This window comes from Serinus canaria, chromosome 1 (assembly GCF_022539315.1).
Source record: "Serinus canaria isolate serCan28SL12 chromosome 1, serCan2020, whole genome shotgun sequence".
NCBI lineage: Eukaryota > Metazoa > Chordata > Aves > Passeriformes > Fringillidae > Serinus > Serinus canaria.
Window position 1 is genome coordinate 29,081,530 of NC_066313.1, and position 72,089 is coordinate 29,153,618.

The 72,089-nt window shown below is 43.1% G+C and overlaps 1 protein-coding gene across 1 annotated transcript; it reads right to left on the reverse strand.

Moving 5' to 3' along the window:
- Positions 1 to 11,071: 11,071 nt before the first annotated feature.
- Positions 11,072 to 49,868, reverse strand: GUCY2F (guanylate cyclase 2F, retinal). Its single transcript, XM_030234549.2, has 18 exons — positions 49,130 to 49,868; positions 47,908 to 48,209; positions 46,072 to 46,426; positions 42,784 to 42,868; positions 38,766 to 38,862; positions 38,122 to 38,256; positions 36,774 to 36,854; positions 35,610 to 35,786; positions 34,596 to 34,752; positions 33,071 to 33,220; positions 31,066 to 31,214; positions 29,521 to 29,684; positions 29,037 to 29,229; positions 28,781 to 28,955; positions 23,523 to 23,621; positions 22,137 to 22,231; positions 21,013 to 21,098; positions 11,072 to 11,875 (listed from the first exon to the last, which is right to left on the reverse strand). Exons 1-18 carry the CDS (start codon positions 49,866 to 49,868, stop codon positions 11,749 to 11,751), a joined length of 3,366 nt encoding a protein of 1,121 aa, XP_030090409.2. The 3' UTR covers positions 11,072 to 11,748.
- Positions 49,869 to 72,089: the final 22,221 nt, after the last annotated feature.

Sequence of the window (72,089 nt, forward strand, 5' to 3'; positions counted from 1 at the left end):
TTGGTATTTTCCCAGACTAGATTTGTGTCAGCCCCCTTTGCTACCAACCCTAATCTTCCTCAGGTCCAGGCGGCAGGGTAAAAATGGATGTCCAGTTCCCATGGGATGCTCCCCACTTACCAAACCAGATGTGGCCAGCTGTGAAGGAGTTAGCTGCAACCATGTTGTGATGCAGTGATTGGAAGGATGGACAAAGTCCTGGCTCATCTGATTCCTCTGGGGTGCCAGGGCCCTCAAACACTGCTTGAAGCCTGTACAGACAGTGACAGAAAATTGAGCAAGAAAGCAAAACACACATAATGGTGCAGAAAGACATTCATGGAACCCTTGGGAGATGTTGTACATCACTTGGAGCAGCAGATTTGGTGGTGACTCCCAGCATAAGCAGGTATGATGGGACAGGATATAGATGGGACTATATAGATGGGACTGCAGAGTCTTCTGAGAGAAGACAACACCAATAACTTGGGAGAAAACAATGTCTGATGAGGGGGGCTGCTGGCAGTGAGGCAGTAAGAGAAAAAGAGAGGGAAACCTTGAGGGAAAAACTCCCAGACAAGTAAACTGATATGACAGGAGCTGCAGAGAGTGTCATAACTGGGGAGGGGGCGGGGGCGGGGTGGGGAGGTGGATTGAAATGGTGCAAATGGAATTCTTGTTTGTATTATGGGGGCCAAAAAAATCTCCAGGCTGCTCTGGCTTTATTTTCCAAACCCTGTGGTCTTCAGACATGCACCACCCTTCAGTGAGATTTTGAGCTATGGCTTGCAAGCAAAGTCAATAGGTGAATGTCTCTGGAAGACAGGAATAATGGCAGAGACTTTCTGCCTTGCACCTGCCCTGCTCCAATGGTTGAAGGGAGCCTGCATCCTACCCTGATTTTTTAAGTGTCCCTGGGTGTTTCCTGCCCTCTGCTAACTTCTACACATCTTCTGGCCTGTGCTTGAAACATCCCAAAACTTAATCAACAGGTTCAGGAGACTGTGCTGCGTGTGACAAATCTGATCTATCTTGAAATGCAAACCAAAGGAGATTGATGTGGTTTGTCTTGGAAATATTTCCTACATCTCTGCTCTACCACTGCAACAGCAGAAGGATCAATGAATCAAGTGGTGTGGAACAAGCTGAAGAACAGTTTGCTCTGTCTTCTGTGCTAATGGGGCTAAAGATCATGTTTCTCTCTAACTCTCCTGCTTAATTTAAAGTGTGTAATAGCATCCATTCTTCCTCCTTCCTCTTGTTTTCTTTTGGTTGGTGGAATGAAGAAAGTTGGTCTCTCTCCTGAGCATTTTCACTCTCTACTATTGAATTAGACCTTACAAAAATGACTCTTATTTATCAAACACTATTTAAATAATGAGTTTTCCCTTTTTGTTGTCCCTTCTTTCCACCTCTTTACCGTGTTTTCTTTGGATAGGTGGTGTTTTACTGCAATGAAGCTATAGTGAATGGATTGCTGGCATTATATCTATAAAGCCTTGGAGCTTATCATGATACAGGTAATTTTCAGCTCTTGCAGAGAAGTATTTCACAACGGTTAGTGGAGAGTATGATCTACCCCGTGCTTTGCCCCTTCTAGACTGTTTTGTTAGGCAAATGCCAGAAAAAAGAAGGTTGGAATCACAGAGAGAGAAGAAATGAGAAATGCTCTATTTTTGTCGTGTTCCTTACACCCTTTGATCCTTCCCACAGCCCTCTGATCCATCACTACGTCATCACTTACTGAAATCATGGGGTTTTTTTATAGCCCACAGTGGGATTCTGGGTTATTTCCAAAATGTCTTTGCTTACTGCTCAGTGTTTTGGCTTTTCTTGAATAATCTACCTCCCACCCCCAATCATGTATTTTGGACTACTGAAACCCTTACTTAGTTCCTTCAGGGTTCCTGCTGAGCTACAACCATATATCATGAGAGTTCCTGCGTGAAGTGTTTTAGGTGGAACCCACTGCTGGAGGAGAAAGATACCTGGACCATTTAACCCCCCCCTTGAACCAAATGATGAAGCAAGGAGACACGGGGGGGATATTGAAGTCATTTCAGTGGAGACAGAAAGCAGACATAAGGCAACAATCTGAAGGAAAAAAATCCTGCTCATCTATTTGTTTGATCTTTCAAAACACTGCTAGCATAATTTGCTTCTGAGCATCTCCTTCCAGATTTCAGAACAGGGGTGCACCTCAGATAAAACTTTTGATCCAGTGCATGGGCTACATTTCCAGAAAGTTTAGTGCATTGAATGGTGAAGTATGGTCAACACAGAAGCACAATTATGCTCAAACATGTATCACCTTCCCCCTGCCAAGCCCAGGTAGAAGCAGTGATTGAAGAGCTAAACAAACTCCTGGTCACCTTCTTCTCATAAAGATTTGTAACTCCAGACTGATGTCACAGGTGAAAAAGATGAGCTATATTCAGTCAAACACAGACAGCTGCAAGGTTGGGACCTATCAAATGAACCACTGATCTTGATATCCTCCACAGCTCAGGGAGGGAAATGAAAGCCTGTTTTGCTCATGATTCATCTAATTGTCCAGAAGATGAGTCACCTCCACAAGCTCTGACTTTCTCTTGTGAAGATGAAGGGACTGGTGCGTGACTACTGCAGACATGGATTCAGAATTAAGGGAAATGAATCCCTCTTGTCATCAGGAAACAGAAAATTGGTTTATTCTGATGGTTGTGAGTATACATCCTGCTGGTGTAAGTCACAGCTTCCCAGCCCAGGCTGGACATAGCAATCCCTTGAAACACTTTCCACGTTTCCTCGAGTGAAGCCGCTTGGGGATGGTATTATAGGATGTGCTACAAACATTATGAGTGATTCTGCCATTCTGTTGTGGTTTTGAGGGTCTGATATCCACCATCCTATTGAGCAAAGGCCTGGGCAAGATTCCTGTTCTAAGGGGCCTCTGCACCACCAGAAATTTTCATCTCCTTGTACACAATTGTAAAGATCTTTGTTATGAAACTGGGATGATGCTTCTGGATAAGATTATCCATCTCTTTTCCTCCCCAGCTCAAAGGCAATGGGTTTTGGACAATGATCCTTATGGATCTCATGACCCATAATATCAAATGTCTGCCTGTGCCATATCACAAGGTTCTCCTGGTTAAAGGTACATGCTTTTAAGGCTAAGCTTTCTGGCACCAAGATTTATATATTTTTATATAAAATAAAATATATAAATATTTTATTTTATATAAAATAGCATGAGTGAAAAGAGAAGCTCTTCTTTGCTCATTCGACCTTTCCAAAGCACCTAGGACTCAGGACTCTGTGTGAGAGTGGACACACTGGTTCATATCAACATTGCCAGATTTAGATCTCAGGGAAAGAGACAAAACAAAAACTAGCCATCACACTGTGAAATACAAGGTAGTTGAAAGGATATTCAGGACAAAAATATTTACCAGGGCCTGTTGTGGTAGAAAAAGGGGTAATGGTTTTAAACTAAAAGTGGTTTGTTTAGATGGTAGGAAGAGGCTTTTTACAGTGAGGGTGGTGAAACACTGTCACAGGTTGCCCAGAGAGGTGGTGGATGCCCCACCCCTGGAAACATTCAAGGCCAGGCTGGACAGGGCTCTGAGCCACCAGATGCAGTTAAATGTGTCCCCACTCATTGCAGGATGAGTGGAGTGGAAGAGCTTGAACAGTTCCTTTCACCCAAACTATTCTATGATTCTATGTTTCCATGATAAGAAAGTCACTGGAGATGGTAAAGGAAAACGCTGGTGATATCTTTCTGCCCACTGAGCAGTTTTTTCATTGGCATGTGCAGGGAAGCACAGGACAATTAATTTTCATATTCTGTGCCTGCCCTCTGGTGGTGAATGGATGCTGCTTAGTAGAAAGCAAACAAATACATTTATATGTACACATATGTATATATACACGTAGGCACAAATGCATTGACATACACAGCATGAAATGCCTACATCTGAATTGAACCTTGACTTTGAATGTTGCAGATGTGAGCAGTATTTAACTGTACTCATTGACTGTGGTTGGTCTTTTTAGGGCTGAAGATTTTCTTGTGATTGTGTTAAGATTAAGTTTAGTTAAAATATTTCAGAATGACAAGAATAGGAGTTACAGTGAAATATTTGCTCCGGCTTGAGAGACCAGCAAGGTCTTTTCCTCTCTATAAATAAACTCCACAGAAATTGGGTGAGCTGTAAAAAAATCAAGAGCAAAAGCTTTTTACGGGACCACTTCTTATAGCAAATAAGGGACAGCAAAAAAGATAACTGCTGCAGCATAGATGTTTCTTTCCCTACACAATGACAATCTGGCATAGCAGGAGGCCACAGAGAGACTGGTGAAAACTTGGAAGACAAATACTCACAGAATCACGAAATATTTGGAGTTGGAAAGGATCCACAAAGTCCTTGAGTATGACTCAGGGATTAAATCCACAGCCTTGGCGTTTTTAGCACCATGCACTAACCAGCTGAACTAATCTCACTACTCCTTCACCCTTGGTTTTAGCAAGGATATAACATCATATTTCCACTCATTTTCCCTTTTAGCTGCAAAGAGCAGAAGGATTTGCCATGCAGCCTTTCACAACTCCTGGAAAACTGCAGCACCTGGGCACGAGGTAGTGAGGATAAATGCATTCAGCACTGCAGCTTTCAGGACTCACACTGTGTTCAGTCAGGCTGAACACAGTGTTCCAGCTTTGTCTCTTTGGATGGCCAATTGCAGTGGCAAGGGCAGCAAAGGTGATGTTCACATTGATGGGCTTTGTCTGTGTCCAGAGGGAAGTGAAACGCAAGAACTTCCCATCAACACCTTAATTCAGCACTCGATGCTTGCAAATGAAACCACAGATTTCCCCTCAGGGGAAGGGAGAACAGCCTTCAGTCCTTGGAGCCATTGAGACCTTCAAGCCCTTCTACAGATTATTATCCTGATTACACATATGGCATGGAATTTGTTTTGAAGCCATGTGCAGGGAAGGGTACACTGTGTTTCTGAGTCCCTGTAGCAATAGGCAACATGGGTATGATGTCCACAGCCACAGGCTCCCCAGGGATGTGGCCACAGCCCCTCCAGATCCCTTTCTGCAGGGCAGCTTTCCAGCCACTCTTCCCCTGTCCTTTAGCACTGCCTGGAGTTGCTGCAATGAAAATTCAGGACCTGGCACTTGGCCTAGTTGAACCTCAAACAATTGGCCTCAGCTCATTGATCCAGCCTGTCCAGATCCCTCCTGCCCTCCAGCAGATCCACACTCCCACCCAACTTGGCATCATCTGTGAATTTACTGAGGGTGCCCTTCATCCCCTTGTCCTGAACATTGATGCAGAGATTAAACAGGACTGGCTGCAATACCGAGCCTTGGGAAACACCCCCTGTGACCAGCTGGATTTAACTCCAGTCACCACCACACTCTGGGCTCAGTCACCCAGCCAGCTTTCCACACAGAGAAGAGAGTACCTGTCCAAGCCATGAGCAGAGAGTTTCTCCAGGGGAATGCTCTGGGAAACAGTGCCAAATGCTTAACTGAAATCTAGATGGATAATGCAAAGCTGGTTCTTCTCAATGCTTAGGCCTCCCATTATTCCAGATATGGGGAATGATTTGGTGGGGATCTTGTAGGATATGAAAACTATTGTCCCACCAGAGCCAGAGGACTCCCTGTCTGGGGAGATTCTTCACTCCACCTGCCTTTCCACCTGCCTTCTGCTGGCTGGTTCCTCTCCAGTCCACATCCCAGTGTTGGACAGTCTGTACCCATCCCCGTATGAAACACAAGGACAAAAGTACAGGGATAGAGAGGAGAAGGTTTTTAGGCAGATTCCTCCATAGCTTGAGAAACGGAGCTCCCTGGGTCACCCTGCAGACTGGACCCATCATGAGTATCAGGTTATATTTGCCTTTTGTTCTGACTGTGTTGCAGTCCTGGCAGGTGCAGTCAGGCAGAGAAACCTTGATGACATGAATAAATGAATAAACTTTGAATAAACTTTGAATCCATGAATAAACTTTGGCACCTTATTTAGATAACAACCTTCAGTTGTTCCCTCCAGTGCTTTCTATTTGCTGATGGTGTTTGGGGAGCTGAGAGTTACAGATTTGGCTGGGCAGGCAGTCACCTCCTCAGGGAGCCCACACAAGTGGGTTAAACAAAGGCTTTATTTCCACACAGGGTTCTCAGGACACAGTGCCAAGATATCACAGACAGCTCAAAACAAGGAGTGGAAAGGAATGCTATGCTCCTGTCATGCTTTTTTATTACAAACAGCCCTCAGTCACAAAATGCATTAAAGCATGAAGTTAATTGCAGCACATCTGCCATCAGATATTATTGTGTGATGTTTGGACAGTGCATTTCTTCTGGTGAGAAAAGACCTGGAGGCCAGACATTTAACCTTGCAGAATCTTTTTGCTGCCTACTCTTCCTGCCCTCATGTTTCTGACCAGAAAGGTCAGTTGGTTTCCTGCAGGATTTCAATATTTTGAAATGCTATTTCAGTTCCAGCTTTTGAATGAAACGAAGAAAATAAAGGAGGAAATTGTATGTAGAGATTGGAGCTGAGACATCTGCCTCCAGGGTTGCTTTGGAATCAGTGACTACAATAGCCCACCAGATGGGCAGCTGAGGTGTCTGGCAAGCAAACTCTGAAAACCAGGCCATTTTTCTCTTGAAAACTGCAGAATGTTTTCAATTTGATAAATTTAAACAACAATAGAAAATAAAAAAGACTCCAGGACTTAAGAAATGCCTTCTGTTCAAGACCAACTAAGACTAGCTGGGATTACATGCATGGTTATGCAGTTTTCATCTGGGCATTGGGCCTATGTGGATATAGCATATTCCACCGTTGGTCCTTGGCTTCAGGTCAGTTTTTCCTGAGCTTCTTTGTATATGTTAATGAACATGTTTCACACACCTAGATTTGTGAAAATGAGTGTATTTACTTTCATCATCTGTTGCTTTTTTAAGTGTGTCTGAAGTCTGTGCCATCAAGTCTAGCTTCTGGACAGCCCAAGTTGAGAACAGAAAATGGCAAAAGGAGGGATAATTCCTTTGAATTAAGGAATTGTGATGTGTCAGTGAAAGCAGCCAATGAAAGAGAATCCAACATTTTCTTGACTAAACATGTCCTGTGCAGGAAAGGATGACACTTTGCACCAAGTAATGACCAAGTGAAGGGGAAATGTCATGGGTCAGGACAGGTGAGGAGTCAGGAACCAAAGCAGAAAATTGCATTATCAGGATGGATCGTGTGACAACTTTTGTGGGTGGTCCTCATAGTCCCTCCACTGGGTCCTGTGCTGTTCAGTAGAATTTGGGGATGCTCAGGGAAGAAAAAAGAACCACGGGATGCTGACATCTGCAAATATTGTGAAGTCAGGCTTTGGAAGGATTGTGAGAAGTTCAAGTAAATGAGAAAAAAGTTGGTGAATGAAATTTAGTACCAACAGCTGTAAAGTAACGAGTGTCAAAGGAAAAGCATTATGTGCTTCTTGCACTGCACAAAACACGGGTTCTGTTTCAATTGCTTTGGAGAACTCTCTCCTCTGCTCATTTTAGAAAGGCTGGAGGAGTACCCTGGTGTGGGATAAATACAGAAAATCTCCCTTTGCTTACCTGTCTCAGTAGCTGCTGGCTTAGGAGCACTTTGTGTTGCTGCTCACCCTGCAGCTGCAGGAGGCTGGAGGAGAGGATTGCAACCACCCAGGGTCTGGAAATAATCCTTAGTGCAACATCTCTCTTCATTTTGGGAGGTCTGTTTCAATTCCATGTGCTAACCCAACCTCCCTGTACAGAAAACTCTCTGCATCCTACAGCTGACCTAGCAATCCTGTAGCTCTTCATCAGGCTGGGTTTTAGCCCTAAGAGCTTTCTGTAGCACCACCATTTCACACTGCTTCAGTTTGTGAGTGATGAGCTGTTGTTTCTCTGCTGTCTCCCATGTGTTCTTTTATTCTGATCACTCTCTACAGCTGCTTCAAAGGAGGTTGTATCTGGCTGGGGGTCAGCCTTTTCTCCCAGATAAAAAGCAATAGGACAAGAGGAAATGGTTGCACTAGGAGAGGTTCAGATCGGGTATTAGGAAATAATTGCTTCATTGAAAGGATTGTGAAGCATTGGAACAGGGAAGTGGTGGAGTCCCCATCCCTGCAGGTGTTTAAAAAACATGTGGAGGTGGCTCTAGGGGATGTGGTTCACTGGTGGACTTGGCAGTGCTGGGTTGATGGGTGGGTTTGATGACCTTAGAGGTCTTTTCCAACCGAAATGATTCTATGACTCAAGCCATTATTTTTAACGCAGATGAGGCTGGTGACAAGTGTCACACTGGGCCTGGCTGAAGGGGAATGAAAGGACGTGTGGCTAGAGCAGCAGGTAACCCTGAGCCCACCTGCACCAGGGATGCATCCCTCTGATGACCAGGGTGTGCGAGTGGGTAGGTGAAGGTGGGTAAGAGTCTGCCTGTGCACAGGACCTTGCCAGACCATGTCCATTGCATGGGTTTAAAGGAGCCAGCTGATGTGATGTCTCTCATGCATCTGTTTGACAGATTCATTGCTGGTGTGAGGATGGAATCATAGAATTATCCCGGGATTACTTACCCTCAGCTCTACTCCTGCATTCACATGGCTGTATTTCCAAACCCCAGAGGAGCATCTTCACATTTTTTAATGAGAAATATGCTGTGGGGAGTGGTATTGACCCCTCCTCACATTAACATGCCCTGTCATGGGAAATTTTCCCAGACTTGGGCCATTGTAACTGTTTGGGCACTCATCCATGCTATGGCTGCTCCATATCTTCCTTGGATTTTGTGCATCTCACACCTTCTCTGCCTGACTGTCCTGCCACTGGCTTGTGTACCTTGAGACCTGCTTTTAGTTACTGTATAATCCAGGGAATATGTGAAAGGGGGTCTCCATAGGTGCCTTATCTTCACAGGGAGATGAAAAGTAAGCTAAGTCAGCTGAAGGTAAATATGCAAACTAGGATGAGATTTCCAGGTGGAGGGATAGGTCTTCAAGGATCTTTATTGTCATATGCTATAAATTGACTGCTAAAAATATTGTATGAAATACAAACTATATTCAGATACTGTTTGTTGTATTTAAATACATCTGCAGCTCTCAGTGGTTTTGCATGATTACATTAAAATTCACTCTATAACATTAGTGGTAGAACTTCTAGCAATCATATAGTAAGTTCCTGTTGATAATGGTTACTGAAATGTGTGCTTCCCTCTCCAAGAATCCACCAAGTGCCTTGTCCACAATCACATGAGAAGTCTGATGTGGACTAACAAAAATTTCCATTTGCTGCTTCCAACCCACATCTTCCTCATTACAACATTCTAACACTAGTTTTGGGAGAAAAGTAATTAAAAAAAAAAAAAAAGAAGAAGAAAGATACAGTATGGGAAGAAATCTCATAAATGAACCTAAATCCATCTAAACAGAACAATACTAGGAAAATATAAATATGGGGTTTATATTTCTAACAGCAGAGGTAATCACACCCAGGGATGAGTCCTTGGCCTCTTCCTGTTGAAATTAAGGGGAGAAGTTACCACTGACTTCAAAGAGAATAATGAATTATCCTGGGATTACTAAAGTTGTCAGTTACCAGAACTTTGCTTCTCTGCTACCCTTTCCCACAGATTTGCTATCTTATTTTAAAAGGAATTCAAAGAATGTTGTTTATTTTAGAAGACTACAGGCTGAAGAAAGAATTCAAAACTGTGTACAGAAGTGTGGGTTGAAATATTTTTTCAATAATTTTCATGGAAAATTCAGATTGATATGACCCACTCTGCTATGTACCAGGACAGCAATGATAGATGGTTTTTTTCATATGGGAAAATAATGGAAAAGACATGAATTATGTGGAAGTTGTTTGATTTTAAACCCATGTTTGCACAGACCAATCCAGCTAACATTCCCCTCTGGAAATGCACTTTGAGTGTATAATTACATGCCCCATGCCTCTTCCATAGGACGTTTTTCTGAAGGAATTTTCAAACAGAAGGTGAGCACAGGGCAGAAAGTGAAGGCTTTCCTAATCCCTGTTTGACAGCTTGAGTGTTGTTTGAGCCTTTTGACAGATGTCCTTCAAGCGCCAACTTCTCCCACATGGAATATTAACTCACCACTAAAAAAGCAAAAGCTTCTTTTACAAAACCAGGTGCCACTGAGTAAAACTCATTATTAAAGAGCATTAATGAATTTCCCTTCTGTTTTTGCTTTTTAGATGTTTATACTTCAAACAGATCTTACTTTGACAGTGCATGTTTTACACTTGATACAGTGAATTAGCTGTGAAAATACTCTGTGAAGTCAGACTCCGTGTGTTTCATAATGATATTTTCAATATCCAATGAAAGTTTGCCAAGTGCTTGTTGATTCTTATTTATTATCTGAATGGTAAAAATCTGTTTTGATTGGTCTGATGAGAAGAGCTCAAATTGAGCTTGAGAAAGGTCTCAGTGTTCTCAGTTAACACCTTCTGGTGGCAACATTGATTACATTACCATACCCGCTCCTCTCTTTAGCCTTGCAGAACACAGAACAATTCCCAGAAGGTTGTTAGGAGCCAGATGTTGAACAGCAGTAAAAAACTTGGAAGAAGAAGGGCCCAACACCAAAATTATTTGACTTTGAGGAAGTGTGCTCTGGGGGAAGTGCCTACAGGCCAAATGGTGACCCTTTACAGAAAACCTTTTACCCACGGGTGGTTTACTTTATAGACAAGTGCCTTAGAGACCACTTGGAGATTGGAAGGGAAAAGAGTGATAGGTTTTAGGCTTTGCACGGCTTTAATAATGTTTTCTTCATTCCCTCAGTCCCACTTTTGCAGGAAAAATAGTTCATATTTTATTAGTACTACTTAGCTAAAGGAACTGCATCTCAGTTTTGCAATATCTTGGCATCCCATTTTCATCCAGCTTTGGGATGAAAAGCATAACATGTTTTAGATATCCTGTATATATGTGTGTATAAAGCAAAAAATAAAGAGTTCTTGAAATTTAGATTGGGATTTGTGAATATGACATATTTTGACATTTTGAGCAGAATCTCATTTTGGCACTTGAAACAAATATTGATTCATACCAAACTGTTTCAATTCAAAACTGTTATTTCATTTTGAAAATAGCATTAAATTGGCATTTGCAGCTGAAATGTCAATTTGAAAGAAAATATTTCAGCTTAAGTAACATACAGGAACAGAACATTTTGATTCAAAATTTCTGTGGGGGAGTAAAAATATTCTTTGTAGTTGTCCAAAACATTTTTTTCTCAATTGCGCTCATTTTCATGAAACCAGACCTTCCCACAATAACAACAAGAAAACAACTACTTAAAGTAAAACAGTTGAACCATTTTAGCACTTGGCATTATTGTTTGATTCCAGGCCCAAGGGCAGCTGGATTTGTTAGAGCTGCCATGCAGACCTAGCTAAAATATCCTTTGAGTTTGTCCTTGTGACAGTTGCTCATGAAGAGTGGGAGCTGCCATCATTATCACCCTTACTTTCCTCCCCAGAGCACCCCTCCCAAAAACACACATACACAGCTCTGAGATGGTGCCCAGTTTCACAAGAAATGATGGTCAAGATTTATCTGCCTGCTCAGGTTCACCCTCTGCAAGATCTAAGAGCTTCATTAATTATACTGCTTTGTACTGGCTGGGAACTAAATGGAGACTCTGAGCTCTGTTGGACTGGCTTCAAGGTGTCCCTCCTGATCTTACTAGTTTTTTGTTGTGTTCTTCTCAGATTTCATCCTCTCCAAAACTTATTTCTCCTTCATGCTTCCCAGCTCTTTGCTTTCTTAGTGTCCTCTTTGTGTCCCTCAGGACAGATTTCAATTTCCTGGTCAGTACATCTGGCCAGTTGTGGCTGTGAAACAGAAGAGAAAAGAGGAGTTAGCAACCCTGCTCACCAAGGCATGACTTTTTTATTTAGCATCATTTGTGTCAGCCAAAGCAGAAATGTTAAATGGTGGAGTTGAAGTGGATCTTTTGCTGCAATACTTCAAGAGTTCATCAAGCCCAGCTTCTGGGCCACCATCTGTTGGTGGGTTGCAAATTCATTATAACATAATGGGATTCTCAGAGACAAAATAAACATCAAGGACTTGTAAGAAGCCAGAAGCTCAGCAAATGGCAGGGCTTCAGGAAGGTCTCAAATCTACAGCTATCCTGTCATGGATAAAGCATCACATGGAATAAGATTTGCTGTGTATAATAGAAGAAAATATCATTCCAACTCTTTTAAACCAAAAAGAGCTAAATGCTAATCCCTACTGACAACACCATTGCTATTATATAGAGGTTAGAAAGAAATAGGTAAGAAATAGTTGAATATATACATAAATATATGGTTTAAAATGTACACAGCATCATTGTGTGCAATGAACGTGCAATTACTTTAAAATAGAAATGTATGTTAAAAACCAACTACATGAAGCAGGTATCCTGTAGAAATAATACAAAGGGTAATGTTTTTAAACTAAAACAGGATAGATTTGGGCTAGATACAAGGAAGACATTTTTTTATTATGAGAATGCTCATTGCAAGGGGTATTGGACTAAATGACCTTGAAAGGTCCCTTTCAACCCAAGCTACCCTATTGTTATATGATCTTATCTGCTGGTCAGCTGCACCTTGCTAGCCAATGGTTTGATCAGCAAGCTGCAATTATTTGGGTATTTCCTGAACAAGAAAGAATGTCAAGGGATCTTCTGTCACTTAGCTGAGTTCATAGGATAAGAGGTAAGAATGCAAGGAGAGTCAAATCCTCGAGGAACAAAAAACAAAACAAAACAAACAAACAAAAAAAAATCAACAAGAAAAAGGAGAGAAAACCACTTGAAAATTTGAGCCTTGGTACTTTTGGGTAATCCCAGGCTGGTGCTTTTGTCTGTGCAGGATACACTACCTGTATGTTTACACATCTAGAAGTCAGCAGAGAGCAGTACAGATTGTACTAAGATTCACATACAGTGGGTCCCTCCACAAATACAGCCACTGCCAATCACACAGGTGAAATCTCACCCCTGAGAACTCCACAATGAATTCTGACTGACTTGCATGGGGTCTAAGTCTCATCTACACACTGAGACCTATCCATGGATCCTAAGGAGTCAGTGACCTCTCCGTGACACAGTTCTCTGTTGTGTTTTGAAGTTTAAGAGAGAAATCCCTTTCTCCGTTTAAGAAGTATTGTAAGGTCCTATGGATGGGATTCATCTGCCTGAGGATATTGTCCAGCAGCATTTGATGCCATGGTTTATCCTACATAGTCTTCAGCTGTTGTTTAATCTCCCAGCCTTACACCAGTGTCTGGGACAGCCATGGTGCTCTGGGCTGAACCCCACTTGCATGAGTGGGTTAGAAGGTACATGTTAAGGTCACAGACCCTACCACAGGACAAAAGATAAGGGTCACTAATGATATAGCCCAGAGGTTTATCTTCAGGTAGCTGGAGGTGCACTCCAGTGTTACCCATGTTTTGCTGAGTGTTTTTATCAAGATCCAGCCAGAACAATCACATCTCTTTGAATCAAGAGTACGCCAAGGACAGCAGAGTCCACACCCTTTCAAGGTTAAAGGATTGACTCCTGAGCAGCAGAAGCAGAGTCTTGACCTTCCTCTAGACTCCAGACCAGATGAATACTCCAAAATACATAATTACTTCAAGATGGGGATCCCTATTGTACTGCAGCAAGAGCCCTGTGGGACTTTTAGCATTTTAGAATCCCAGACTAAAAGGACCATAAATTGGGTGCATGGATCATAGATCACTACATCTGAGATCCTTGTATAATGTTCCTTGATTTCCATTGAGGAGAAACAAGGTTATTGATAGCATAGTCCCTTCCTTTCATCAGAAGCCTCTAAGGTAGATTAGCTGGAAACATCACTACACCACCAAGCAGGCATGTGGGAATAAGTGGATGTTGAGGACTTAATTGCCTCCATTGAAAGCTTTCTGCACACCAGAAGGATGGAACTAGGGCCATTGAAAAGATCCACGTATGAATATCCTATTGATTTTTCTGCTATCTCCAATGGATCAAGCCAAATTGCCTAATGAGGATCTTCTGTCCTCCATAATACATATTGCTGATCAGCCTGCTTCAGTGTGAAAGTCTGTGTCTGTGGGTTATAGATGTACTAAATACTTATATACCAGTACATGTGCAGGTTTTGTCAAGCAGGGCTAACCCAAGTGTGAGATCCTCTTTGTCTCTGGCCTTGGAGGATTAGCTGGTACTCTTAGGTGTAAATCAGCAGGGTGGTCTTCTGTGCCTCAGAGCTTGTATTTAGCAGTGGGGGTTCATATATGGTACTGCTTGTGCAGGTCTCTCCAGGTTGTGTCCCATATTCAAATAATTCTGTTTATTTTATTTTTTAATGAGGATTTTTTGCCCTTAAATCCTTGAGAGGGAGAACTTTGGACAAAAATTTAAATATCGGTTAAGAGAGATAAAGCAGCCTGGTAACACCCTGAATCTTTAAAAGACGTGTTTGGGAAAAGGGAACACAGCCAACAGTTATCTGCTGGGTTTTATCCTTGTAAGAAAACTGGATGGAATTTTAGTCTTCATAGCAATCAGCCTGATATGGTGTGTCTCAGGGGTTTGTAACCTGCCTATATCTAGGTACTCCGAGCTTTCATCCACCCCTCCTTTGTTAGGGGAGTGGACATGAAATGCACACTAATCCAGAGGAGTTAGGCAGGAGCATTACTGCTGCTTTTAGAGATATTATCAAAAATCCCAGCTCATATATCATTTTCAGGGGACATCACACTTGTGCAAATGTGGCTGTGAATGCTTCTATGCCAGCCTTGCTCTGATAACACCCACTTGATCAGGTCAGGCTGTCATATTCCAGGTGACTTCCAAATTCCACCCAAACCATAAATCCATTATCTCTTGGACCCACCCATCAGTATCATAATGATTAATATCAAAGCTACATCCTGTTACTGTCATGAAGTATGGAATTGCACTAGGCAGAATATATATATTACAAAAGCAACAGTAGGCAATGTGGATTTTTCCAGGCTTGAACTCCAGTTTTATGTCTGTGTTTACCATGTACTGGGCTCTTCCTGGCACCATGAATATCAACATAGAATGGATTGATAATACACTGCAGATAAACCTAGTAATGCTCAATGTTGTTCAGGAATTAATAGGATACTAACTTATAAATTCACTAGGAAATCACCCAACAATTAATAGGATACTAGGTTATAAATTCACTAGGAAATCACCCAACAATTAATATGATACTAGGTTATAAATTCACTAGGAAATCACCCAACAAGGCTACAGCTTTGCTGCTGTTCCCAGCACCACTTGAATGAGACATGTTAGAATAATAACACACATTTAAAAAAAAATAAATAGGAAAAAAATAGAAGGAAAGGGGAAAGAAAAGACACTAAAACCAGTAAAATGCAGACAAATGACACACAAGCAGACACTAATCAGCAGAGCTACACGGGGACTGTCCTACAGCTACTACCTCAGATCTAGGCTCTTTTGCCAAGGAGTTTTTCAGTTTTCCTCCTTTTGAACTCTGCAATTTCTTCTGGGAGTAACCCATGAGCTCTATACCTGCAGTGAACAGGTAGGCCATTAGAGAAAGAACCAGTTCAGTTTCATTCAAAATAAAGAACAGACTGTAATGGAGACTAAAGGAAAGGTAAGTGTCTTCTGGTGAGAGAAAGGAAAACAAATATGGGTCCTGGTTCTGGCTTTATTAATTCTTCCCTTGTACCACTCAACATACTGCAAAGGATGAGGTCAGCTAATTGAATTTTAGGTGTCCAGAGGGCTCTTGGCACTCTTAGACACTTCTGCCAGGACAAGATGAATGACTTTGTTGATTGAAGAGTACGAACCACATCTTTATCAAGGCTGTTTCCAGAATCAATTTAATAAGATGAATCCTGGGAGAATGATTCCATTATTCCACTGATCCTTGCCCACATTCATTAAAGGGAGGAACAGAACAAAACAGCAGTGAAGACCTTGCATTTCGTTAGTTTAGTTCCTGCTTCAGTGCCTTCTGGTCTTCCAGGGATGTTTCTTTCAGAAGCTCTCAGCTCACTAAGCTGTGGGCACATTTCCTGGTAGAAATCCTATTTAACAGTCCCTAGAGAAAGCCAGTTGTCTGAATGCTGAACACAATTTTAACAGCCTTTCCTGAGGGAGATTAGAGTGAAGTTTCAGGTCTTTGGCCAGTCCTGCTCTACAAATAGAAACGCCTAGACAAATTATCCTCCCATGTCTTATCGAAATTCTTATCTCTGGCAACATGTTTCTTCTTTTTAGAAACACTGAGCCCTGTCTATATACTTCCTCAAGAGTGATGGTGCCTTTGGGGCTGGGTCCCAAGGCCAGGGAAGCCAGGAGGATATAATCCTGATGGGTTCAATGAGGAATGACTTCTGGGAATCTACAACTCAGGTGAGATTTAGCTCCCTGGTATTTTTTTATCTGTAATAGACATGTCTCCATCTAAGCCAAATATCTTGGCTTCTATTCCGAGCCAGTGGAGGAAAGCTGGTGCTGCTGGACCACAGCAGGAGTTTATCCCAAAGCAGAAGAAGATCAACACCAAGAAATGTGTGTTCCTCTGCACTCTTAAAAGACATGCAAGGTGACCAGATCAGATAGAGGTAAATAACTTTTAATAAGATTAAATCCTGCTTGTTGTAGGGAGAAAAGAAATCTTTTTGTTCAGATCCTCTATGGAAGGGATAACAAAATTCAACCACACATGGGTCAGCATCAGGGGTTTGGCTTTTGAGTCCACCCAGCAGGACTTCACCCAAAAGGGGGTGGAGGACATTGCTGCCTGTGTCTGCACAACAGTGCAGCAGCTTGTGACCCACAGGTGAAGGCCTGGCCAGGGTATTTGGTGATCAAGCATGGTATTAGACTGCCTGAGGTCCACCTCCAGACACTGCTCACACAAGTATCAAATAACTGTTTGGCAGTGACTTGACTTCCCACCACTGCACAACAGTGAAAAGAAAGATCCAGTGTAAACAGAACCTGCTCATCTCCTGAACTCACAAATGTCTGAGCAACTGAAGAGGTCTGGTTCTGCATTATCCATCCCAGCCTCTGGCAAAACCCCTCTTTTTGGAGACAGCTGTTACTTTTCCAAGCCTCTCTCTTTCCATCACCTTGTTTGCAAAACCAGCAGGAGAAAATCTGTGAGGTTCTGACTTCCCTTCCTTTCTGAACACTGCATTTAGGGTTTCTTGGTATTCGCACAAATTCTGTAATATTCTAGTCAATTCTCCCAGAAACTTCAGCATGCTCAGGAAGAGCTTGTTTAAATATAAAAGCTGGTGCAATCACATCACAAGTCAAACAGCCTTGTTGAAAGGGAGATGAGTCACCAACTTTCACTCCCTTTCTCATCCTCCATCAGATTTCAGAGAAAAAGTCTTCTTTCTCATTGTCATTATGCCACAGCCATGATCAGAATACTCCTTTGTCTTCATTTTGCTGTTGTGTTAGGTGGTCAGAAATAGTTTGAAAAGAAGGGATTGAGTGTGAAGCAAAACACATCTGTCCTGACATTGCATGATCAAGCCTATGAGACAGAGGATGCTTTGATCTCCTTGAATAGCTCTTGTTAAATGTTATATAAAATTTATTTAGGAAATATTTTATGCTGTTGTATAATTCCAGCTGTGGGAGGATGACAAAAGTTTTTCACTGCTGTTTGGTCCAAAAGCTCTTTTAGTTTTGATTTAAAAGCACATTTGATAGACTTCAGATAGGAGCCCAAGGGAAAATGCTTTCAGTTTTCTCCTCAGAAAGACACATGAGCAGCAACAGCAACACAAGAGACTCTCTACATTCCATCCTACCAGGGTGCTCCAACACAGACAAAGCAATGACAACCTTGTACTGGGTAGAGGAAAAATCCCTTTTGTCCTAATGAGTGTCTTTTTCCTGGCTCATAAAGAGGTGCTTCTCACTTGGGGTTGGGATTCTTTGAGCATCCTTCACTGCTTCTTACCCATTTATCTTGAAACAAGAATCTCAGTGCTTCCTCCAGGGCTGATCCTCATGCATGTGAGGATGAGAGGGCCCCAACACTCTCACCTATTCCTGGCTGCATCTCCAGTGCTCAGTGATGTCACACATCAGGTTGCACCTATCACTGTGAGTGGTAGTGGGCTAGAATACCTATCAACCCTTCTGGATTAAGACTTCATGAATTCATACTGAGTAAGGGATTTGGGTTTATGCCAAAAATCAAAACCTCTCATATGCTCTTTGCCTAGGCACTGGCTTAATGGTTAAAAGCCTTTGAGAGGATATCTTTGCTGAATTGCATTAATTTTTTCCCTCAGTTAACTTTCCATAAATAATTTAAAGGGAAAGTTTCTGAATAAAACTACCTACTGGGATAGAGGACTTCTGACATTTTCAAATTCTGTATTCAGTACCAGAGAAAAGAATTTCTGAATCAGGATGGTAAAAGTAGGAAATTCAGTAGACCAAGAATGTCACCCATCTCCTTGGAATGGCATATGAAAATCAGCCTGGCTCTAGGTTTTGTTCTGGATTGGGTTTGGGATTTTTTTTGTTTGTTTAGTTGGTTTGGTTTGATTGGTTGATTGTTTTTTTTTTCCTTTCTGAATTTCATTAGCCATTGAATTTTTCCTAGTCTTAGATATTTTTCCAGTGCTCTACAAAATGCATCTGAGATTTAGTCCACATCAGGCTTGTGTCTGGTAGTTCTGTATAACCTCTTATCCTTTCTGCTTTTTTGGACATGATGAGTACTCCACTGGAGTTGAAAAGATGCTACCTGTCTCAAAGCATCACAGGATGCCAACTTCAAATATTCTATGTTTATATACTCACAACTTTGTGCTTTTTCCTTGTCTGATAATTCAGCACCCCAGAGAGTCACCTAGTGTACCCCCAAAAAGATTTCACAGCCTTCCTTTAGACCTATCTGACTGAAATCTCAAAAGAATGTCTATCCTACAGATAGTCTGCTGCTTGACTGCTTGGCATGCTTGGTTTTGATGCCTCTTAATTTTGTAACACCTTCTCTATGTCCAGTCTGCCATTATTTCCTGTGTCAGTACCAGGTGTATGTGTAGAAATCTGCTTTGAAGCAAGGGAAGGTCTAGAGAGGCTATAGAACTGTCCTGCACTCTTCTGTGTCATGCAAGGTTAACCCAAAATTACCATGAAAATCAGGTAAAACAGATTTGACAAGACAAAGAAAAAAGGACTTGGCCTTTGAATACGAACTTCCAAAACTTCCATCCATAGGATCTGACCCTTAAATCCATGGCCCACAGGTTTGCAATTCCATAGCATGGACAAAAGACCAAGCATGATGTGGTAACCTTCACTTAGTAGGAAACACCTCTCAGTCTGGCCACCACCACTGCCCAGCTGTAGATATTTAGGCTATCCAGGTCACAATATAAAGCAAGAAATGAAAACAAGTGCTCATAGACCTCATGGTAAAGAAATACCCAGGAGAGGATAAGTTGCCTCAGGACAGACTGAAAAAAATTAGTAGAAGAGGAATTTATTTCCTTCTTCGGCTCAAAAGCCTACAAGTAAAGCTACAATAATCCCTATGGAATTATAGGAGGCAGTGACTTGAAACCACCCTATTGGCCAACTAGAGAGAAACAACTTCCAGCCTCTTGATTTTGTGCCAAAACATGAATCATCAAGATAAGGCTGGAAAGCAGGACATAATGTCTGATACCTGTCTGGTAACAGCACAGCCTATGCGTGAGGCAGTTCTCCAAATATTTACTCTGCTTCAACATCCAGCTCCTTCTTTCTGTAACTTGACTCTTGGCCTATGGGGTGTAAGTTTCATTTTGCCCCCTCACTAGGACAAATATGGTTTTGTGTAACTTTATTTTTTTCCTCTGATTACTGTCAAAATCACTCAACTGCTGTGTGACCTGTGGGGATGGAGATACAGCAAAAGAAGGAGGAATATTTGGGCCTTGGGACAAGAGTAGATCACCTCTGTCTCTGCAGTGTTAAGGGTGGACCCTTCAGAGATTACACATGGAAGCACAAGATCCTCTGATCCTGAGCATGTGGGGAAATGGGGAAATCTTTTATTTACTGAGAGGAAATGGGGCCATATGTAGAAAAATATTGATAAGAAGTCAGAGCTACATTAAACAGACCTGGTTTGCTGTCAGACACCGATCTCTGAAGTAGTTATTTAGGGCCTCAACAAGCCAGGCATCTTGCAAAGGCCAATTGAATCACACCCTTAGCAAGTATTTCTCTTTATTGTCTATAAAGGGAGTCAAGGCTGACTGCTTTTAATGTGGGTGACCACGCTGTTCTTGTCAAACCAATCTGACTCCTGGTTTTTATGTCCTGACCACAACATCCTTTCCAGGCATACAGAAGGTGACAGCTGAACAGGGAGTACTCTGTGAAGCCAGGCATTGCAAAGCTAGAAAATGACTTAATGAAGGCAGCATCATTAAATATTCAATTATATAACAGTGCCATAAATTTGTAACACAAAGCTTTCTTATTCTTCTGTTAGAATGAAAGGGAAGAAATGTGTTTATATGCTGAATGAGGCTGATGTTTTCCGCAGGAATTTGGTGGAAGGAGAGAAAAATCTTGAGTGTCTCCCATACACTGATGACACCAGAGACCTGAAAGTGTCCCTACTCGTGTGTCTCCTATAAGCACTCAGAGCAGGAAGGAGATTAAAGGAGGAACTCCTTGGTGTTCAGTCTCCTAGTGATTATAGGGGAGAAGCAGGAAGTTTCCACAGTTCCACTTGGGAACTGTGAATAAGGAGAGGTGCTGAAGGAATGGCATCCCTTCTGAGTCCCAGTACTATGCCTGAACACGCAAGTCACCAAAGGAACAAGATATAGATTTTGCAAACAGATAACTGGGACAGATATTCAGCCTGTGAACTCTAAAAGAGATGTTTTAATGAATGTTTTGGACAGTGACAGTCACACTTACCCTGGCTTTATTTCAGGAGGTTTAGGTAAGGGCTTCTGGAAGCCTTTTTTCCCAACCAGCCAATATGTTTCTTCTACTCCTTTACCCTAAAATAAAACCAAAAATCCGAATAAAAAGCAGCTTTCTGACTGCTCTCTGCTTGATATGTAATTTTTTTCTCTAGATTTCTCTGGCTTCATGCATATCCAGAGACAGACCATGCCTGGAAATTTTGGGCTTTCCTTCAGAATAGCTCATGGATTATTTGAGTTTCACTTTCCTGAAAGAGGATATTCATTATCCTTGTTCCAACTATCTTTTACAAATTACCCTCATTGATCCAGGTCATTGGAACTACACAGCTGAACAGAAATTGGAAACTACAGGATCACTAATCATCCTTTTTGGCAGCACTAGCATTATTAATTGAGAGATTTTACAGCTCATTCTGAACAGAGTATCAGAATAATAACTTCCTCTCCCACCACGGATGGTTTAGCTTGTAAGGTGTGATGCATCTGGTGAACCTTTTTGAGAGTCAATCACCTTTAACTGAAGAAGGGGAGGAAAACCAACAATCATCTTCATATAAATTAGACCCTGAAAGTACTTCAGGCTTATAATTTCCTGAAAGGCCAATTTGTCCCCACTAACTATGTAAAGGTTTCTTTCCACTGACTAAAAACTGAACTATTTACCCCAGGTACCCCACTTGCAGACATATGAACTTGAATGATTCTACTTGTCATGCAAGATTGTTGGGGGACCTAAGGCATTATTCAGACATTTTATTATAGGTATTTAAGGCAAGAAAAGCTCCTACTTCTGTCTATTGACTATGTAAGGGTAGGATTATGTTTGAAGTATTTAGTACTGCCTTGTTTGGACAATGAAAAGTAGCAGCTTCTGTCAAGGGTGGGCTACATAGTCTACATATAAATACTTATATCCAGCACATAAAGCTGACTGCTTGATCCCACAGTCCTTCAATAACTACATAATGTATTGGAACAAATGAAAGGGACAGTTTTGGAAGGATTCAACTGAAGGTTGGTGTATGAAGGCCAAGAAAGATTATAATATGAAAATTCCTCAAGCAAGATGACTCCCCTGTGAAGTGCTTCACACAGCCCTGGCCTTCTTACCCTCAGTTCTGTTTTTCCCCTGGGTATGATTTCATAGCCTTCATTCAGATTCCGAAGTATATCCACTGTACTTTGGCTGACATGAATTCTGTAAGCTGGGAACAGAAAGCAAAACAGCTGGATCATTGTACTGCACACATGCTGTGAATTCCCCACTGCTCCATCCTGACAAGGAAAAGGGCTCCAAAGCTGGAGTGCTCCAATTCAGGTGTGTGGCTGGTGTAGCTGTGTGGTGCTCCTCTAGGTAGAGTTTAATGCTGACTGATGGATTCTTCCAGGCAGGGCTGTAAAGAGCACAGGGGGAGAAGAGATCTATACTGGGGGCTTCCTGGAGAAGGATACCAAACACACTCAGTGTAGAAGTCCATCTCCATAAATAAGGTAAGTGGTTTTCCAGGAACATTTTAGCTAGATTTCTGTTTTATCTATTGCCACAGTATACCTAGGGAATGAGAAAGAAATGAAAAATAGCCAACTGTCCTGCTCCAGACACCCAATATAATTTGAAAGCTGGGATGAAGAGAAGAGAGATGGAGTTTGCAAGGGAACATAAAGAAAATGTAGCTCTGCATGTAGATATGTCTGCATTTTTAGTAATTTATTCTACCCAGAGCTGCCATTTAGTCTATGAACAAAAAGGGCAAAGGTGGAGAACTTTATTGAATTCCCATCTTCCCCAGATGGTTTTACAGCCAGTGCTGGAACTCACTGGATTTTTTTATTGTTCTGATTGTGTGAACAAGACAGGAAATATTTCTAAAACATTTCCTCCAGAGTAGTTTTTTTGGGGTTGAGCTTTTATTCCAATTTTGTCAATCACATTGTCTTCCCCTTTGAAGGATGGGGTATGAGCTGATTAATTTTTTTTCCCATCATAATAAGAAAGAAAACCATCAGTTTGAGTATGTAGAGGAAGATCACACAGCTATGAGCTACATTTGCTGAGAGACTAACGTTCAATCTGCCTATTTATCTGTATGCCTTTCTATTCATGTGTAACAATGTTCTTGTACCTGCAGTGCTCCTGCTGTCTCCAGTCCCACCGGGACTTTCTGTGACCACGGGTATGATGGAAGAGTGCCCACCTGCGCTTCAGCCCTTGCTTTGTACTGGTCATGAAAGGTAAGGGAATTATTTTACTGTGCAAGAACAGCTCTGAATTAAGGGTTCTTAGCACTGACTGAAAGCAAGATCCAAACCATGTTGGAGGAAAGTAGGGCAAGATTCACGTTGATTTTGGTTGACGGGATTCGAGTCAGAGAACTGCAGCTGGAAGGCAGGGTCCTAAAGGCCAACCTACAGGGCAAAACTGGTGCCTTCCCCTTCAGGCTGCTTTGAATTCTGTCATTTGACTCCCCTCTTTTTTTGACTGTCCCAAATACTCACGCAGGCCCGTGGACTCCATCCTTGAGGCCGTGTTCACCGTGTCCCCGAAGAGGCAGTACCGCGGCATGGTCAGCCCCACCACGCCTGCCACACAAGGCCCTGGAAGACATTCCAGCTGGGTTACCTGGATGGTCCTGCATGAACCCGGGGCTTCACTGACAAACAAATCTCATCTTCTCCTCTGACACTCAAAAAACCTATTGGGAATGCAGGAGAAGGTTTTCTAAAGATCTCACTGGCCTTGGTGCTTGCTAAAATCAGTCGAAAGTTAAGCATTGCTCTGGACTTCGTGCTGGTGTTCCATGTCTGAGAAAGGTCGTGTGTGGTAAGCCCTCAGATCACCAGCATCTGGGAGAAATTTGTTCAGAGTTCATGGAAACTGAAGGACAATCATAATCTCATTTTAAAAGGAGGTCTTTTTCCATGTGAGAAAACTAAAGTTCAGATCCTGTGACATGCCCCATAACCCCCTGAAACAGGATTAAAAATCATCCTTGGGAGTCCAGAGGTGCTGGCAGCACTCTGGACCACCCTGTGTCCCCTCCTTGGAAAAGAAGACACTGTTAGCTGGCCTGGCTAGCCAAGACCTCTTTTTTCCCTCTTTCTCATTCTTTATACAAGATCTATCCACTTCCTAAGTAGCTTCCAAAGAATCCTTGCCAAGTTGTCAGGGAGAGGTATGTGTGCAAGATCCTCATGATCATGCACTCATTGGGAGATAAAGTGTGCGGAAGCCAAACAGCACAGACAATTTTCATCTGGGGCATTTGGCTTAGTTAATGTTTAGACTGCACTCTGAAAGAGGAGATGCTAAATTTCATTGCCTACAATGGAAAATATCAGGCCTGCAAAATAAGAGCAAAAATAAAAATAAAAAAGCAATGTGATAAGGTGTGGGGCTTCCTGCAGACAGAAGGCAGGACTCTCTGTATTTTCCATTAGAGGCATTTATGAGATATGCCTTTTCAGGCTTTGCCTACTTTCTCAATGTCATGATCCTTCTGAGTTAAGATTTAGTACAACTGATATCTAGGAAATCTTTTCCCGTGCAAGATTACAAGAGATGTGAACATTGTACATCGTCAACAGTACCTGAAATGATGCTATAGACTAGGGTTTTCATACCATAAAGAGGTTATAGGTTAAAATGTTGGGTTTAAAACAGTAATAATATAAATAGTAGCAACTGTGGCCTAATTTAGAAGTGATCAGTTACTTAGTTTTGTACAGTGTAATTTTATGCTGGTTTTAGCATTATTTTAAAAAATGATCCTTTTGTAGTTTTCAGATCTATCTTAAGGATAATAAAACTCCATTGCTGAAAGCTAAGGGGAACTTCACAAAAACCCCTCTTGCTGTGACCTCTGAAAATTTGTTGCTTTCCAAAGTTGCCGGATTTTAAAATACTTCATGAGGATGCAAAATCAGAGGTAAGACAGATATTGACTCCTGCCTGATGAATCACTGCTTGATAAAAGATTTTAAAAAAAGAGAGAGGAAGAATGGCTCATACAAAAAATATTACAGGGACTTGAGCAGCATGGATCAAACTGGATGAAACACAGCAGGCAGAGACTGCTGGATATCATGAAAACCTGATTTTAGGGGGTTTCTTTTAGACTGTCAGTGTACCTCAGACAAAACACTGTTCCTCAGAATCTCCTACAAGTTAATTCCCATCCTTATCAGTATTCTCTAATTTGTTTCAAGCTGTTCAGGAGAGGAACTACTAAATTTCCTCACTAGAGGAAGTTTAATTCAGGTTTTCATCCATAGGCACACCTATATACAGCTGTAAAGGCATTGTTGATAGTCTCAGCCAAGGACTTTATGATTCCCTAACTGGTCTTTATTGTGTGCATGTTAATGTTGACATATACACAAAAAATGGTCTTGTTGGAGACTTCTTGTTAGTGCTTCTGTAAGAGGCTTCCCTGAGAAAACACTATCTCACAAAACACTGCCTCTCTTCTTTTTGTGATGATAACGTGACAGCAGCAGTCCCAAATCTCACTAAGGACCAAAGCTCCTTCTGTAACAGGTGATGCAAGGACACAAAAAGGTGGTTCCTGTTGAAAAAACAGCCCTCACTGAGGAGGATTTGCGCTCCATTGATTCGAGCATGGTGCTAAGAACACCAGGGTCATGGGCTTGATCCCTGTTTGGGCCATTCACTTGAGAGTTGGACTCCATGATGCTTGTGGGTCCCCTGCAACTCAGAGTATGCTGTGATTCTGTGATTCCATTTCAGAAGCACAAATAAGGGCAGATGAGTTTCTGCTGTAGTTGGTGGAGACCAAGTCAATGTGGTCAACTGAGCCACAAGAGCTTTTCCACTCCTGCCCATGAACAGCTTTACAGGGTTCATTTTCACATCCTCAAAATAAGTGCAGGCTCCATAAAAGCCCTGGAAACACCTCCATGTGGGTCCCTGAATTCAGGTTTCCTACTCTGTTGTGCAATCACCCAGCCATTTCTGCACAAAACTCACAACACAGGAGCGGCAAGATTTTTAGGGCAAGGCGTTATCTTTCTAGAATACTGCTTTTAAGCCGGTCCCACTGCAGAAGGTTCTCAGCTCAAAACCAACCCTACCATATGAGCATTCCCAAAATTACACATTCCCTGTGTTGAAACCATCTGAGACTTCATTTGCTCACTGCCTTCACCTCCTGTGTGTGTTCCCCCTTTTCCAGACAGCGTCAGCAGAAGGCTAGGAAAAACTTCCAGTGGTAAATCTTCTACAGTTACAAGTTTCAGAGAGTACCAGACACCCTGTGATGAGGGCATTATGGCCTAGTTGTTTAATTACACAGGTTCACAGGTCTGCTTTGAAGTGTCTCTTTGCCAGGGCTTGCAAGGCTCAGTTATCGAGAGGCTCCGGCTAAGACTCTGCAAAGACCATCAGCAGTGCTGCAGAGTTTAAGAGTCAAGATCAAAGTGCAGGGCTGGCTGCCAGAGAGCCTGACTGATACACAAATCACCTTCAGCCTCTGTGGAAGAGCTTATCTTCTCACCAGTGCTTTGGCTGACTGTCCTGCTCCAACCCAGGCATGGATAATGGGGAAACAGCTGAGTCAGCCGAGTTATCCTGGACCTGCAGTGAACTCAAGAGAGGACAGCCAGGATTCCAGGATGTGTTTAAAGCAGGGGAGAAAATGCAGACCAAGCACTGGTTGTCTTGTCCTCTTTGCCTTACCACAAGTAGATCATGGGCATGGGCCACCAGAAGTTCCCAGAGGTGCAGCTTTCCCTCGGGATTGAAAAGGCTTGGCAAAAATGCCTATGCCCAAAATGCATTTACTGCTTTTTCTGAAAGGGCATCATGAGCTCTTCTTGGCAACAGTTTCCAGAGAGCAGCTGAAGTACGTGACTGGGGGTCACACCCTTTCTCCATCCTTTCCAGTAGAGTGAAAGTGTCAGCCAAGTTCTCCTCTCCCCCAAGAGCTTCCTCGAGGCTTTCATGATGCGATCATTCCCTCTTCATGCATCTTTTCTCAGGAGAAACGGGGTCAGGGGTTAATCAAACTCAGCCGTCGGCTCCGTGGCTCAGAGAGCTGGTTTGCTTTGGAACATGTGTTTGTGGCTGCTCCCATGACAGTATGATGCTGCCAGATCTATGCAAAACAAGACCTGCAGAGCCCCCCGCCCTCTTCCCCTCACACCCAATACAGCAGTTCATTGCAATTCTGCTTTCCAGATATCCAGAGTTCATAAAAACAGAAAAAATGTTTCTACCCCCTGTAGACATCACCCAGGGATGTATTTTTTGCCAACTGCATGGGAGATACATTACAGAACTGCTGTCAACAGGCAGCAGCAGATGTTGCACAGCAAATTCCTCTCTTTCCATGTTGAAAATATGCTGCTGGTGCTCCAGAGACTCCTGCTCTGGGCAAGACAATCTGAAGCCATAGTCTCATCTAATTTCTGACAGAGTATAAAACACACAGTGCTCCTGCAATCATTCCTTAATGCTTTACACTTCTGTGAAGGGTCAGCTAAGAATCACAAACTTCAAAGAAAACAGTAGGGAGATGTGGTTTAGAGATAACTCCAAAAGAGGATCTTATAAGGTCTAGGATTCATAATACTGATTTTAACTCTGCTAAAGTCATAGCTCTGTTCTTGGGATATTCTGAGTGAGATACTTCCTTTACTCTGCTTTTGTTTCCCAACATGTACATAAGGGACTGGGATATTGACATCTGCAAAATGCTTGCATGTTAGAGCTCCAAAAGTGTGGATATTATCAGATAAGCAGAAGGATAAAACCCCATAAATTATTGGGTCAGAATCTTGGGCATTCTTAGTAATTGTCTGGTTTCCCACAGTGAGCAACACCAGATACTTTAGAGGAAGAGGCAGAAAATCTGGTGACAAACAGCTGGGAAAAAAATCCATTACTGGTTGTCTAAAAAAATGTATAAAATTATGAAGGTTCATATATATTATACAAGTACTGTTTCATGATAATAGCAGATGTATTTTCCTACATTTAAAATACTTTTGCCTATATAACAGTAGTTCTACTGTTTTGGAATTTTTTGTTTTACTTTGGAGTTTAATTACATTTTGTGTGTGTGTATATATATATATATATATATATATGATAATATTGATATATATATATCTCAAAGGTGTATTATGTGTATATATATATATATATATATATATATAGTGCATTGATATATATATCAAAGGAATTTCCTCCTTTCATTTAAACAAGCAATCTTTCTGTTGGTTGAATACATTATGCAGAGATAAAGTTTTCTTTATAATGTAACTTTTTCTTAAGAACTGTATTGCGTTTTTCTTCCAGTATACCCTACCTGTAATAAATATCTCCAGTCTTTTTATGCTTTCACTTTATATGCCAGGGCTTCTGCTCTTTTTCATTTCAGAACAAAGACATCACTGATGTCCCACCTCTGAAGATGTCCCACCTCTGAAGCTATCCCACCTCTGAAGGTCCTATGGCACATTAAAGAGCTATGCATACAATGAAACCCTCGTGGTTAACATGCCATTCTGCCTCATGGCCGAGACAGAATACAAAATCTCCCCTTAAAATGATACTAAGACACTTTCCTCCACAAATCCTCTCTGGGTTTTGTTTTTCCATTTTAACTGCCTTGTTGATGTGGAAGATTTTTAAGTGTCTTGTAAGGGTGTTTTTTTTGGAGGGCAGGCATGAAGAAAGCATTCTGAGTTGGAAATGCAGTTGAGAAGGAGTTCTCTGATGTTCAGTTGCCTACCTGTGTGCAGTCCAATCCGTATCCTGAGGGGAATGTCCGGCATGTGCCTCATTTTAAATGTTCCCACAGAGCTGAGTATGTCCAAGGACATGTTGGCTATTTCAGCTGCATGCTTGTTTCCATTCCGTTTTGGGAGCCCTGAGGCGACCATATAGGCATCACCAATTGTCTCCACCTAGCAAATAACATCACATTAAGAAATAAAGGTAAAAATTGCAAAAGATGGAAGGAAACACAGAATAAAATTACTTCTCACCTTGTAAACGTCATGGTTTCCAAGAACAGCATCGAACAGAGAGTAAAGGTCATTCAGAAGGTCAACCACTTCAATGGGTTCACTGAGGGCTGAAATGGATGTGAAACCCACAATGTCATTGAAGTAGATGGTCACCTGGTCAAAATACTCCGGTTCCACAGTGCCACCAGTCTTGAGGGCTTCTGCCACTGAACTGAAACACCAACACAAAAAAGATGGCAGGGAGCAAACCTTTTTCTAGTGCATGCTCAAGAGCTCAGACTCTTGGTTTTCTGTGTTCAGATCTTCCACTATATGGCTGTAACCAGCAATGATTAGAGTTTCTTAGTTTGATTTGAAGGTGCTTGTCAAAATTGACGGTCAGGTCTACAATGTTGCTCATTTCTGGGGAAGGGTGTTGTCCAGACCAGATATGGGCTTGTTTTGGGGTGGTTTTGGTTTGGTTTCCTGGGGATTTTTTACCACCCAAAGTACCAGTACTCACGGTGGAAGCATTTGTGACAGCAGTTTTTCTGTCTTCTGTTTTTCAACCTCTAGCTCTTCAGTCCGCTCGCTGATTAAATCCTCCAGGTTGCTGGAGTACTGCTCAAGCATCCTGAGCATTGAGTCAATGATATTGGTCTTTTTCCCTTTGTTGATGATTTTGAACTGTAAAATCGAACTGGAGAGTTATTTGTCTGTCTCTTTACACCACTGTAGCACTCTGAGTTTGGAAAGGAACAAAAAGCAAACATTTCTTTGGAGGTGTCATGCTAAAGACTGGATTTTTCAATGGCAAAAGTTCAAAGATAAAGGGGAAAGGTGAATTAAAGGGTGAATTTGCACCAATCAGTGAGAGTTAGATGAAACACAACTTACAGTAGTTGTCAACGTGTACATTGTTACAGAGTCTTGTCAGGCTGCCGGTTCACAACCCCATTTATCCCATGAACAATCTTTAGGGTAACTTGCAAAACTTTGCATTCAGAGGCACAAAGTTCAGGATGTTAGCAACACTTACAACCTTTTAACATCACTTAAATCCACCTTTGCACACTGACATGCATGTGTACTGCCACCTCCATTCCCAGTTCTTCACTGAGTTGTGCTTTCTCCTCCTGACCTGAAGTTGAGCTGCTGGAACTTTTGGATAATTTGTGACTTTAGAGGCTACCTTAGACCAAACAGCAAAGTCAGCAGGTTCAAAATTATTCACAGCTTCAAAAAACCAAAAGGCAAAAATTAAGCATATTTGTTTACCTGTTTTGTGGAAACGCCCTGAAGTTGTGTCAGGGAAGGTTTGTATTGGATATTGATAATTTTTTTCACAGAAAGGGTTTGTAAAACCTGTTTGGAACAGACTGCTCAGGATGGAGTTATCATCCCTGTTAGAAACATGTGGATATGGCACTTGAGGACATGGTTTAACAACACACATGGTTTTGGTACACGGTTGATGATTGATGGTCTTAAAAGTCTTTTCCAACCTTAATGAGTCTATGATTCTATCACCTTATAAGAACACAGGAACTACATTGTTTGATCAGAAAGGGGGTTATTTTGCCAGTACCTGTCCATGAGACTGGCCAGTAACAGATATCTGGGAAAGCTGTTTAAACAGGCCTCAGGGACAGTCATATTTGCCTGGATATTCTCCAAGCTTCCACCAACCTGGGATTGAGAGACCTCCTATGCCAAATGTTGTATCTTTGCCTTTAACAGTCTTTGGTGAATTTTCCTTATAGTTACCATTTGAACACTTAAGGAGATTAAAAGAAAAATTGGTCTGAAAGTGAATAATTAACAAATCTTTCATCTCCATGAGACCATCTGTGCAAGTACACTGCTAAAGTGAAGATATCAAGCCCATGTCCAGGCTGCTTCATCACCCCTAAGTCAGGACAAGTCTAGGGCTCTGCAGCTTCTTCATTCTTTAACAACTGAGTTAAAGCAAGGAAAAAAAAAAAAAAACCAAAACAAACCCAAACAACAAAACACTTCCCTGCCAAGAACAAACAATGGGATTACACCAGCTTCTTTATTCACTGACCTTATGAAACACCTCCTCGAAGGTTGGGCGTCGTTCAGGGGCTTCAGCCCAGCATTGCTTCATTACCTGGATGCATGCCAGGGGGGCTACTTCAGGAGCTACGTTTGGGCGACACAGGGGAGGGGGCTTCTTCACTTTCTTTATAATTTCTGTGGCAAAGAGAAGGATGGGAAGCACACTGTAAGATGGAGGGCCTTGATATAGGCAAAGGACGTGGACCTTTTTTTGTGTCCCTGTCTTGCTTCTTCAGCTGTCACTCTTAGTCCTCAGCACCCAGTGTCTGTGCCAAATGAAGCTGGAAGTTTCTGTTTTCTCTTTCAGGAGTCTCTTGAAGGATTTAAAGAAGATTCATGTCCCTGGAGAACTAGGTTATGAGTAATAAAGTGGCTGGATGGGGGAAGGATGTGTGACAGATGGATGTGTGAGCCTGCAGGCTTGTATTTAATGAAATTGCCTCTGACTCTCTCCACTAGGACCTGCAGTCTTCTAAGACAGCAGAGGTTTATGGCTGAGACCAGACAGGAAGGATACCAGCCTCTGATTCTTCATCATTAACTGGGAACCAGGACGTAGGAGGTTGCTGGGAGTGGCAACAGTGGAAATTATGTTAAGGGGGAGAGGATGAGTTCAAAACAGTGTCTGGGAAATGACTCCCTGTCTAGATCTCCCTTCCTAGAAATGAGGCTTGTAAAGAACTGGGCTTGGGTTTTCAAACCCTGAGAAGTCAGTCATTTAACACCCACGAAAGTTATGGTATTTGAAATCTTATTTTGCTCAGTGCAGAGAGGCAAACGGAGTGAAAGCCTCCTTCTCTGGCAGGAATCCTGCTGTTCTGTGAGTACTCAAAGCTATTCAGCATTTACAGCCTACTTTAAAGATCTTTGGCTCATCCCCCCCAGACTCCGCCAAATGAACTAATCAAAACATCTGGCCCCAATATTTCCAGGGCCAGCTGAGAGGAAATGCCTTCCCCAGATTGTTTAAATGTTCACAAGTGAAAGCTCCTCAGGACTGAGACACAATGCGTGGAAATTCATCATTTTATCAGGTTAGAAAACAGGACTGAACTGTGTTCAGCATTTGCTGGAGGTTCTTCAGGAGGGATGAGGTGGGAGAAACCTGCTAATTGCATCATAGTCTACATCACAGGTCCAGCTCTGATTTACAGAGTGGGATACACCATTAACATCATTGTCATTGCATTGTGACAGCAGCTTCAGGCATAGAAAAGTCGGGGCCCCATTTTTCCAGCTGGACTGGCACATACTGAGTTGTCATGCCCAACTTGATGGTTGTCCAGCTTAAAATGTGTTGAGAATGGGCTGTCACTGAAATCAGCTAATTTTAGATTGTTGTCACTCCCTCCCTGTTTAAGTGCTTGTGACCTGACACTGCAGTGTGTTTGTTCTTCCCATGGATGCACAACATGATTGCACCACGAGCAGCTCCTAAAGAGTTCACCTGTTTGCTGTTCCTGATACACATAAGCAAAATGATACATCACTTTGACCTCTGTTGAAGAGAGAGTCTCTTTAGAAAGGAAAGGGTTAAGGACAAATACATGGGCAGATGGATGAAATAGGATGTTGGCAAGGGGTCCAGCTCAAAAAACTTCAGCCTCCATGATGCACAAAATAGGGACAATGAGTGGGAAGCAAAGGAGTTTCTAAAATATGGGAAGTACTGCCCTCAGATTTCACCCCATACTATGGTGAAAAGTCCGAGTTTGCACAGGGAACTGGGGGTGCTGCAGGGGCCTGAAGCATCCTGGAGAGCACCCAGAACCCTGATCCCAGTGAAAGCAGTGATGAGGCATGTACCAAGACTGTGATGAGAACTACACATTTTGATGTTCATTATGAGTGTTGTGTTGAAATCACACTTCTGCCACTGAAGAAGGTCATGACACTAATACATTATTGCCTTATTAGTGAGGGGACTTGGCCAGGCCTTTTATAAAGTGCTCTGCACAAAGCTTTAAAAATATACTGCAGTAGTTGCCTACCTTCAGCTGAGAGCTCTGACGTGCAGTAAGGTGGACCCCGAGCAACCACTTCTTGCAGGATGATTGCAAAGCTGTAAATGTCCCCTTTGATTGTGCCTTTCCTGCACATGTCTGGGTCCCGCAGTAACTCAGGAGCTGTCCAGAGCAATTCTAAACAGATTTCAGAGCATCACATTTCTTACACTTTAACTCAGACTATTGCAAAGTAAATGCTTAAATGAATACCTTATGTCAGTCATTTGATGAAAGGTTGGAAAGTATTACATTATTTACTGAATCAAATCTTTTACTTCTAGTGGTACGTTAGAAATACTAAACTTCTGTGCTGCCAAAAAAAAAAAAAAGAATTTTCCAAGTTTTACTCTATGGGTTTTTTTAAAAAATGCCACACCAGCAATTTCTATCATATAACACCACCCACGAACTTCAACATAAGAATTCATCTCACCACTGCCAGAAGCTTTAACACCATTTTTTTGATTGAAAATATTCCTGAGACAAAATATTGGCATCAAATATTGAAATTCTTGTTACAGTTGTTGCTCTTTTACAAAGCAACAATTAACAACATATTTTCTGTAGTTCTTTTTAGATGAAAATACTTTTTGTTAAAGCAGTTTGTAACAATCTGATGCACAGTCTTTATAACCAATAGTTCAAGTGACAAAAGACACAGTTGAGAAATATATCCACCTTCATGAAGAAATGAATCTTCAAACTGAGATTTTGTTACCCTGGTAACTGTGCATTCTGAGTAACGGGGATATGGAAAATTTCTGCCACTGCAAATGTGTTTATCTTCTGTAAGAGAGGAGAAGAAAGTCTTCTGTCTAACAACTGCCCTATCTGAGACACTGAAAAGCTGTAAGCATCAAATCCCATGACAGAGGGATCAAACCATGAAATGCTGTTGGAAAACAGGTTTCAAGAATAAATTAGGATACCAGAGGAACCCCAAAGCAATGGCCACGTGAAAGAAATCCTGTCCAAGTCTCCAAACCTGATCCCATAAGTGTTGGTCTAAAGTGGTGGGAATCTCATGTGGCAGCCTTTGGTGACTGGCATGTAGAGGACCTATTTCAAAGAGACCTACATAATTTTATGTTTTAGATGACTTATTTCAACAAGAAAAAGTGTCTTTTCGTTTGGGATAACATAAACTCTAAATATAGGATTGGGTCTAAGGATGTGAAGCCATTCTACTGGCTGCAGTACTGATAAGATTTCAGGGACAATTCAGTCCTTCTCCAACTGCAACAAGCTGAAGTTCTGTCACTACTTACAGTAAAATATATTTTCTTTACCACATTTCTCTGCTATTTGCTTCACTTTCAGGCAGTCTGAAAAAAAACTTTGCTTACCCTTTCTTATAACAGTGCATGGTATGGAGGAAACTAGATGTAGTGAGATTGAGCATGAGACCGAGCACACATGTGGCTTTGTGTGGCCACTGGCCTGAAATTGTACTTGGACAAACATCTGTTAAATCAATATTTAAAAAAAAATATTTCCTCATCACACCTACCTTCTGGGGATGGCTGAATATAGGGGCATTTCTGTGCCTCTAAGATCTCATTATAACCATAGTCAGTGATCTTCAGGACAAACCGGCCATCCACAACACAGTTACGGGACTTGAGACGTCCATGGGCAAAATCTCGGTGATGCAAATATCTGATTCCCTATGAAACACAGAAAAAAATCCAGGTTGATCCTTAAGAATTATCTTATCCATCAGCACTCAGAGACACCAAGCCACCTTGTCACAGATAAGCATCAAATGCAGCATTGACTCTAGGTCAAATGCAGTAATGATTGAAACAACAAACCACGAGAGAAGTGTAGAAATGGATTAGGCACATGAAATAGGTTTGTCTGGACCCTAAAGCAGTAAAGGTCTGACAGGTTCAGGAGGAGCCAGATGCCTCCCTCTGTAGCCCTGCATCTCACTGCACCCAGAAGTTCTGCTTTTAGGCAAGGATAAGAAAGTGGACACAAGTGTTATGAAATAGGTCAAAGGAAGTCATGAGGAGCTGGGTGTCCCTGCCTATCTCTGCCAAGGAGGTTCAGAAGGCAGATCACAGACTACAAGAATGGTTCTGGTGGTCTACTCTGGAATCCACCAGTTCCAGATTAGTAGTTCACCATTAAGACATGAAAACATGGGACATGATTGGAAGTGTGAACACTGCTAAAGGGACCATGCGTGCAGCCATCTACGGTGGATGCATTTCTAAATTATACCAAGAAAGGGCCTTTGCAATGAATACATTTGTCACAAAATTCTGTTGTTGTGGGTGATCAGTTGCATCCTGATACATAGTTTTAGTCTCTTGTCCTGCTGTGTTGCTGTACTTCTATTACCCCAAATGGTGCTTGTCTCAGATGGAAACAAAACAAGGATAAGAAGGCTCATTTAAGGACTGATACAATTTGTTTTCCCTGTGTTGTCATTAAAAAACCAACATCCTGATTGAAATAGCTTAGTCCTCATAAAAGTTCCCTTCAGATCATGCCTCAGCAGGAGCAATGGGTTTACTTTAATTAGATCCATCACAAGAGAGGACTTGAACATCCAGTCCAGTTTCATATCCTCGTTTCTCAGCAAGTCCTCCAGGCTGCCTCGTGAGCAGTACTCTGTCACTATGGCAAAGATGCCACAGTCCGAGAAAAAGCCCAGGAACAGATTCACGTTTTCATGACGCAGATCTTTCATCTGAAACAAGACAGCGAATCACAGTGAGACCAGGTCAGCCAGACATCTGCTTGGTAGCTCCTTGGTATCACTAGTTGCCCTTTTCACACTTGTACTCCCAAACAGCCTTCCACAGAGAGATGGGGATGCAAACAACCCCTCTGGTGCCTATTTTTGGCTACTCAACACTCTTTTCAAGTTTTGTTTTCCTTAGTCTATATATTATACAAAGAAAGAAAAATAACAAAAGCAAATTAAACAGAAGCTTGTGTTTTGTTTAGACAAACTGAATTGAATCTCTCACTAGGCCAGAATGGCTTTGCTGGGGTAGATTAAGTTCAGCATGTGGATCTTGCTCTGAACTGGAAACAACACCATACCTAGAGAGTCCAAAGTCATCCATCAGTGGTGTCTTTGGAGACATGTCCAGGTAAATTTGTTGCTTTTACATGCATAAAATGCCACTGCTATGTTAGCAATAGCTGTCAACAACTAATTCCCTTGAATTTGGAAAACAAGTATGCTTTCTTGTCATTTGTAACAATAAAATTGAAGACCAAAGTTAAGCATCTGAGAGGCACCTTAGGTGGACATACAAAGCAAACTCCAGAGAAATGCACAACTGTGTCTGTGTCACACTGTCAACATAATACATGAAAATATCTACCAGTGCCTCACACTGTGGAGGGATGAATTCCCCAAACCACTCTGCCTTTGCAGGCAAGATCACTTGAAAGATTCATTGTACATTTAACACTGGACCAGTTTGGAAGTGGCAGGTCTGGGGTGGGGTTTCACAAGCTGCTGACTGACATATGGATCTTGGTAAATTTGTCAGATGCAGTTGTGCATGGTCCACTCTGCCACATTTCACCAGACAAGACTCACTGACAACCACAATGCATGATTTAGTGGATAGACATGAGGCAAGGGCAACAAACACACCCTGAAGGCAAAACCACCCCCTGAGAAACCTTCCCTCCACATGTCATCATCCCATGTTCCTACCTTCCTTAAGATGCTGGTGGAGCTTTGCCTCAGATTGTGAACTGCTCCTGTCTCAAATTTTTTCAGCCACACCTGGTCTCCCTGTCCACAATTGCAGAATCAGAAAATGGTTAAGGTTGGAAGAAAGCAGTGATGGACCATCTAGTCCAACCTCCCTGCTTAAGAAAGGTTATCCTAGAGCACATGGAACAGGATTGTGTCCAGGCAGTTCCAGAATATCTCCAGTGAGGGAGACTCCACATCCTCCCTGGACAATCTATTTCAGTGCTTGGTCACCTGCACAGCTAGGTTCTTCTTCATGTTCAGGTAGAACTTTCTGTGCACCAGTTTCTTTCTCTTTCCTCTTGTCCACTGAGAAGAGCCTGGCTCTGTCCTCTTTATGCTCTCCCTTCAGAGATTTATAGACATCAGGGAGGTGCTCTCTCAGTTGTCTCTTCTTGAGGCTGAACAGGCTCAACTCCCTCAACCTTTCCTCTTAAGAGAGCTCCAGTCCCCTAATCCCAATACAGGTGGGTGACTGACAGAGCAAATCTCTGAGCAACCCATAACATTGGGGTCCAGGTCTGAATTTCAGGTCCTTGACTATGAAAGTGGCTGGGGATTTTTAATGTTCTTGGCACCCGATTATTTATATACTGAACCCAAATAAGAATATACACAGCAAACCCTTAAAAAAGGGGAGAAGCAGAACCTTCACCTGGATCACAACTTCATGCCTGGAAGGTTTCTTGGTATCTGATAAACAGCAATAAATTGATTTTAAAGGAAACTAACTCGGACCAGAGCTTTTCTCTGGCATTAATGATTGATCAAATTTATTTTGCTCCTCTTCAGGAAAAGTTACCATGCCATTTTTTCAAAAAGCTGCATTTTCAGGAAAAACCTGATGGATGGCGTCAGTTTTCTTGGCCATTGCCTCTGCTTAAGCTCCATCCAGTCCTATTGCCACAAAGGGTAATTGAGTGTCCATTTGTGTATTTGGATCCTGTCTCGTAATAAAGTTCCTTATTAGAGATGTCACCAAATAAAGACTGTCTTGTAAGAAAGGTTCTTTATGGTGCCACCACCTTAGGGGCTGACTTCTCTAACAGGACCAGACTGCAATGTTACATGTGTATGTTGAATATTCCCATCCCACATGACTCCAGGTGTCAGGGTGAGGGTTGGGACAGAGTTGCCCTAAACACTGCCAAGTCCATGCTTGGGAGTAACTTATTTTCATACTTAGGGTTTGCTCAAACTATCTCCATCCCAGGACCTACAGTACTGCAGCCAAACACTTTTCCCCCTGGAGCAGTCCAGTGCACAGAAGCAGTGGGAGAGAAGGCTGCTTGAGGTCCCCACATACCTCATACAAAGCCACATTGGAGGTTTCATGGGTGGCCACTGTGCTTTTCAAGGAAGCAGAGCGGGTTACGGATATCAGGCTTCTGTTCTTGGCTGCTATGCTGTTTGCATCAGTCAGACTGTCCAAGGTCAGCCTCTGGAAGGCAAGGAAAGCAGGTGCTAGGCAGCTACCACCTCTTGGTGTAAAGCTCCATTCCAGCTCTGCCTTGCAGCATGGATTTCTGGGTAGGGAAATCACGGGAGTGTCCCCCAGCACATCACCTGTTCTGGGTATGAACTATTCCTGTGAATGGACCAGGAATGGTTCCAAGTATATTTGAACGCAGACACTTTATTTTAGAAGGTGAGATGGTTTATCTTTTTTGCATGCTTTGTGGTGTACCATCTAACCTCAAGAACAAGGAATACGACCTGGCAGTTAGAAGAAACACAATCAAGATTATGATTTTACCTCATCATAAAAGCTCTGACATCTTATCTGAAACTCAAAAGCACTCAGTATATGGGAAATTTTCTAATTTGCAGGGGGAAATGACATGAAGAAGTGAAATGATGCTTCCAGAGCTTCTTCAGTATGAAAATACCACACAGCAAATCTGTTCTAGAGTGTTCCACCAGATTCCTTTCATGAGTAGAAAGACTCACCTTTCTATGTATCTCTGGGTTGATGAAGACGAGGTCATCCAAGGTCAGTATGATCTTGTTCGGACCCCTGAAAAGTTGGTTGTTCAAGATGCTCTGCCTGCAAGAGTTGGAGAGCCACAGTTACCAATTTTAGGTACTGCATTGAGTCTGACCGAGGCAACATACCCAGCCCTTACAGGGCTGTGCTTTGCACTGGTAGCTGAATGGGTGCTGATAACAAACCAGTGTTTTGGCTGCTGCCAAGCATCAGTGTCCTTCTGTCATTCTTTCTCCTCAGCACAGGGAATGGGAGAGAGCAAGATCCTGGGAGGGGACACAACCAGGGCAGCTGACCCAAATTAGCCAAAGGGGTATTCCATGCCACATGACATCAGCTCAGATATATAAGCTAAGGGAGAGAGGAGGGGGGGGGGGCATTTGTGAGTTTTCAGTGTTTGCCTTCTGGAGGATCCATTACATGTGCTGAAGCCCTGCTTCCCAGGAAGTGTCCGAACATTGCTGCTTATGGGAAGTGGAGACTGACCTGTTTCCTCTTCAGCTCTTGCATGCACAGACCTCCGCTTGTTTCTTTCTTTTTGCTGTAATAAAACTGCCTTATCTCACCCTGCTGGTCGTTCTACATCTTATTCTCTCCTCTGTGCAGTGGGAAAGGGAGTAATAGAGAAACTGAGTGGGCACCTGGCACCCAGCCAGAGTCAACCTGCTACAGGTAGGTAGCCAGTTTACACCTCCTCTGAATTCCCCACACCTGGCTTCCCTGCACCATTGGACCCTGCCTGCAGTGCTGCATCCAACTCTGGGGCTCCTGACTTATGGAGATCATGGACCTGTTGGAGCAGGTCCAGAGAAGGCTGTGAAGATGATCAGGGGGCTGGAGCACCTCTGTTATGGAGGCAGCTGAGACAGCTGGGACTGTTCGGCCTGCAGAAGAGAAGGCTTCAGGGATTCCTTAGAGCACCTTCCAGGGCCTAAGGAGAGGGGCTACAAGAGAGCTGGAGAGGGACTTTTGACAGGGACATGGAGTGACAGAAAGGGGAATGGTTTCCAGCTGAAAGAGTGCATGTTTAGATCAGATATTAGGAAGCAATTATTTTCTGTGAAGGTGCAGAGGCAGTGGCAGATGTTACCCGGAGAAGCTGTGCCAGCCCCACCCACGGAAGTGTTCAAAGGCAGGTTGGCTGGGGCTCTGAGCAGCCTGGTGTAGCTGAAGGTGTCCTTGCCCATGGCAGAGTGTTTGGAACTACATGATCTTTAAGGTCTAAAGTGGTGTGGGAGTGGGGATGGGCGTTGGTGAAAGAAGTGCACAAATCACCATGCCTTGGCTTGGACTTAAATCCCAAGTCATGGATTACCCGTTTCAACATGGATAGCAACAAAAGCTATTATATCAAAGGGTCTCATCACAAATAGACAACTGGATTTAATCTGCTTACAAATATTAATTGGATGTGTATGTAAGCATGTTTTGTTTTGCTCGCTTTTATTTGTCATATCCCAAGTCATTCTCCATTAGGAGACAAAAACAAGTTTTATTAGTCCAGCTGGTCTGGTCATGAGCAAACCACATTTAGGCACACCAGCCTTTCTTAGGGACTGAAGCTGAAGTGTAGTTAATTTATAAGAGCTGCCTGGACACAAGTTACTGTCTAAACATGCTGTCTGAATGTCTACATTATAGCATGGTGCATTTTGAAGCACAGAGCAAGATGTGCCCTTGTAATGGTCACAGGTTTATACAGAGGGAAAAGCTGCAGGGGATGAGCAGTATGGCACACATGACATCACACCTTATCATTTTGATCCCATTGCTTCAATGGACATCAGGGACTAACACTGACCACACAGCAGCAGTATCTATTAGACAGTCAAAAACACCTCAACCAGGAGCAGAAAAGGGAAGGGAAAGCTCCCCCATTGCCCTCAGTGTCACTTTTTTTGCTTAAGGAATTCTGTTAACACTACAGCAGATGACTGATCTGCACTCTCCTGTTTCCCTGATGAGGTGGACAATAGGGATTCTTTCTGCTGATGTTACTGTAGAAGGACACCACCACATAAAATAACCCCAAATCACCACAATTCACTTTTCCTCTCGATGTATCATTCTGGACATTTTAGAAGAGCACAGGCAGCTTTTTGAAGCTGAGTGGAAGCCTTGGCCACATTACCACAGGCTGTACTTGGGATGACATTTCTCTAAACACACTGTCCCAAGGCACCCAACTCATCTTCATGAAAAAATCATCACTTATGTACCTTTCAAAAGTCCATCTGAAAAACCTTGCTTGATAAATCACATCCTCTCCCTAAGTAGGGAGGAAAGCATCCCTCTGCCAAAAGCTAAGCAGAGAGAGTGGAGTGACTCATTTAAGGTCATGCACCAGATCCCTGACAGAGCTTAGACCAGAGCTTCCACATTTCAACTCAGACCATGCTGTGGTTTAAATTTAGTTCCAGACATGCCCCTTCCTAATATAAATCATTGTCTGAGTCATGCTGGACTTTTTCTTCCCTTGCAGATGGCCATACATCTTTTCTCATGACCAAGCCTTCCCAAGCACAGCCTGGTGCTTGTGGAAGAGCTTACGAATAGAGTAGGCAGAAAGATTGTCATTTATTTACTTAATTGTAGAGGCTGGTGGCCTGTAAACAGAGCAGGGTTTCCAAGAGTGGGTGGGTGGGTGGAGGCAACCTCATCAGCGTCTGCAGCTCTATCAGAAGCAGCTGTGAAAGTGGGGGAGCTGTTTGGGGTGTTCCGTGCCTTATTTCTGGGTTTGGAGGGATGATTCAGGAGTGGCGACCAAACATGTCTTGGAGTTGAGAGGCAAATCTGGAGGAACAATCTAAGAACTCTGCTCTGCTCAAGTCCTTGCTGCTCAGTAAATATGCCTTCTAATTTCAGTCTATTTTCACTCTAAGTTCAGTCATGTGGACATCAATAATTAGAGACAAACTACTCCAGGGGCTATAGTGACCTTGCCAAGAGCAATCCATAGCTCCTGAACCAACCAATCCATTCTGGCACATTTCTACCTTGGATATAGAGTTGGGACTCAGATGTGACATGAAATTATGGGAAATTATTCCTTCCCCAGAACACTGCTGACTTTACTCTATGGATCTCATGCCCAGACCAATACATATATAATGGGAATGACCAGGGAGCTGAACCCCAGATCAAACCAGGGAGTGAATCAACTTGTCCTAAATAATGGCTTCAAATTCTCTCCAGAGGTATTTTCCTTCTTTTTAGTGCATGAAGAAAACACAAAGGGTCAGCCTCACATGTTTAATTGGAAACATGGTTATATTAAAGACAGAAATTCAGGCAAGAATTATCTGGAGTAAGAAAACTACTTGGTTTCAACCCTCATGGTCCCATAACAGATTCCTGTCTTTGGTTTATATATCATCCTTTGCACTTCCAAAGTGATAACCACCTTTCAAATGCTTCAGAAACGTCCAGAAACAGACTGCTGGAGCAGGGCAAGGGTGTGAGGAGCCCTTCCCCTCAGAAGGAAGGAGCAGCAGGGGCAATGTGGGATGAACTGACTGCAGTTCCCATTCCCTGGCCCCTGTGCCACTGGTGGGGAGAAGTAGAGAATTTGGGAGTAAGTTAAGCCTGGGAAGAAGAGGGAGATGGGAATAAGGTGTTTTTAAGATTTTATTTAATTTCTCATTATCTTACTCTGATTTGTAATAAATTTAATTTCCCCACATCAAGTCCAGTTTGGCTGTTGTGGTAATTGGTGAATGATCCCCTCCTGACCCCATCTTGACCCTTTGTTGTATTTTCTCTCCCCTGTCCAGCTGAAGTAGGGAGAGATAGAATGCCTTTGGTGAATGCCTGGCATGCTACCAGGGCCAGCACACCAAAAATATGAAGAGATATGTGGCTGGAGAGCCAAGAGCAAAATCAGACCTTCTGTGTGTGCAGAATCTAAACTGCCGGCTAAAGGACAAGCCTAACAGAGAAGTTAAACGTGGCACTAACTCAAATACATGTTGCAGTTCTCACCTGATGAGAGAAGCCAGGCCCACAGCACACAACACCAGGACAAATAACAGCATTACTCCCAAGAAAATGACAGCAGGCTCAATCCCTGTGCAAAGGTGGGAAAAGAATCAGTGAATTAGAAAATCATTTTGATTTAGGCAATAATATTAAAAACATCAATATCAGGCCATTGGATTAAAAAGTCAAATATTCAGCCAAAAGAATGCTGGAAGACAATTTTAATGCGATGTTTGTTTATGAATACACAAATACTTTCTAACTTGGCATACATAAGACTTCAGCTATGCTAATTGTTTATTTCCATGCAGTTTTTTTTTTTTAAACCAGACTTAGAGCAGTTTTTCTTCAAGTAAATAAATAGACTCATGGGGAAGTGTTAAGTTTTAGAGGAAGTTTCTGCAAAGTTCATAACTCTTTAACATTTGGCCCTTTTCTCTCGAGGAATTGAAATGCTGAAAAATCTTTATCTTGTGGTACCAAACCAACAGCCAGGGTGAGTCACTGGCCCATCTGGGCATTTTCATTCTCTGCTGCAGATTTCTAATGGTGAAAAGAGAAGAAGAGGAGGAGCAGCAGAAGGTTGATGTTCTCCTCAACACATCCATCAGCAGAAAGTACTGGAGCCAGATACTTTGGTGATGAGTGTGTTTACTAGAGAGCTAAGGGAAGCTGATATGACTGCATAAGCTAAATTCCAGTGGGAACTGTTTGCTGTGTCTGTCTCTTCAGTTTTCTAATTTTTCTATTTATTCTGCTTACATCCATAGATTATAAACACAAACAAACATGGAGAAATTTGGGTTGACGAAAGGTTCACGACTCTGCGTTACACTAGCACCTATCTGCAAGCACTCAGACCTAGAGCATTCCAGTGAAAGCTGAAGGCATTTTTGAAAATTGGTATTTGTTTCAGGAAAAATCAGAGAAATTTAGCTGAAATTTCGCTGCTTCAGTCTAGAGCCCCAGGCCCTGACTGTCCTCACACAAACACAGGAAGAGGTTGCCCATGGAAGCTGTGGCTGCCCCATCCCTGGCAGTGTTCAAAATCAGGTTCCATGGGACTTAAAGCAACGTGGTCTAGTGTGGGATTGGAATAGATGGATGGCCTTGAAAGGTCCCTCCCAAGCCATACCATACTTCACAACTAAGCAGAAGTGAAAGTCAGCTAATTATGAGCTTATGGGAAAAAACAAACTCACAGCATGCTTGAGGGAACTTACGGGATTGAGTTAAAGTCATTAGGGAATGCTTTAAGGGAACTGTGGGAGTACATGAAACTTCTCACAGGATATTTAGGGGAAAGAGCAAACATTTGTAAAGAGAGAGATAGAATGGGTCAGGAATGCTCAAGTATGTGAGAGGGTGGGGGTGCTGGTCACACGTCACCATGTTGTGCATTTTTTCCAGGTGCTTGATCAGCACAGTCATTCCCACCTTCTTAACCCTATCTATGTTTTTTCCTGGGTAGCTGTGCTCTCTGACTGTGTATGACATTTACAGACTTGACATCAACCTAACTCACAGGGAAGGTAAGTCCTGGAGGCTGCAGCCTGTGGGAGACCACAAGTCTGGAGTCAGTTCCTGCAGAGCCTGAAGGGATTGAGGGATGGCTGTGGGGGAATTTAGGTTTGGACCATCTACCAAAGGACGCATTTGTGAGTCTGAGGGAGTTGAAGCTGTGAGATCTGCTATCAAGCTTGGAGTCTAATTAGGAAGTGCATAAGAGCAGCACCAGGCCATTTCTGATGTCCATGTCCCAGCAATGTCTGTAAAGACATAACTCTATAACTCTCCTGTATGTGTTATTGTGCCAGTGAATGGCTGTGTCTACAGTGTGTGTGTGTGTGTGTGTGTCTATGTCCTGGGAACACCAGCTCAGCCCTGCTCCTGGTGAAACTGGAGCTAGGAAGCAGAGCAGCCTGAAAACTTCACATCCAACACCCCTCCAAGCCTAACCTCGTACAAAAGCTAGAGTGAGCCTTGTATTTAATTCTAGCCATAAAGTTCAGTCTCTGAAATCCTAGCAATCATAATAAATTACGGTTTAATTGACAGATGCCTAGAGCTTTATGCCTTTGTAAAGGTACGAACATAAAATCCGAGCTCTCTAAAAATCAGTGGGATTTTTCCATAGACTGCAATGAGATGTTAAATTGCTGCATTGTTCCTAGGGGCAGTGTAAAATTAGATATATGATAGTATTATACTTATCTCTTCTATTGCTTGCCAGTTGCTACAAGATCAGTACATCTCCAGTTTTCATAGAGTGACACTGATTTATGTGTCAGCTCAGCTACGGCTAAGCCAAGAGAATGGTTTTCTTAGCTACTGAATGAAATATTCCATAGATGTAATTTCATCTGTTTAAGACATATCCTGGAGCAATAGGTATAAATGCTTAGTATTTTAAGTAAATATGTCAAGAGGAGCTTGAGTACCCTATCCTAAGTATTTGGCTTCCCTATGAAATTTAAAACCACACCATAGTTGCCTCAATTTAAAAACAATAGGTATACCCAGCGCCCAGTCTGGCAAACCTAGGAAGGAGCACCGATATCTCTGCCCCCAGGCCTTTGATTACTCCCTCTGTTATCTATAATAACTGAAATTATTTTGAGCAATGATTATCATTTTTTCTCAATGAGATGAGCTCTGATGGTCCTTCACTCCTCATGGCTACCAGAAAAAAGAAGCAGGGGTTAACAGGCAGGATGCTGAGAGCATCTGCTCTTGTGCAGCTCTCTTAGGCTGTCTTCAAGGCAAATCCTCTTAGTGTCCTGTCCTTCAGAAGGACGGGGACACAGTGCTGGGTGCAGCCTCTGTTATATAATGGTTACTGGCAGGTGTTGAGTGTTAGATCCAGAAAACACTTTCAGCACATAACAGTGGTAACAACCTTATTGGCCCAGGAGAGTACTGGGATTAATGGCTCTGGAATTGTGGAAGAAACTGTGTAGATGTGATATTTAGTGGTAGGCTTGGCAGTGGTAGGTTAAGGATTCAATGATCCTAGAGGTTTTTTCTAACCACAGTGATTCTATTGCTCTATGATCTAACAAGCAATAAGAGAATATTGTGGATCGATGGTGTTTCCTCTGCACAGGATTCCCATTACAAACAGCGTGATGACTGGGCATTTTGATATTAGATCCTTGAATTTAGAGTTTTCTGGTTGGGGAGTTCTAATTTAAAGGGGCAACCCTTGGAGTGAGAGAAAAGATGAAAGAAATTAGAAGCATGAACTCAATGCCATTTCACCCAATTTTTGGTTCTTTTTTTCTTTCTTACCTTCAGTGCAAAGAACATCTGGATCAAACCAACAGCTGGGGTCTGGTTTGGGTGGAATTTCATTGGGAAAGTGAATGGCCTGGCCTAGGGGCAGCACAGAGCCTGAAGACATGTCCAGCAGGTGGGTTGGGGAAAGCTGGTTCCCATGACCATCTGTGTCCAGTATCACATAGTTGTCCAGCCCCTTCCCACAGCTGTCTGTCTCCACTCGGTGACTAAATCCAGGGAAGCTGAAGTTTTTTGTGTGCTGAGCTATGGTGGCTCCTGAGGCTCCGACTCCTTTCCTCCGTGCACTGTCCATAGCCATTGCCATGAAGTAAATGGCATCATAGATTGTTCCAAAGAGTGGAGAAACCTAAAAATACAGGACAAATTGAGGATAAACTGCTCCTAACCTTCAGTTCGAGATTGGCGGCAAAAATATTTTCTCCCTGGCTAAGTTGTGAATTTAAATGCTGAGACCCCAGAACATTAAGGCCCACAGAGTAAAGGGTTTGAAGAATCTTAGACCCAATATATGCATGACTTTGAATATGTATTTTCTTATGGTGGATTCACAAAATGCAATTTCAAAATATTTTTAAAACCACACAAAATTGCATTATGATGGGAAAAGCCAAGATTCTGAGCCTGATGTTCAGTTGAAATGTATCACAAATTTATCCTGCCTCAAAACATTTTGCTAAAATATCTTCTACAAATAGAAGATCAAAGTCAGAGACTCCATACCAAGACAGGAAAAGTGTCATGCCCAAAGAATTGGTCTTCTCTGTCAGAATATTATTTATCCCAAAGATGCAAAAATCCCACAGCAGAGCCACAGCAAACTTGTTCTGTGGAGTTACACAGCCTTTTCTGTTTGCATTGCTCCCTTCCGTGCCAGACTTGATTTAGGAAGCTCTAACACAAATGGTGACTTTTGCAATCACATGGTCATTCACAGCTGGTAGGTGAAGAGAGGTTAGAGCCATACACCTGTGAGAAAAATGAGGCGTACTCTTGGGAGCCACAGAATCTGACATTTGTGGGATTAATTAATCAAATGTTGATATCTGAAATGAAGAACCCGACACTCAGTACAGTTAACCTGGGCTCTCATTAAAGTGAAGGGAAAGAAATTATTGCTTTCAAGACATTATTCATCTGCTTGTAAAGTAGAGCGTGCAGATCTGATAAATTATGCCTTAAAAGTACTTGTAATTTTTTTGAAATGTCATAGGGAAATTTGAAGAATAGCTCAGCTGACTCCTGTATCTCTTCACCACTATAAGTTTCTCTAATTCTTGTAAATGTTTTCAAGGTAAAAACTGATTTGGTTGTTAATAGGCTACCAGGGACTTTTAGATAATCATGCTGCCAAAGAGTAACTTTGACTATAGTGCTAAGAAGAATGCAACAGCAATGGTGTTAAATATTTCCCTCTAGAAGCATCCAGTATTTCTTTAGTCTGTCTCATCCCCTCAAATTCGCAGTCATATGGACATCTTATTTTGATTCCCTACACACTCCATGGACTTAATCCACCTCAAGAGATACCTTTTCAATTCAAGTCCATTGCAGCTTGCACATAGCAAACCAAATCTGAGAGACTCAGGCACAGCCCCTTTCTCTTGAATTCCCATCATGGTCCTACAGTTTAACCAAGTGAGTTATATTGCCAGATATCTGGGAAAAGGGACCTTTCCAGATGAGTGTAGACTACATTCAAATTTCTCTGTATTTTTCTCAAACTAAGAATGTGCAGGCTGGATTGACTCTTCCCTGTACTTTCTCTGTAACTATTGCTATGTTTCCTATTGATAGGTCCCAGAAAAGCCCAAGAGAAAGAATACTTACCTGTGTGGCTTCCAAATCCCTGATTATTTCACCACTTTCTTTAGCTTCTCTGAATGCATCATAGAAAGTCCTTTCTCCAGACTCCAGCGTGATGGTCAGCACAGCATCATAGGCCTCCTGGAGCTTGCTGTCATTATCAAAGACACTGAATGAGTTGTTTTGGTAAGGGACACTGTACAGCAAAGTGTCATAGGGAACAAAGATGTATCTTCCATCTGCCAGTCCCATTTCCAGAGCTTTTGTGAGTAGGGCGGCCTGTTCCTGCCCTCCGATGAGAACGGAATGCATGCACAGGAGTATAACTGGAACACAAGGACAGTGGAGAGCGTTAGTAATCTGCCTGAGGTTTTCAACATGAAACAGCTCTTGCCCCCACCCCCAGTAAAAGAGCTGCCTGAACTACTCTGTCAGGTCAGATTCTGATGTTACGAGCTGAGGAAGCTGAGAGTCACACCTGTTTTGTTCAACCTCTAGAGGTCTGTGACACCTCATAAAGGAGACTGTGGGTGTTAACCATTTCTGGAGCTGAAAAGGGAATGGAGAGAAGTTTTGACAGAAGTGAGGCACAGGTGAAGATGATGGGCAGTTGTGGTCATTGCTGTCATTGACCAAAACTTGAGCTTTCCCTCTGTGTGCCCTGAGCTGACAGACACCACACAGCTGTAAGCGGTGCCCAACCTCCAAATGCTCACCCTGCCCCCAAATATACAGATTTCAGGTTGACACAGCTGGGTTGTGTTTAAACATTGGTCCATGCTTGACTGTCCCAAAGTCTGTGCCTTTTCTTGCAAAATGTCATGAGGCCAATGCCTGGTGGGGAGATCTGAAATACAGGACGCAGCATCAAAGCAAGATTTTTGATATTGATATGGATTTTTGAATATTCCACAGTACAAATCACCTTTAATATGAAACCTTCCTAACAACTCCTCTTTACACAAGCCAAGCACCAAAAACCATCTAGGAAATATTTTTTTTCTTCAGACAAGCTGGACCCAACCTTTCAGGTTGTAGTAGATGATTTTGGTCTATATTCATCACATACAAAATGCCCAGCATTCTTTCATGTGAAGCCCTGTCTGCATTAGGATCAGAGATAAAATTCTGCTTGACTTAAATCACTTAAAGTATTCATTCTCTAAAGTATCCATTGGGTAACAATGCAGTCCCTAACCTGGGGAAAAAAAAAATTAAAAAAAGGAATGAGACTCAAAACACTTACTTTTAATGTTATTAACGTCTTTAATCTTGTTCCAGGTGTCTTCAATGCCTTTTTCTCCCTTCTGCATGGATGTAACAATGCCTACAGGTAGCCCATAGTCCCTGAGCGCATTTGCTGCCTCCTTGGCTGTGTACCTCCAAATATCATCACTGGATGCAATGATACCAACATGAGCCCACCTGAAATATTTCATTATTGCAAGCAAAATTTGGGTTGGAGAGGGCAGAGTCCTTGCAAATGCATTATGGTGGATGGGGGAATCCAGCTTATAATTGATGCACATCCATGAGAAGATAGCTTTATTCCAGTTTTTCCCTAAGTGTGCAGCCACCTCACAGAAGCCAGGGTTTAGAGGGCCTATAAAAGCTGAGGAAAGCTTTTCAAAGCCAACAAATCTAACCAGAGCTCTTGGTGTGTCACATTCTTCTTGCAGGATCACATAATCCAGCCGGTGGCCAAGATCGAGTGAAGGGTCTCTGCTTATTCGTCCCACAGCTAACCTGGCAGCCACATGGGGAAAGGCTTTGGAAAAGAAGGGGTCACAGTTCCAGGGTCCAAGTAGTCCAATTTTAAAGACAGAGCAATGTGCTGGGGAACAAAGTAGGATTATTCCAAAGAGCAGCCACCAGAGCTCCTGGAAAAATGTCTTGAATGAATTTCCAGTGTTGAAGTGATGCACTCTGATGTGCCTCGACAGCAGCCAGGAGGAGCTGTGAGGACCCTGGAGGAGAAATGACATTGTTTCACAGGTGGGTGGATCTGCACCAAGCTCTTCAGGAAGGCAGGCAGAGCATTACCAGATGCTGGAAGGAAAGCAGATTATGTTTGCCTTTCACCACATGTATTTGTTCCAGCTGGATCAGCCCAAGCTTCCCAACAGCTCTCAAGGCACAAGTCTTTGGGGAGCCAAACCCACACACAGACATGTGCACTTGCACCCCACCAGCCACCTCACCACGCAGAGAAGTGTCCAACTGGTGTCAGACATGCCATAACCCTTAAATGCACACTTACAGGAACATTTTAATATGCTTTGCAATATCCTCTGAAACCAGGCAGTGAGGAATGAGCCTGCTTTGTTTGCAGCACCAAGTACAACCTATGGGTACACTGTGCTTCTGGCTCCTAGGAAAGACAGTTTCAAAGTCACGCAGACAAACACCCATATAAGAAAATTGGAAGGTGGAGTCAGCTAGGCCATCAGCTTCCCTCAAAAATCCTCAGTGGGTTGTGAATATGAATCAGAGCCCATACAAAGACAAAAACTCACACATATATAGACACACATATTCATATACTTAGGGATGTATGTGTGCGCATACAATTTCAAAACTTTCTGGAAAAATTTTTCAAGGGCGACTCAGAGTCTCAAATCTGGCAAATTGAAAGGTGGATAAACTGATAATCAGAAAATGAAGGGAAAGGAGGATTATGATTTGAATTTAGATAAAGAACTCCCAAATAACTGTCAGGTCAAAACCTTTGTGTGTGTAAGTAAGCTTCAAATATTCTTGGTTAAATACTAGGAGCTATAGGGTTGTTTGGGGTTTTTTTTTTTAATAACAATTTCCCCCTTCACAGCCAAGCACAGAAATACCAAAGCCACAGCAGGCTCTCCTCCATCTGCAGTGTCACCCCATGGCTTAGAAAACTTTGCTGATCCCAGCAAGTTTGTGCTATAAAAATAGCAGGCCCCTTATTCTGGCTTACCTGTTCATTCCTGGAAAAGTATTTTTATCCTGGATGCTCAGGCACTGGGACGCGGAGCACGGAGCACCGCAGTGCAGCTTGTGCTGCAAATGCACCCGCAGCTCCTCTGCCTGATGGAGGGAGACTTCCAGAAGGAGCCACCCACAGCAGAGCAGCCTCTCTCCAAGAGTCAGTGGCTGTCCTCGGATGTGGGTACCACCATGAGGATAGGCAGTGCACAGTCAGCTTCCCCTGCTTTGGTGCTCACCTCCTTCAAATTGCTGTGTGATCAGGACGTTCCAGCTGGGTGGGTGCTCTGGGATCCTCTGTGACTTTTCAAAAGCTTCCTGTGTCCCCTTTGGTGAGGTCCATTTCTCTCTTGAGGATTTCACAGCTTGGGCTATAACCTCCCAAGCCCTTAGTTCCTTGAGGGTCTTGCTGAGGTCCAACTCTACCTCACACTGAACTGTCTCAGTACAGATTGTACTCCAGTCTAACCCAGACACTGTAGGGATGGCATCTTAAAGCTCTGCTGGAGGGATGGCATCTTAAAGCTCTGCCCTTGGATTAGTGGGATTTAGCTCCTGGGATTGGCCCCTGCAGAGCAGCTCTGTAAATCTATCTGCACCACAGCAGAGATGGCTCCTCTTCTTGAGCTATTTAGGTTTGGGGTATGCAGAATATTTGAGCTTTGGCTTCACCATTTCGCTGATGTGCCATGTTCCCCTTTTCCCTATTGTTGTTGGGGCTTTTTTTGTACCCATTGTGACATACACAGAGCTTTTACACTTACATCAAAGTCATCTTGAGGGTTGGACTAGATGACCTTTAAAGGTTTCTTCCAATACAAACAATTCCATTATTTGATGATTCTTGGTTATTTCTCTAGGTCCTGTATTTACCTCCCAGGAGCTGAGCCCTCCAATAAACCATTCCTAGGCACCTTCCCCCTGGACCTGACAATACAATTATCATCCTGGAAAAGCCTCAAATGTCTCCATGCCTGTCCTAGCTAGGAAGCCCCTTGCAATAATTTAGCTGCGGTCAGAGGCCCAGCATCTGTGGCCTAGAGGGAATAATTTGTAATTCAACTACATCATATAAATTATACACATCTCACTGGCGTGAGTTCAGGAGCAGTTCCTCATGACTAATGACTGAGGAAAGCCACAGAGTCTTTTAGATGCAGTGGGGAGAGCAGCTCTCTCTGTTAATTTCTTTCATTTGCTCCCATTCATTAATTTCCTTGCACAGTCCAGATCCAGGGAAGTTCCTGGGCATGTGCTCCATTGAAGGCTGTTACAGCTCAAGATATCAGGGGTTATAAAACAGCTTCATATTTGAAAAGTGCCTAAGACACACTCAAGCCTGAACTCAGAACGCTGCTTTGTATGCTACCAGAGCATCAGGTTTTGACACCGGGTTTTACTCAAAATATAACATTAAATAAAGTTTTTCCAGTTGGGATTCTTATTTAAAAAAAAAAATTGAACTTGTAAATTTGATTTATCCACTATAGATATACCTATATCTCTATCCATATGTCATATGCTCAGGGCTATCTTTCTGTATCAGCAGTGGGGCTGCACAGTTTAATTCCATTTCAGGTCAGCAGACTCCAAGTCTCCAGGAGAAGCTGCAAAACTCCAGTGACTCACTTCTAGAGGATGTTTGTTTACAGCATTCAAATCTCAGCAATGAAAGATTAAAAAATAATCTTGGCAGTCTATTCATTAGCATAATTACTCTGCCCTTAACACTTCAAACTTTTCCATAGCAAAGTGGGTTGAGAACTTAATCACTGTCTCCATTTTCTTCTCCTTTTTTTTTCTTTTTTTCTTTTTTTGCTGATGTAACACCCCTCCTTCCATTAGGTAATAACTGTGGCAGTAATCCATCCTCCACAGGGAAAGCTGGTTATCCCAAATGGTTCCAGCACATCTCTGCCATGCCCAGGGTATCCAAGACTAGGGATAACACTCCTGCTTCTGCAAAACAAGCTCAGGTCCTGGCACTGCCTGATTGGTTTCACTAATAAACAAATAAGGTAAATCAAGCAGCTGAGGCAAAAAACCCCAAGTATTTATATAACCCATCTGGCTGAAATAAACACTGAAGTTTAAAACCCTGCCTATATCTCCAAACCTTGTTTTTTTCCCTCCTCGCATCTACAGCTTATCATTACTGCCACAACCACACTAGAAAGCAAAGATTTCTTTGCAATGCTGTGTTATTTGCATACCATCAGATTAGCTCCCAACACTCTTCAGTGCTCACTGAAGTGTGTAAGTGACACAACATTTCCTATGGGACAGTTAAGCCACAGCTGCATCGCTTTGCTTTTAATTTTCAGAGCAGGAGAGGGTGCTCTAATCTCTCAGTCTGACCTCCCTCATCAGCCTGGCCAAGCAGCCTCCCAGGAGCTGCTGCTGCTCTGAGCTCTTCCAGCATCCTGGATACAAAATGTGTTTTGTAATGAATTATACCAGAGGGTGCCACTGAATAAAGCTGATTTCTCTGGAAAATCTCTGCTGTCAGCAGAGACAGACAGGGAAAAGGTTTGATTCATGTTCTGCTCTCCCTGAAGAAAAGTCTCATATCTCAACTGATTATAAAGAATATTGAGGGAGAGCAGTACAGCAACACTCACATCAGGCTTTCTTCAAGTCCTCTGAGCCCTAATTAAAAACTACAACCTTGGAGGATCTACTGGGTTCCTACATCTACTGTTCCAAGAGCTAATTACCCTCAACATTAAAAATGCCCACTTAACATCTAGGGTGTCTGGCTTCAGCTTCCTGCAACTGGCTCTCACTCTGCCTTTGCCTGAGAAAAAACAAAACAAAACAAAACAAAACAGGAAGCACAATAAATATCACCTCCCTGTAGGCATTTGCACACCATAATTAGCTCACATCCCAGTCATTCTCTGGGCAAAATAAATAAACACCTCGTTAAGACTCTTGCCATGGAGCATGCTTTCAGGATTCCATCCTTGCAATGCTCTTTTAACACTCATTTTTAATTTTCTTTCTTTTGGCCAAATTAAAAAGAGTATCAATTAGTAAGCCTCATTCCTTAGTGCTGAAAATAGGAGTCACGGCATCCTTTATCACCTATTTGATTTTTCTCCACTTTAATTCTATAGCTTCCCTGAACACAGTTGCAGAACCACTGTTTTTAAGCTCTTTTCTGCTCTCCTTAGTGCAAACATCTGCCTTAAAAGTGTGGTATAAATTTTTCTTCCCAGATGTTTACAAACCCATCTGGTTTAGTAGATGCTTTTCAAATATTTCCATTTAATCAGAGGTCCAGACTAAATTGCAAGTTCTATGAATAATCATTTTTCTCTGTCTTCCAAGTAACATGCTAGAGTTATTGAACAGCACTGGGGAAAAAAAATCATATCCCAGAGGCTCCACTAGAAAACACTAACAAAGGAGAGTCCTCATCTACTATTTTATGTCAAAAGAGCAATTTTTTTTTTTCTATGATGCAGGCACATTGACTATGTAACATTTATTTTCTCTTCAGTATCACCTTTCAGTAGGATGACAGTTTGCAGGTATTCAGGAAGACATCATCACCATTTGACCTTACATGCCAGAATTATAACTTTACTGCAAAAGTTACATTAAGTCTGACTGACAAGATTTATTTTCAGTCCAGCCTCATGGTCTGGCATTAGTAAACCTTCACCCTTTCATTCTTTAGAAGTTCCTCTCCACTTTGTGCTTTCCATGACATTGGGTTTGCGTGATGTCAACCCAACCTGAGCTCACTTTCTTGACTCTGCAGCATAGGAAGTATCTGATATCCCATGGTTTTGATGGGACTGGAATTTTTGGGATTGTCCTGTGGCATATGATCCTGGTTGCAAGATGCAGTCAAGCATTTGGAAGCCCTTTTTCTCCAGATTATCTGGTTTGCATCACAACACCAACAGGTCATCCCTGCAGAGTCAAGTTCAAGTGAGTCCACTTTCCAAAAAAGGCGAGATTTCTTTGATTTTCTTGGAAACAGATTTTGTAGCCTGTGAAATCTGATGTCTCTGGCACTGGCATTAGTGGAATATATGATGTTGCAGGTTTAGATAGTCAATATTAGAGCTGGCAGGAAAGAGACTCATAACACCGGATGAGGTATTTGTACATGTATTTATTTAGGCATCAAAACCTGAGTGTTGAATTTGACAGCCTTCAAATTCACGCCTCTTCCAGAGGACGTTTCCAAACCTTTTAGAATATGATTCAGCCTGAGAAGTGGCTACTGCTCATAATTTTTTTTTTTTTTTTTTTACCTGAGGCTTAGCCAGGCAAGACTTTCAATGAGTAAGTTAAAGCCATCTACTGAAGGAGATGTCTTCCCATGAGCAGGCAGGAGCTCAGCCATCTCCAGGAGGGCAGGGCCCCATCACAGATAATGGTGACTTGGGCAAACCTCACTCCAAATGTCCTTTCCTTCCTTCTTATTCCCCCATTTTATACACTGAGCATGATGTCACACTGTCTTGAATATCCCTTTGGTCTGTTGGGGTCACCTGTGCAGCCTGTGTCTCCTCCTAGGCCCCCCCAGCTTCCCCACAAGCATGGCAATGTGAAAAGCAGAGAATGCCTTGACGCTGTGCAAGCCCTGCTCAGCAGTAACAAAAACATCTCCAAATTATCAACTCTGTGTTCAGCACAAATCCAAAACAGAGCTCCATAATAACTGCTGGGAAGAAAGTTAACTCCACCCCAGCCAAAACCAGCACACTCAGTGACAACTGCAATTTCATTGGTGGCCTTGACAGAAAACCTCAGGGGAACAGCAAACCCACACAGCACTTGTAGAGTTCAGGGAGCTTGTCATTCCTTGGATTTTTAAAAAGTAAATGGCTTAAATGAAGTGTGGCAAAAAATAAATCTGAAACAAAACAAAAAAACAGCAACACAAAATATCACCATAAATCTTCTGGCAGACAAAGAATGATAGGTTTTGGCCAAGCCTGCACACAGTGAATGATAACAAGACTTCCAAATGCGTCAATGGACTCACGGATTGCTGACGTTCTGCATGATGTCTTAGCCTATGCTATGTTGCAAACTTTCCCATAACCACATAATCTCACTGGAGCATTCATCAGATCCTGACAGATCAGATAACTGGCATTTATCCCTAAAATAAAGCCAGAAAATGACAGTGAGTTGCATTTTCTTTGCATGAGGGCTTTACAAACCCCATAGAGGAAATTACACCAGAACATCTTCTATCCCAATAGATCTTTCCCAGCCTCTGGCATCTTTGGCAGCTTGAAGCAAATAACCAGTTTTACAGTCTTATCTGAATATCTGAGCTTTCAAAAGTCTGCTGGATAGACTTTAACTTGGATACAGAACCACAGCACAGGCCACCCAGGATTGGTATTATACCTTCCTCCAGCTATCACAATATCCAGATGGCTAGCCATAATTAGGAGTTACAGATAATCCATAAATCAATGAATTAACTGGTTAATTTGTATGGAGCATGAGCTAGGTATGAACTTTCCTGGGTAGATGGAAAGTCTCAGCAGGTAGCAGCCTCCAGCAACCAGATGCCTTCATTTCTTCTGCTTCAGCTATGGATGGATGGATGGATAGATAGATAGACAGACAGATAGATAGATAGATAGATAGATAGATAGATAGATAGATAGATAGATAGATAGATAGATTAGATAGATAGATATTCAGTTCATAGAGTCATAGAATTGCAGCATAGTTTTAGTTGGAAGGGACCCTCAAGACCATCTAGTTCCAACTCCCCTGCCATGGACAGAGACACCTTCAACTAGATCTGATTGGCTCAAAGCCCCATCCAACCTGGCCCCGAACACTTTCACAGCTTCTCTGGGCATCCCATGCCAGTACCTCATCACCCTCACAAGGGAAAACTGCCTTACCAACATCTAATCTCACACTGCCCTCCATCAGTTTGAAGCCATTCCCTCTGGTCCTATCTCTCCATGTCCTTGTCAGATGTCCATCTCCAGCTCTCTTGTATCCCCCTTATGTACTGGAAGGAGCTCTAAGGGATCCCTTCTCCAGGTTGAAAAACTCGTATTCTATCAGCCTGTCTTCACAGCAGAGGGGCTCCAGCCCTCTGAGCACCTCCATGGCCTCCTCTGGACTCTCTCCAACCCATCTACATCCTTCTTATTTTTGTGCGTGCGTGTGTGTGAGTGCGTGTGTGCGTGCGTGTGTGTGTGTGTGTGTGTGTATCCTCTGGGCTGCTCTTGCAGTGTCTGCCAACACCTTTGCATTGCACTGTGGCAGGACAGTCACCACCTTTCTGCATCCTGGTTCTATTGACTCCCTCCAAAGCTCTCTCCCATGAAAAGCCTATGCTCTGCCCCAGCCTTCCCACTAACCCCCTCTGTATCCACAGGGTTGGACCAGTGCTGCTCAATTTGCTGGAATTTACCTGGCCCTGTTACAGACTGACAGAAAAGCTAATCTGATTACTGGCATTTTTTGAAACTGTATTTAAAGCCTTTCTGACTACCCTCCCTCTCTAAAGGAAATATTTTCATTATGCCTAGAGCCTGGGCAAAGCTTCATGAGGGTCAATGGAGCTGGTTTCAGAGCACACCTTCTTTTAGTGTCTATTAATTGTCATTTATGAAGGCAACTCTTGACCTGACTCTTTCCAGGGGACATTGGAACCACATGGATGATTGCAGATGGTTATTTGTAGTGCTGCTCAAACTCAGTTACCCATCTAGAGTAACACATCTGTTAAACACATGCTTTAGCTCTTCAGCAAGACCAGCAATAACAGAACAAAACACATCCCAGGTTCACTTTTTCTTTGCCTTCTGGGATTATAGAAGTAATCAGTCCCAACTGCTGCCCAAAGAGCAATACCTGCAATTCAACTAACTACAGAAGGGAGAAAAAAATATAATTACCAATTGTTCATATCTTCCTTCATGCCAACAGTGTGATTTTTTAAAATGGAATTGTAATTTAATGAAGATGTTGACAGAAGCCAGACAAAGGATAAACCTTGCCATGTTTCAAACCTGCCGTTTGCAGGAGTCCCAAACAAGCCCCCAGGTATTAATCCCTTCATCTGAAACACGCACATCCAGGCTAACACCTCACTAAGTCCCCATTAGCTGCTGCTGCTCAGCATGGAATGCTACAGCAGGGCAAGTGAGGAATGCCCTCAGAGAGAAGGAGAGGAAAAGAGATCAAAACTGTTGGTGGAAATAAGCACTGACCCAGAAGACAGACAGGCATTTTTAAATACCAGCAGCCTGCTGTGTCCTGGTACAGCTTTTCCAGGTGGCCATCATGAAGGGTGCCTTCCAGAGCAGTGAGAGAAATAAACAGCATGTTCCTCATGGAAAAGAAAAGCCTTCAGAGAAATTTGACTTTCCAAGCACATCTGTGGCTGAAAACCAGGGCATTAACAGTTGGGGATCAGCACGGCTTCACGGCATTTCATAGAACAATTTATTTCCGACACGATGAAGAAAGGAAGAGTCCCAAGAGCTGCAGTTCATCTCTTCTGGTGCCCATTTAAGGGAATTGATAATATCTATGTCTCTTTGGATGTGAAAGTGTCTCTGCTGATTTAAAAATTCCCTGCCGACCTACATCTCCTAAGCTGATAATGATAAGCCTCTCAGGCTGACGGTGTATTGCTCTGATACCTCCAGCACTGCTGTGGATGAGGAGCAGGCACGAGGCACAGGCAGTCATTCTGCAAGCCAGAATGGAAATCTTGAATGCTCAGAGCCACAGGAGAAAAAGGGTAGCATCTAGGTCTGGGAAACCAGCAAAACTGCTGCCCTAGGAACCACTGGGCTTGCCATGGGCAGATCCAGTGACACAAACATCTGCAGGTATTTGTAGAGAGAACTGCAGGCAGATTTATCAGAGGAGGGTCAGAAAAGCCCTGTCCCAAACTGTCCATGGCTCTCATAGACTGCTTCCAACTTTTCATGGTTCCAGCTTCATTGGCCTTTTCTTCCCATTACAGATCGAAAGGTTCCACTAGCATCTGAGCCCAGACTCCAACCCTTGCCAGGGCAGTTCTCCTTTGCCATTTCAAACCACATCAGAGTGTTTTTGTGAGGCTTGCAGAGCTCAAAGGTGGGCAAAACAGAGCAGTCTGGTGAAAAACCACCTTCCCAGATTCTAGGACTGCCTCCTTCTCAGATGGATTTAGAAGGAGAAAGGCACTGGGGAGGACAGCTTGCCTTTTCCCACTAGCGCTGCCAGCATCGCACTGTGAAATAGGGACACAGTCCTTGCCTCCTTTCTTCTATCCCTTTACCTTCTGCAGCTGTCTCTAAAGCTGACCATGTGGTCTTGTACAACAAGGCACTGGAACCTGGGTTACCTTTTCCTGTGTTTTAAAGGGCACAAAACATGACCAGGCCTGCACCTGGATCAACATCACTCTGAGTGACTGAAATACCAAGTGCAGAATGCAGCAGGTGCAGCAAAGAGCTGTCACTTCTGCTTCTTCCCTAAGACCGTGGGTGTATGTGCAAGCCATGTTTTACCCCATCTTGAGTAAATTTATGCCACTTTTCCTGAGCACTAGACTTGTTTAGATGAGGATCTGCCAAATGATTTCCTATCTGGTTGACTGGGAGGAGGGGTGTTGAGCAGGAGTGTAAATACGCCAGCAGTATTCCATCTGTGTGATATATATGGTATCTATGTAATATATAATGTAAATATCAATGTAAATATTCCATCAACTTTCAGCTGGTGAGGAGTGAAGATGTTCATCTACAGCAGTATCCAACTCTGGCTCTGGTCCTATCCCAATCTCTGAGCATTATCCTCTGAGTGGAAAGGCCAGGGAGAAATTCTCCTGGGCCAGGAGGAATCTCAATACAGTGAAGTTTGTAAGCACACTACAGTGAAGTGTGTAAGGATATGCTTAACTGTAGGAATCAGCATTTTGCACATTAGCTCAGCTCCATGTATTGGATCTGAGCTGGGAAAGGCTTTGGTTGTCTCCCTGGGGTTTTCTGGTGGCTATTTCCCAAGTAACAAGCTACAGGGCAAGAGCAAATGGCCTCAATTTCTGCCAGGGAAGGTTTAGATTGGATATCAGGAAAAAATTCTTCCCTGGAAGAGTTGTCAAGTGCTTGAACAGGCTGCCCAGGGAAGTGGTGGGGTCAGATCCCTGGAGGTGTTCAAATGCATGGAATTGTGGCACTTGAGTACATGGTGTGCTTGGCAGAGTCAGGAAAATGATTGGACTTGATGTGATGCTCTTTAAAGGCTTTTCTAAACTTAACAATTCTGTGATTCTATTCTAGTTTCTAAACACTCCTGGGCCATGAGGTACAGCAGAGATGATTATGTGGGTATAGTGTGAGCAGAGTTCTTCTCAGTACACCTAGGCAGGTCCTAAGAGGTGGAGGATACTCCAGGAGGTGAAACAACTTGCTTCAAGCTATTGTGCTTTGTCATAAGCTTTTTCTAAGGTCAGAGGCAAATTATTTCACTCACCCAGCAAAGACAAGTATGGCTGTCAGCCTTGAACAAATCAATTAACAGGCTCTTCTTCTCATTCTTCATTTATGTTTCTTCTTCCTTGTGTTCACCACATTCTCATGACTGTAGGCAGAAGAATATTCAGCTTTAATTGCCTGGTCCAGCTGCCATCCTCAGCTGCTGGCTGCTTTGCCAAAGCCCCAACACAGGGGAAGTTGGAGCAAACCCATGTGTCTGTGCCTTGTGGCCAGCTGTCCTCGATGTTTCTGCAATTCACAGCCCCCAGCCAGGGTATGTGACCTGTTGGACCTTACCTTTCCTCTCAATTGGCCTCAAGCAGCACAGTGGGTGCCTAAAGTGGCTCTGACTTTGAGAGGGGTTTATTTGTGCTCCTTCTTCCTTGGTTTTGCAAGGAGAAGATCAAAACAGCCTGACATCTGGTTGCACTTAGCTGCTGTGCCCGTTTATGTCATGCCTTTCTTCCCCAGTCTTTATTTTCTTTATTAATCACCTCTGAGCCAGCACAGCTGACACACACTTTACTGACACTCTGCACAGCCCACAAGAGAGCGCTCCTTCACTGGTAGACTGCACATTTCCCAACTGGTTAGACTGGAAATCAGTTCAGCTGGGGTAGTTCGATCGCTGAGCTCCCCTCTAATCTCCTGCTCATGCTCAAATACCACCAAAACCAGCTCCCTGGGAATCAGACATCATGCATCATCATCGGGTCTGTCAGAGAGGGATTTTTTTTTTCCAGGAAAGAGATTTGTGCAGGGCACAACCACTTGCAAGAAAAACAAGACAGCATGACAAGGGAGCGGATTTCTGTTATCCCAGTCACACATTTTTCCATGTGTAAGTTCATCATCCAGACTAAACCATCACTAGCAGGATTTTGATCCTTAGGCCAAGCTGAAATCAGTGCTGGTAAAATATATTTCAGTGTCCTCAGCCTTCCTTCTCATATTCCAGTCCAAAAAAGCCTTGGTTGTTCCACTAAGTCACTGAACAGAGTTTGTCTCTCCAATTTAGCAGTGAGCTGCTCCAGAGAGAAAAGTGTCAAGCGTCTCTCAGCACTCATTTTAATTAAATTTCCCTCTTGGTGAATGTCTGAGTACGACAAACATTTCTGAGGACTTCCTAAATGCCAAGCTTATAACCACCCCTGATTTTATGTTACTCTGAGGGTTTTTCCCTGCTCAGACGAGGCTGGGTCTCATCGAGCTGTGTGTGCAGCAGTCCTGGCGCTAATCGGCAAGCCAGGGCTGCAGCCCCCAGCACCACACCCTGCAAGGTGGTGCAAAGGAATGCCATGAAAACACTTAATGAAGCATGATGCCTGGAAAACACCTTGCTTCATTCCTCCAGGGAATGCCCTCAGCATGGCTGGAGTGATGGCTGGGGGGAGGATGGTTTAGTCTGCCTGGTGTCCTGTGTCTGTCACACACGGCTCTGTGTCAGACAGCAGCGGAGCCTGTGGCTGATCCATGATCCTGCTGCACTGGGAAAGGGCAAGAAAGTCTGTCTTCTTCAGAGCAGTGCAGCTAGGACATTGTGGATGGCAAGGTAAGCCCCTGCTATAAAACTGGGGAAGATGAGGGGCCCAGCACTCTGCTGTGGGTCCTGGGGTGGCCTGGGCTTTGTCTCTTTGGATAAACACCAGTGGCCATTGGTTCAGAAGCCAGGTCCTCCAAAAATGCCTTGGACATTGAGTTTGTCCCTCCTTTCTCAACATCCATTGAAGTTTCCTTTCCTCCCAGCACAGTCCTTTAGCAGTAAGAAATCCTCTCCCAGCTATGGCTGTTGGCAGATGTGTCCCCTGCAGTGTCACTGACGGGATTTGAACCCTCCAGCTGATGCCAGGGTGTGTTTCCATGTCCACAGGGTAACTAAGCTTCCATGTAAGTGAGTGGTTTTGGAGCTATCAGGGAGCTGGAAACATTGGAGAAGCTGGGTAGCTCCATTCAGCTCCACTCCCAGGTATATAGGGACATACATGATGTCTTCAGGCTAACATATCCACTTGGAGTCAGACAAGTTTTAGGTAGGAATTACAAGCTCTGCTGGGCCATCTCTGCCCTAGGCTATCTTCTGTCCCACAGGAGTGGTCTCACAATTCAGGGCTCTCTTGTTCCCTAATGCCTTCTGACCTCCCCAGGGTGTCCCACCTGGCCTGCCATTGACATCTAAAAAAGCCAGTGGTCTCTCACACCTATCATCAGCACCATGCCCAGAGAAGCCCCATCCCTGGAAGTGTCCAGGGCCAAGCTGGGTAGGAGTCTGACAACCTGGTTTAGTGGAAGGTGTTGTTGCTGTTGGGCAGGAGTGTTGGAACTAAACAGTCTTTTTGGTCTCTTCCAACCCAAAACATTCTGTGATTCTACAAAGCACAGCCTCAAATGGGAAAACCAGAGAGGAATGGCTCAGCTGTGGATGAGAGCAGAGGGAACATGGCAAAGCCTCTGGGTCCCTGTGCATTGGGATGCTCAGCCTGCTGTCCTGTCAGGGAGAGTAACCAGCTACAATGCTCACATACCAAGATAAACACTAAATTCATAGAAGCTGGGTTATAAATAAGAGATTTATTCTGCAAATTACAGCTGCAAGCACCCTCTCTGTGTTTCAGAAGGATCATCTTCAGATTTTACCGAAACTACTGTTGGGAAATAAAGGGTGTAAATGCTAATTGCTGAGTTTTTGATGTCATAGGGTTCAACACTCTATTTTACTCTACTCTAATTTTGTAGTTTCTTGTTCATACAGTGCTTTAACTTGTCATTTAAAAGCTGAGGGCCCAGTATGTGCATGGCAATTGGTGTTTGGATACTGCCCCAAGGTGAGGGTCTGACATAGCTTAGCTGCCCATAAAGAGGGGTTTATAAGGAAACCCTACCCCATACTACCTTGAGTGGATGGAGCTAATGGAGGGATGTTACTACAAGTTAATCTCCTTGAGATGGTGGCTCCAGGTCCAAGCATACACAGGCATGTGGGTACTGCTGTATCTGAGCAGTCAGGGCTGTAGCAGGAGGGATTGCTTTGGGTCAGCATTCAAATTTGAAGTCTTCCAGAAATGTTCAAATATCCTCTAGCCAAGATTTTTCTGTCTCTCAGAACTCTGCTCAGACTTCCTTTAACTCATAAAGCACCTTCCACCCGCAATTCCCCTCTCCTGAGCAGGGAGCCACTGGAATGGGGTGTTGGGGTCTGGCTCCTTCCCTGCCATGACCCAAGGTATGGAAATGAATGCTCCCCTTCAACTGGGTGATAAAAGAGGGGGATTAAAACACCTCCTGCCATGTCTGTAGCATGTACAATACCTCCTCAACTCCCATGGTTGTTGCAAAGAAAAAAACTTGAAAATGATGAGACACTCCATTGCTATGGCAACAGAAGCCATTGAATTATGGGTGCATGTAGTCAAGTCAAAATTATCATGGAAATGCATTTCTGTCTCCAGCTCTCTGTTTATACAGGTCTTTTCCCACTGGTGTTCTGTGCTATTCCAGGAACACAACACAAAAGGTTGTCTCCCCTCCCTGGCCAGAGGGCATGGTCTCCCACAAGGCTTTTATGTATCTTTATCAACATTCTATGTCTTGTAAAATATACACCTCTCCCCCATGGCTTGAATAGTGCTAACCCCTGCTATTTCATTGTCTGGCAGAAAAACAAATAAACAGAAAAAAGGCAACTAATTCCCCTGTGTGGACATCTGTGCTGATCCTGAAGGAGCTCCCAGCAAGGAGAAAGGACTGAAATACAGAAAGGATTGTGCTCTGCTGTGAGCTAACTTTTGCAGTAGGGGAAAGGACCGTGTTAAAGGACCTGTTTCGCACAAAACTTGTCCAACCCTCACCCCTGGAGCTGAGCCCTCCAGCTGGGTGGACATCTTTATTTACAGCATCCATTTCATCACAAGGAAGCCTTGTTCCAGGGAAGAAGACACATTGTTCCAGGGAAACAAACCCTTGACACCAAGCAGTGACTAAGCAAAGATGAGGTGCAGTAATGAAGGAGGAAGAAGTTTATTGCTAACCAGATTTCAGCTTGCATGGTCACAGTGTCAAAACCTGTGTATTTATATTCAATTATCACTTTAGTTCAGAGGGAAATGAGGACAGAGAACTGCTTCCATATAAGTTTATAATGATGAAGGAAACTAAGCAGCAGCAGCCTAGAGCTCAACAGTGGCTTGGACTTCCATGCTGTGTGAATGTGATGCATGAGGGCAAACACATCAGGCTGAGGTTTTTGGGTCTTGTTGGAGGCAAAGATCATGCCTCAGGCTTACTGCCTACATGGAGGTTTTCTTGGGAGCTTGAACATGGCACACTCTGGATGTAGGAAATAAGGGAAGAAGGAAGGAACAGAGCTGGAAGAGGGGGAGAGATAACTGTCTTGGCATTGCAGTCTTGGACACAGTCTGAGCAGTACTATTTGGCCTCAGAGGTGAAGAATATTCCTTAGCAGAACAGATGAAATGGCATAGTCCAAAGAGATTGATGGAAAACCAGCAAGGAGATGGCACATCTTCACAGAAGATTTTAGAAAATTCAGAATTAAAATTCAGCAGAAAAGCCCCAATCCCACAAGAACTGGAAACTCCTAAAGCAAGAAGGAAGAAAGAAACAATGACATGCACGTATGTAGGAACCAGGCCCCGATTATGCTTTTCAATTTACCCTTATTCCTGTGTGAGAGGATGGATTTCCATTTAACGTTGGTTAAAGCAGGTTATATCCCTAAAGAGTAAAGGATAAATGCCCATTCCTGGCTATCATTGCCCCATGCTGTGAGTTGTTTTGCAGACTTTCTAGACCTCTGCAGCAATTTGTTATGAAGCAAACACTTATGCTTAACTTTTAAGCAGCATAGATCTCTGTATAAGTCTAATATATGCAGAGGATCATTAAATTTTTATTGTGCAATTCTGGAGGGGAAAAAATCAAACTGAAAACAAAAAAAACAAGCCAGCAAGTGAAATTTTGAATATAAATGGGGTACGTTTACTCTGTGTGATATTTTTACTAGAGATGAAACAGAGGTACTTCGGAGCTGTTTGCCCAAAAGAAATTTAAAACAGACTTGTGTAAGAGGAAGAAGGTGAAATCCCAGAAGCCTTTGTTGACACCCTGGAAGCACAACTTTCCAGATGCTTCTCATAAGCCTCAAGGTACATAATGAATACAGTTCTGCAATAACACCATTGGCAGTATTAGAAAGCCTCATCAGTTTTGGTCTGATGCATTTTCCTTTGGATGCAGGGGGCAGGAGGCAGAGCATAACAGCAGTAATGGATAACAGAGCTGGAAACAGATGGCAGCAATTGGAGCTCACGTCAATGTTGAGCAACGTGAAGGTTCGGCAAGATTGGATTTGGCTTTGCGGCTTGGCCCATTTTAAAGAGAGGCATTGTTTGCAAAGATTCAGTGTGGGATTAGATTTCCAAACTCTTCAAAGTCTGAGGGATGCTTGGATAGAAAACAAAAGTCTGGGCTATTTGCTAAATAATAATAACAGCAGCTTCTGGTTGCTATGTTTGATCCAAATATTTCCTTGGAAACAAAGCACAGTAGCAGCTTTTGCTAAGTCAGATGAAGCTGGTTTGAAACCAAAATCCAAATATAAATAACAATAATCATTTGGAAGGGAAGAAGGTTATCAAAATCCCAGTTAGGTAATCTGCAGAGGAATTTATTTACCTGGGCTGCTCTTAGGATCATCATCTGTACCACCACAAGTGATGCAGAGAAAGGAGAGATTATTCACTGGTGATGAATGGACTTCTGACAAAGCTCCTGGTGTCAGGTTTAAAAGAAGCAGGAACTGCTTGTTTCTTTTTCACTTGGTTCACAGCAATCTGCTTCTAGATGGCATAAAAAACCCCTTGTGTCTGTGGTAGCTGCACACAAAGTGTAGCTCCAATTTAAACTCTAGCTCAGGAGGTCTTTCAACCACTACTAAAAGCTGAGAAGGTCTGGTAGGAAAGATTCATTTTTTTCTTTATCCATTACCTTATCCTACAGGTTCTTGACATGTCAGAGAAAAGATGATTTGACCCAGAAAAAACTTTCTTGCATTTTGTTCCAGGTTTCCAAATTTCTCTCATTCCCAGAAATCATCATCCAAATCCCTACTATAATATGAAGAAATTAAGAGTGTTTAGCTGTGATAAAAACTTATAAGTGATGAATGCAATGTCCTTAGAGCTGTCGTTCCAGACAATATGTGTCATTCTGTGTCCCAGCAGTGAATGTCTGAAAATTCTGCCAAAATGAAACAGCCTGGGAAGTTATGACCCTGATGGGCAACTGCCAAGACCTGGGAGGGTGACTCTGTGGTTAATAGATGTAGCAATAATTTTGTTAATTATTGACTTCCTTTATGAGTCTCACTCCACAATGTAGTTCATACTTTTGAAAAGAGTATTGTTCAAATGTAGGAAAGAAATAGTGAGCAAGCCTTTCTTCAGCTGCAATAAAAAATGACATCTTGGTGTGACTGGCAGGTGACTAGTCAAGCTAGGCTCTGGTTCACTCTTCTAGACTCTCACATCCCCTAATAAACCCACACAATTCTCACTTTTGTCTCCTTGGATCATCTGCCAATGTAATTTTATCCTCTTTTGCACAACGAGGTGTTTTGTGCCCAATTAGAAACTGGCATAATCAATGATTGTTATTAATGAAAGCATATGTTTCCATCAGGAAACTAATTATGTTCTCTGCCTCAGAATGAAGATGCTGCTTCAATGTTTGTTCCTATACCAGCTTGAGGGCTTACACAGATGTGTTTGCAGCTGCACAACCACCTCTTCCAAGGTACACAAGGGAAATCTTTCATCCAATCACAGGACTGCCTTTTTGACTTTTCATTGAGCATCTCCTGGGCTAAGGAGAGATCTGAGTCAGGACAGAAATGGTGGGTCCAGCTGCAATAATAAGTGCAAGGGGAAAGAACTTGCTCTCAGGAGAGAAGGACTTATACAACCTTCTCAGGAATGCTGCTAATACACAGAAATATGTGTGATCAAATTTTCCCATTTCAGCACACCATGGCATCATAAAGGGTATGAATTCCATCCTTTCACCACTGTTAGAGGCAAGATCTGAGATGAAGCAGCACATATATCAGTTGTGCTTTTTAAGGGCTCACTGCTGGTTCTTCCTGTTAATGTGGCACTTAAATTAAATGTTCCTGCAGTTCAGCAGTAAGGGAGACATTAATTCCTGATTTTGGCTAAGAAAGATGTAGAATTACCTGGGGCATTAGATAGTTTGTAGCAGAAGTGATGGTGACACACTCATCTGCAACAAGATCTGGAACAAGCTATGTTCCTGTGTAACATAGCTTCTTTCCAAGGAAGGACTGCGTGTCACATCAGCTGTGCTACCTTCACATTCCTGTAGCAGTTTCCCTCTACAGTGATGCTCAGCAGCTTGAGAACTGGCAAGTGGCACACTGATTCCTGGAACTGATGTGGGGCTGTCTAGTGACAACACAACAAAACATCACCATCTGCCCAGTCTTGGGTTTTTGGCCATGAGCCTGTTTCTCCTACCCTGTGTAGGTAGAGGTCTCAGTGCAAACATTGTCCTATTCATTCAGGCCATAATACAGGCCTTATTTAAAACTTAATTTGTTCTGTGCTGAAATGAGAATAAAATTTCAGGATTTGATGGCAATTGTTAGAGTAGAATGGAAACAAATTTTTGGAAAATGTTTTCTCAGCTTCTCATTATGTTACACATTTTATAAAACATTTTTCCAGTGTTATTGCCTGGGAAGCTTAGATAGAAATAGGTCCCCTGTTGCTGAGAATTTCATCTCCTCCTGTTCAGCATCAGATGTCATGTGTGGTTACTACAGCTGTGGCTCTTTGATGTTTGCAGATGGAAGATGGCAGTGCACAGCAGGACATAATAAAAAGCAATGGAAATGTTGTTTGCCCTAGTTTCATAGGGAAAGAAGCACTATGCAATCATCCTACCTTTGCTACTGCCTCCCTGGAAGTGTCTTTTCCTGCTTAACCTTGCAGTCTTCTTCTTTTTTCCCCAAGTGTCTTTGAACAAGATTCAAAATGTCACTTTTGGCAGAAAGTTGGATACCTCAGAGGCACTCTAGAGTTGAAGATTTTCTGCTCAGAGTCAATGGAGAAAACCTTTACTGGTAGTCCAGAGGGAAATTCTGTAGAAAAGCCTGAACCCTTACAAGGTGTTTAAGGATCAACTACAAGACACAGATCCATAGGAAGGCAGGTTTTGGGAGCACCACATGCTGGAGTGAGCCATCGCTGTATTGAATATGGCTGAAGGAAAGAAGCACAGAAACACTACAAGCTCTTGTCTCCCCTAGGAAAATTGTGTGTCCAAATCAACTCACCTCAGGCAATACTTGCAGTTTGCAGAGACAATTCCCTATTTTGTTCTGGGGCTTCTTCTCATGTGTGTAAGTCATTACAGTGGATCTGGAAGACCTTTAACTCAGTGGTTATTTATTAGTATTGTGGTAGCTGTAACAAACCCCTGCAATCCTAAAAGGAATGTGGTATGAACAGAGAGCTGATGAAGTAACTTTTGGGCAAAAAAGCAACTGAAAAATAACACATGGAAGGAGGATATAAGCAGTAATGTGTGCTCCCAGCCCAGAAAACCAACTGTATCCCAGGCTGCATCAGGAGCAGCACAGCCATAGCAGGTCAAGGGAGAGGATTCTCCCTGTCTGCAGTACAGCTCTGGGACCCTCAACAGAAGAAGGTTGAGGACATGATGGAATGAGTCCAGAGGAGGCCATGAAGATGATCAGGGGGCTGGAGCACCTATGCTATGGAGACAGGCTGAGAGAAGTGCTGCCTGGAGAAGGAAAGACTCCAGGGATACCTCATTGTGGCCTCTTAACACCTGAAGGGGGATACAAGAGAGATGGAGAGGGACTTTGGACAAGGGCATAGAGTGACAGGACAAGTGGGAACGGCTTCAAACTGACAGAGTGCAGGTTTAAATCAGATATTAGCAAGAAATTATTATGATAAGAGTGGTGAGGCACTGGCATATGTTGCCCAGTCCCATCCCTGGAGGTGTTCAAGGTCAGGCTGGATGGGGTTTGGAGTGACCTGGTGTAGAGGAAGATGTCCCTGTCCATGGCAGGAGGGCTTGGGACAAAGTGATCTCCAAGGTCCCTTGCAGCCCAACCCACTCTGCCCTTCTCTGCTTACCCTGGAGCTGCCCTGGCCAGCAGTCAGTGCATAGGTTATTGCTCCTGTGAAGTGACACACTTTGAGAATGTGGTTTGACTTTTATGGAACTAGTTGATGTCTACCTCCAAGGCAAAGTGATTTCTTGTCTGCCAGTCCCAGTACATGACATAGAGACTAACTCCAGCCTTCAGGGGCTCTGGTGAGTTTTAAGTGTAAAAAGGCATTTGCAGGGTGTGTGTGAGACTCTAAAGGTGGATATTCCTTTTGCATCTGTCTCTCCCTCTCCAGTGTCATGTTGCTGCTCTCCTGACTCCATGCATCAGGTCATGGATAGAAGAAGTGGCAGAGGGGTGTGCATTCGGAGAATGCCTTCTAACAGCAATCTCTGAGCATCCATCCTGCACAGATCACCCCCTTGTCATGGCTTCTGTTGCTCTGTGACCTCACAGCCCAGTTCAGCTGCTCAGACAGGCCTTTATTTGTGTCCTCAGCATCTCTCATTTCTTGGGAATGTCCAAGAGATTCTTGTCAAATCTGTCCAAGAAGCTGTGAGGTCACAGAGAACTGTGAGACATCTGGACTGGGCCGTTCTATCACTTGCATCTGAAGCCCCAGCCTGAATCTTCCATCATTAACTCTGGCATAGCTCTGGCCTTGGATTTGCATGCCCACACAAGATATCCATTATTTAGTGTTGATGCAGCCCTCCCCAAAAGACCCTCACAAGGTCTTCTGGAGGCCTTCCAAAGTTCTCTCCTCCAGGATCATTCAGCAATGACAAGTCTCATCCAGGAAACATGACATCATGTTGGAAAAGGTGAAGCTGTTCAAAAGTTCTTGATGCAATATTACTGAGTAGCACAGGGCAAAACAACTCAAAGAAAATATTTTCCACCCAAAAAACCTTGTTCAATGTGATGGTGAAAATACAACACCAGGCTTTTAAAATTTCCTTTGCTGAGAGTTTAGAAAAGCTTGGCTAAAACTAATTTCCCAGGCAGGCTCCTAAAAGATCCTTTGAGGAAAACGCCTGGTGCCTCTGTCCTCTGCCATATAGCCTGTACTAGCCCTAGGCTATGATGAGGGAACTGCAGGAGGGAAGCCAAGGGACCAGGCACAAAAGATGAAGCTGTGACTCTTTTTCTACAGCTAGTTACACTATTCTCATAGTGTAACTAGCCCCAGGCCATCTCTCACATGTCAGAGCAGAGGAGCAGAGGGCACTGTACTTCTTTGTCCATCCTTCATGCAAAGCAAATGTGCTTTTTTCAAACTCACCTCATAGTAGAAAGAAAGTCTATTATGGGTCTTTTGAACCAAACTTTTTTGTCTACTCCACTAAGACATCATCGCTTTAAGAGGCTCCAGAGACTCTGATCAGCAGAGCTTCTAATTTTCTGAGGTTGTTTAAACACCTAAAACACAGATCGGAAGAACGTCTTGGATTCAAGAGCTCTTGACCATCTCCTGGATACAGAAGGGATGGCACACATGGACCCACAGAGGGGGCTCTCCTACTCCCTGCAAGCTCACACACTCAGCATCAAAGGATTTTCAGGCTCACAGCTCTCTGCAGTGGAATATCAGAGCTTCTGGGCTGAGTTTCTGCCCACCCTTACCTTGCAGCACGTCTGGTCCTAAGCAGTCATCTTCAACCTTTGTATGCTGCATACCTCCTGCAGCCTCACCAGGATCCAAGCTCATTGGAACCAGCTCCTGGTGTTTTCCCAGACTCTCATCCATGGGCCTGACAGGTTCTTTTGACAGCCAGGTTTAGGGATTTGTCCCCAGGTAGACAGTTTTAGTGGAGTGCTTTGAGGAAACTGGTTTGCCATCTGTCTGTGTCTATCTGTGGCAGCCTAATGGAGAGTAATGATCTTCCATGAACCCTCTAAATGAAAGCCATTAACTGAACTGATGAGAGAAATTGAATTATTGTCTCACCCAATACTTCCAATTTACCTGCCAGTTCATCTTGTCCAAGATGTGCTGAACATGAGCATGGTCTCTGTCAGTCACCAAGCTGCAGGAAGAGAGAGAGAGATCCCTCCTTGGCTCCCCAGGAAAGTAAAAGTGTGCCAGCAAAGTCCTTGGTCAATTGCTGGCTGACTTTTATAACTCACTTTCTGTCCTTTCAATCTAACCTAGTATGGGATTGATTTTTTCCGCTGGTGATCCGCACTAACAGCAAGTGTGTCTCCCCCAAACCAAGCCCAACCCTGCCCGAGGCAGAGACCACACAGTGGGTACAATATCAATGGCCACAGACCCATGGGTGAATTCCTCCTGTTTTATCAGAGGCAGCCTGACACTTTTAGAGAGACCAAATTTAGTGACTGCACAAGCATTAAGCATGGAGACACCAAGACAAACATGAACACATGGCTTCCAGGGTACACATGAGCGGAAGATCTGAAGTTCTCCCAGGATTCAGCATCCCCTGAGTCCACTGGCAGGCAGCATGGCAGACTGGAAAGTAGAGTTTGCCTGCAAATTTCCCAGTTTGATGCAGTATCTAACAAATTAACATCCCTAAAACTGGGATACTTGCAGACCAGTTTGATGCCCAGGGTACAGGGGT

Excerpts from the sequence above, each read along its gene's own strand:
- GUCY2F (XM_030234549.2), bottom strand. The coding sequence starts at position 49,868 with ATGTCATTTCTCCTCCAGGGTCCTCACAGCTCCTCCTGGCTGCTGTCG. Across the intron at positions 33,221-34,595 it reads TATTCAGCCATCCCCAGAAG|AATTGCTCTGGACAGCTCCT; the intron begins GTAGGTGTGATG and ends AAATCTGTTTAG. Across the intron at positions 28,956-29,036 it reads GAAACCATGACGTTTACAAG|GTGGAGACAATTGGTGATGC; the intron begins GTGAGAAGTAAT and ends GTTATTTGCTAG.